The 59239-nt window shown below is 38.8% G+C and overlaps 1 protein-coding gene across 3 annotated transcripts; it reads right to left on the bottom strand.

The window, feature by feature from the left end:
* Window positions 1-20061: 20061 nt before the first annotated feature.
* h6pd (hexose-6-phosphate dehydrogenase (glucose 1-dehydrogenase)) lies at window positions 20062-55212 on the bottom strand. Of its 3 annotated transcripts, XM_051930218.1 has the most exons (6): window positions 55049-55202; window positions 54846-54886; window positions 46345-47094; window positions 45242-45359; window positions 30547-30816; window positions 20062-27813 (listed from the first exon to the last, which is right to left on the bottom strand). In XM_051930218.1, the coding sequence occupies exons 3-6, from the start codon at window positions 46984-46986 to the stop codon at window positions 26471-26473; spliced, it is 2373 nt and encodes a 790-aa protein (XP_051786178.1). In that variant the 5' UTR covers window positions 46987-47094; window positions 54846-54886; window positions 55049-55202; the 3' UTR covers window positions 20062-26470. The 3 variants fall into 3 exon arrangements, with proteins under 3 accessions (XP_051786178.1, XP_028663726.1, XP_028663727.1); XM_028807893.2 differs by lacking the exon at window positions 54846-54886 and having other exon boundaries at window positions 55049-55212; XM_028807894.2 differs by lacking the exon at window positions 55049-55202 and having other exon boundaries at window positions 54772-54876.
* Window positions 55213-59239: the final 4027 nt, after the last annotated feature.

Genomic DNA, 59239 nt, shown 5'->3' with positions numbered 1-59239 from the left:
ACTCTGTCTTTGCTTAATCTGCCCAGAACACATTGTTCCAGAAGTCATGGTTATCAGTTAAGTGTCCTTGGGCAAGCTTTAGTCCTAATTTGATGATCTTTCTGAATAACTCCATGTAGATCTAATCTGTGCAGCCTCATTCTAATGGTGGACTTGTGTACTTTGACATAAACAGTTGCAAGAGCTACATGTAGGTCCTCTGATGAAATTCTCAGTATCCTTTTTTTCAGCATCTTGCATTCTGCTCTTGGGAGAACTGGCTGGGGTGGTCTGGCCTGCATAAGTTGGTAGTTGCATGATATCTATTTTTTTTCTTTTGCTTTCCTCTCCTTCTTGTCAGCTGGTCAACCAATCACATTCAAGGACTTCATCTAATAATAATAATAATACATTTTATTTATATAGCGCCTTTCCCATGCTCAAGGCACTTACAGAATATAATAAAGAACGGCAGAATATACAGTATATAGCATTGTACAAACCAGATAAATAAATAAAGAAGATTAAGACAGTAAATTCTGAAAAAAAACAGACAACATAATCTACATCCTAAATCATCCAAAACAGCTATGGATTGTTTTGTTTGCTTTTGTATCTTTTCATTAACTTTGGTAACACCAAACTGTTTCAACTAAATGTTTATTTAACAATAAGTGATTCACAGCTATACTTCCAGAAGAATCTCCTTCCTCCTGTTATGGCCACGGTAAACAACTTGGAAAATATTAATTATTGAAACTATCCATGGGTATTTGTCCACAGTTTCTGAGTTTGCATTCACTCTTCTAGTGTTCTTGATCATCTTCTAGAGTTGTGTGACATGTTTCTCTCCATGATCCTTATCTTCTGTGAGGCTCTATTTATCCAGTTCCTCAGACGTCTCCACCTGCCTTCCTCAACCTTTCTGGGCTTGTAAACTGTAACACGAATATTCCAGGGGTTCATGGAATGCAGAGCTCAGCATACCTGGGTGACATTTCACTGTCAATGACCCATACAGCCCTGCTTATCTTCACGGTAATTTGCTGGCTACTACATCAGTTTGCATCCTTGACCACCTGTGATGCTGTGATATTACTTGCGATTCTCATATGTGTACTCCTGCACACTTGGGTCATTGATCTTTATGTTTGTGCCATCAATCACACCAACAACTCCAGAAAAAACAGTGATTTGGATTTGTGCTGCTTGCTTTAATATTACCTCACGTGGAGCGGTGGAAAAATACGCTGTTACACTTTACAAGCCCAGGAAGGTATAAGAAGGAAGACAGAGACTTCTCTGACATTGGATAAATAGAGCTTTGCAGAAAATAAGAGGAGATTACGGAGAGAGTGGCACAAAGTGCAACTCTGGAAGGCGATTTTTAGGGACACTGGAAGAGTGAATGCAACTTTAGAAATGGCAAGAGAGCCATGGCTAGTTTCAGTGAATATTATTTTACAAGGAGTTTCCCTTGGTCATAACAGCAGGAAGTTGATTCTCCTGAAACTACAGCTGTGGATCATCCATTGTTAAACAAACATGCCCATTATCATTCAGTGTGTGGGTCACATTCTTTCCATTTCAGTGCTTGTTACAGTTATTATTCTTGGTGTTGTTGCGAACTGGCAACAATGATGTGAATCAGCGCAATGTCCTACCTCAGTAACTCAAATACCCACTCATTACAACCAAGGCATGCAGAAGAGCATCTCTGAACACACAACACGGTGAACCTTGAAGCAGGTGGGCTACAGCAGCAGGAAACCACACTGGGTACCACTCCTGTCAGCTAAGAACAGGCAACTGAGGCTACAATTCACACGGGCTCACCAAAATTGGACAATCAAAGATTGGAAAAGGGGTGGCACGGTGGCGCAGTGGTAGCGCTGCTGCCTTGCAGTTAGGAGACCTGGGTTTGCTTCCCGGGTCCACCCTGCGTGGAGTTTGCATGTTCTCCCCGTGTCTGCGGGGGTTTCCTCCGGGCGCTCCGGTTTCCTCCCACAGTCCAAAGACATGCTGGTTAGGTGGATTGGCGATTCTAAATTGGCCCTAGTGTGTGCTTGGTGTGTGGGTGTGTTTGTGTGTGTCCTGCGGTGGGTTGGCACCCTGCCTGGGATTGGTTCCTGACTTGTGCCCTGTGTTGGCTGGGATTGGCTCCAGCAGACCCCCGTGACCCTGTGTTCGGATTCAGCGGGTTGGAAAATGGATGGATGGATGAAGATTGGAAAAACATTCCCTGGTCTGATGAGTCTCAATTTCTTACGATGGTAGGGTCAGAATTTGGCGTCAACAACATGAAAGCATGGATTCATTCTGCCTTGTCAACGGTTCAGGCTGGTGGTGGTGGTGATGTAATGGTGAATGGGGAATATTTTCTTGGCACAATTTGGGCTCCTTAGTACCAATCGAGCATCATTTAAATGCCACAGCCTACTTCAGTATTGCTGACCATGTCCATCCCTTTATGACAGATAATGCGCCAAGTCACAAAGCTCATATTCATGGCTGTGGAGTCAGAGTCGGAGTCAGAGACAATTTTGGGTACCTGGAGTCGGGGTCGGAGTCAGCAAAAGTGTACCGATTCCAACTCCTAATTTAAGTTGAAATGAAAATAAAATACAGCAAGTTCAAATGTGCCATTTCACAAACTATAGTCATAATTAAGTCTCAAGTCTCTGATGTCACAATAAAGCCCAGTGCATAGTTGTGTTACTACTAGTGTGAATTTCAGCTGAGCTATTATACAACCTGACATTCACATATTGTAATCTGGATTATGGTACATTAAAAAAAGTGTTTTCATTTTATTTCAGATAAATAACTTGTGTTTAACAAGTTCATTTGAGTGTAAACAAGTGTAACGATGTAGGTGGAGGTGTGTGCTATGGCCTGATGTGTGTTCAGGGGTTCTTGTCTTTAGTTTAAATTGGCCAATACGGTAAGAGAGTCAGCTTCCCAGCCAGTAGTTCTGTGGTTAAATGACGTGTATGTTGCCTTCCTTTAATCAACATGGAAAATACACTAGCATATTAAATACAGAGGAGTCGGAGTCGAAGGATTTATCTACCGACTCCACAGCCCTGCTCATATTATCTCAAACTGGTTTCTTGAACAGGACGATGACTTCACTGTACTGAAATGGCTTCCACATTCACCAGATCTCAATCCAACAGAGCACCTTTGGGATTTGGTGGAACAGGAGATTCGCATCATGGATGTGCAGGTGACAAATTTGCAGCAACTGTGTGAGACGATCATGTCAGTATGGACCAGAATCCCAGAGGAATGTTTCCTGCACCTTGTTGAATCTGTGCCACTAAGAATTATGGCAGTTCTTAAGGCAAAATGGGGTCCAGCCTGGTACTAGCAAGGCGTATCTAATAAAGTGGTCGGGGAGTGTATCACTTTACCTAGACTTTATCACTTCTTCACGGGAATGCCCTTTCATTTTTTTCTTTGGCTTTTTCAATGAGTCCACAATCTCTTTAAGAGCCATAATGCCCAGGATAATGTGAGAAGACATAGTGAGTGCAGCTCACGTGACAAAGTGAATGAACCACAGCGTGTGAACATAGAACTGCACCTTGCAGGTCAGTTCCACCACGTTTGGTGGGCTGCAGTGAGAACAGCGTCTGAATACAACAGCATCAGCTCTGAGAGTGGGAATGCATGGCACAAACGTCCAGTGCCATGCCGTTCAGCTGGCAGCAGCGAGGTGTACTTGGAATGACTACGTAGATGACCGGATGTTAGCGCCAGCAGAGCACACTTGAAAATCATTCCAGGTTCTTTGCATACATACATTCACATAAAGAATACGAGGGGACACTCGTGTTTTAGATAAATGACAGAGAGTAAAGCATTGTGGGTATTTGCGTAGCCTGTGTGTTTTCTGGTTTAATAATATCATGGAGTAAAAGTAGCCATTTGTCTTTGAAAGTGTAATGAAGTCAAAGTGAAAGTAGCCAGAAAATGTTATACTCAGGTAAGGATATTTTTAAATATACTCAGATTCAGTAACAACAGAGCGGTTGCTCTTATGGCTAAGGTGCTGCTATCTGGGAGGCTGACGTTTCAAATCCCATTATTACCAGAAAGGATCCCACTCTGTTGGGCCTTTGAGCAAGGCCCTAAACCAGAAACAAAATTTGCTTTGGAGGGCCGTACAATGGCTGGACCTGTGCTCTGACCCCCAAAGGTCCTGCAAAAAGACAAATTCCCCTTGAGGATTAATAAAGTATATTAAATCAAAATCAAAAAATCAAAGTAATTCTGCTTCATTAATATGTAGCACTGCTTCTGTGACCAGAAAGTCACTGCAGTGTGAGCTGCCGACAATGGCACAGACGATTCTTGAATATTAAAACGGATAGTAAAGTTGTGGCCTGTTACTCCCCAGGTACCAGTAGGCACCTGTTCAGCGGTTCTTTTAAAGAAGGATGGAGTCTAATAGCTAAGAGGCTGGAATCAAACCAATCAAGTCTGCCAGTTGAAATTCTGCCCCTGACTTCCTGTGAAAACCTTAACTTACAGTTGTAAAAAATGTCTGTGAAGATTCTCAGCCATCCAGGTGAAATTATCTGATGGTTGAGTCATGGCAACTGGACGTCTTTCTCGTTAGATAGATAGATAGATAGATAGATAGATAGATAGATAGATAGATAGATAGATAGATAGATAGATAGATAAGGCACTATATAATAGATAGATTTCACTGCTCATCCAAGCTGCTTCTTCAGTCTAAGGAATGTTGTTAGAGACCACAAATTTATCCTCCAGGTTAGTTTCACTACACACCTGCCCTGAATAGGCTCGTTTGCACATGCAAAGCATCACTCACCTCTCTCTCAAACAACTTGTCTTCTCTGTCTGTTCCAGAAAAAGGACAACGGAACAGGCAGAGTCCCAGGGCCAATGGAAGAACCTGGTTATTCCATACATGGCTGGTGTGTCTGAAAAGCTAAAAAGGATTTTTGAAAAATACCACATACCTGTTCACTTCAAATCCACTGTCACAATGAGACAGAGACTTGTCCACCCCAAAGACCGGATACCGAAACAGAAGAAGATCAATGTAGTATATGCTGTTCAATGCAGCGAAGAGTGCCCTGAACTGTACATTGGAGAGACCATACAGCCGCTACACAGAAGGATGGCCCAGCACAGAAGATGCAACACCTCAGGGCCGGAATCAGCTGTGTACTTCCATTTGAAGGACAAAGGACACTCATTTGAGGACATTAATGTCCAGATATTGGATAGAGAAGACACGTGGTTTGAGAGAGGGAAGCTTTGCATGTGCAAATCAGCAACCCCTCGTTCAACAGAAGTGGAGGCCTTAGGCATAACCTGTCTTCAGTTTATCATGCTGCCCTTTCATCTATCCCCAGGAAAATCAGGCCCAATTTACACCTCGACCAGGTGGACCACTCCTAACGACCACTCTATGGGGGTAGGAGGGGCCATTAAAAGTGTGGCGGTTACATCTACCCACACCTTCCCCTTCTTTTGTTTTACTCAACGAGCCCATTCAGGGCAGGTGTGTAGTGAAACTAACCTGCAGGATAAATTTATGGTCTCTAGCAACATTCCTCAGTCTGAAGAAGCAGCTTGGATGAGCAGTGAAACACATCTATCTAACGAGGAAGAAGTCCAGTTGCCATGAATCAACCACCAGATAATTGTAAAAAAATGTATGGAAACATTTATAGTTGGTCCTGGTATAGTGCCATGGCACTATATTAAGTAATGTCAGTGTTACAGTTAAAGCATCCATGATTGCAAACCACATACTATATGAATACAATTTTTGTTCATTTATCATATTTATTAATTTTAATATTTAGTAGGATGGAATTGAGGACAATTGTTAGTGTCTTTACCCCACAGCTCTGAGAACCTGGATTTGATTCTCAGGGTACAATCACGCCTGGGAGACAACTTTAGGGCTCAGCTAATAGTAATTCCACCCCAAATCAAGGGTTGGCGCTGTTGCCTAATGCCTGTCTTTCCTCTCCTATTTTCTGCATACCTGCAATGGGAAGATGAGTGACATGACTACCGGGTTTCGGTCCCCTGAACCAGCCTCTTCCTCCTTGACCATCTTTTAACTGGCTCCACTGCCAACTTGCCTCAGTCAGCATTTTAGTAATTATGTGTGCAGGGACTACCTGTCCCTCTTAAGCTCACATGCGTTTCTCTTGACACTACAGGCCCACCAAACATCACAAAGATTAGAGTGTTAGATTAATTGGTGGCTCCAAATGATTTTGTCTTTCAAACAACCCTGTAATGAAGTGGAATTCAGTCCAGGGTTGACTCCAGACTTTCACATGATGGTGGTAGCATAGTGTCCATCTTCCCATGACCCTTTAAGGAAACAGTTGGACTTAAAACACAGATAAAAGGATAGTTTTGGTTTGTATTGTGTTTGTCTGTAAAAGCTCCTGCTGTAAGTACTGCTGTGGCCTTCTTCTACCTGAGAATGGATGGACTGTTGGGAGACCTAATGATAGTAAACACTGCCACCTAGTGGCTAACCTGTAGAATACTACAAACATAACAATTTCACATTTTAAGATTTCTGTGGAGAAAGCTTGGGGCCACAGGTTATTTTTTCAAATAATTTCTTAATTATAGCCAACTGAACTTGCTAATGGGATTTGTGAATTAATCAAAAGGCTTGTTCCTGCTTTCACTGCAACTCGTTACTCATACCCACCGGTGGATATTTTACTTTACTGAGAAAACCAACAAAATGTTTTTCATACCCAAGTGAATTAGGATTTCTCAGCTGCCTATGCTTTCATTATTCTAAATATTTCTTTCTGTTAACCATATTGTGATGTGTCCAAACACAGTCAACTAAGACACTCCATTGCTAACAACCACAACACTGGGTTGTCTTTAGACCAGTTCCTTGGTTTTCCTGATGTTAAGTTGCAGACAACTCTCTTTGCACCAAGTAACAAAGTTCTCCATCTGACTATTCTCCTCTGTCCTTTATCAATACACCTGAAAAGTGCAGAACCATCTGAGAATTTCTGCAGGTGACATGACCTGACGTTATATTTATATTCAGAGGTGTACAGCGTGAAGAGCAAAGGTGACAGGCCTGTTCCTTGTGGTGCTGCAGTGTTGCTCACACAATCCTTGAGTCTCACAAACTGAGGTCTGCCTGATAGATAGTCCATCATCCAGGACACCATAGGCTCATCTACTTGAATGCCTCTGAGCTTAACAGATGGTAATAAATGCACTTCATAAATGGAAAAACCGACAGATGGTAAGGAACAGAAGAAGCAGGTCCCAATCAGTCAGGCTTCATACATTATGGCTGGCTAGAGCTATCAACATGTCATCTGATCTCTCCTCTGGCACTGACACAATCCACCATCAGGTCCTTCTTGCTGCCGTCTCTGACCTTGACATCGCTGGTACTGTTCTCGTGTGGTTCGAGTCCTACTTCTTGGGCAGATCCTGCCATGTGTCCTGACAAGGAGAGATGTCAGCTTTGTAGCAGGCAAGCACAGTGGTGCCCAGGCCCGGTCTTAGGTATTATGGGGCCCTAGGCGAAAGGGGGGTCCAGGGGCCCCCTGAGGGGGGCGGAGCCCCCCCGGAAGCTCTGTGAAATGCGTGAAAATTAGACCAAGGAGTCGATCCAGGGCCCACCGGACGCCGGGGCCCTAGGCAGTCCCCTACTTCGCCTATGCCTAAGGCCGGGCCTGATTGGGACAAATAAGGCTGTAGTATATTTAAGTATATATGACAATTGCGCACTCGGACAATTTGTTTTGAGGGCCCCCAAGAAGGTGGGGGCCCTAAGCTATAGCTTGTGTAGCTTATACGTAAATACTGCACTGGTGGTGCCATCCCTCTATGCACCTACTCACTAGATAGACAGATAGATAGATAGATAGATAGATAGATAGATAGATAGATAGATAGATAGATAGATAGATAGATAGATAGATAGATAGATAGATAGATAGATACTTTATTAATCCCAATGGGAAATTCACATTCTTCAGCAGCAGCATACTGATACAATAAATAATATTAAATTAAAGAATGATAATAATGCAGGTGAAAAACAGACAATAACTTTGTATAATGTTAAATGTTAACGTTTACCCCCCCGGGTGGAATAAAGAGTCGCATAGTTTGGGGGAGGAACGATCTCCTCAATCTGTCAGTGGAGCAGGACAGTGACAGCAGTCTGTCGCTGAAGCTGCTCTTCTGTCTGGAGATGATCCTATTTAGTGGATGCAGTGGATTCTCCATAATTGATAGGAGCCTGCTGAGCGCCCTTCGCTCTGCCACAGATGTTAAACTGTCCAGCTCCATGCCAACAATAGAGCTTGCCTTCCTCACCAGTTTGTCCAGACGTGAGGCGTCTTTCCTCTTAATGCTGCCTCCCCAGCACACCACTGTGTAGAAGAGGGCACTCGCCACAACTGTCTGATAGAACATCTGCAGCATCTTATTGCAGATGTTGAAGGACGCCAGCCTTCTAAGGAAGTATAACCGGCTCTGTCCTTTCTTGCACAGCACATCAGTATTGGCAGTCCAGTCTAATTTATCATCCAGCTGCACTCCCAGATATTTATAGGTCTGCACCATCTGTACACAGTCACCTTTGATGATCACGGGGTCTATGAGGGGTCTGGGCCTCCTAAAATCCACCACCAGCTCTTTGGTTTTGCTGGTGTTCAGGTGTAGGTGGTTTGAGTCGCACCATTTAACAAAGTCATTGATTAGGTCCCTATACTCCTCCTCCAGCCCATTCCTGATGCAGCCCACGATAGCAGTGTCATCAGCGAACTTTTGCACGTGGCAGGACTCCCTAGGCCCAATCATCCTGTCTCGTGGTTTCTTTGTAGTTTAGGTAATTGCCTGAGCAAAGCATTTTGCATGTTTGTGTAGCTCTTAGTTTTTTTCTGGTTTAATACTGCGGTATATTCAAATATATTGGAGTAAAAGCAGCCATTTGTGTTAAAAAGATTGTGAAGGAAAAGTGAAAGTAAAAAGTTAAAATTTTATTCTAAAGTAGAAGTATTCTCCAAACATAGTCAAGTACAATTTGTTACTTCGTTACTGCCAGCTGAAATCAAATGAAGCCGAATTTCACCCACAAATGTTAAGAATGATAAACTGGTTACAGGATGGATGGATGGATATTTGTACTGTATATTTATTTATTTGGATATTTATTACTATTTTTTATTTCGATTCAGCGTAGGCTCTTTCCTTGGAATTGGGCCTAATGTGCCCGCTCCCTATAATCTGAATAACTAGATTTACAAATTGGTGGATGGATGAGTGGCTAGTTGTCATTACCTGGCAAACACCATTATTCATGGCAACTTAACAACATTTGAGAGACAGCTGGTTCTATTTCTTTTGTTTTTCCAACTGTAGCACAGGGAGGTGAAGTGACTTGCTCACGGTCACACTGTGTCAGTAGTGGGATATGAAGTCACATTTTCAGAGTCTGAAGTCCAAAGCCTTAACCACTAGGCTGAACTGCCTGCTTATTTATAACACAGTCACTTTTAAAATGCGGTTTCCTCCCACAGTCTAAAGACATGCAGGTTAGGTGCATTGGCAATCCTAAATTGTCCCAGGTGTGTGCTTGGTGTGTGGGTGCCCTGTGTTGGGGTGGCGCCCTGCCCAGGGTTTGTTCCTGCCTTGCGCCATGTGATGGCTAGGATTGGCTCCAGGAGAACCCCCATGACTCTGTGTTAGGATATAGTGGGTTGGATTATGACTGACTGACTTATAAAATGAAATAAAGTAGCACTTCTTACTATCCATTGTGACCTCTAGGGAGCACCACTGAGCCCCCAAACCTGAGACACAACCACCCCAAAGTTCAAATTGACATTTTTTTATTCACAAAATGATCAGGCTTGTTCTTTTAACACAGCACAATGCAGCATAGCAAAACAGACTTTTGCTTCTACTTACGCTAACTTACTCACTGTACCTAAATACAGGTTAGTAACTATGGGTGGCAGAGCTTTCAGTGTGATAGGTCCTAAAATTTGGAATGCTCTTCCTCTCAGTCTTCGCAAGGAAAAATCTATTATCCATTTCAAATTCCTGTTAAAAACACAACTTTACAATGAATATTATTTATTACAAGGTGCTACATAAACAAAACTTATTATTATTCTTTCTCCTTGGCCTTTCCTAGGCGAGTGTTGTCCAGCTCCTCTCCCAACTCTGACTCGCCTGGCTGAGATCGAGCAGCTCCTTTTAACTATGACCCAGGAGTACTTCTGGTGCTTGAGCATAGCCCACTGGAAGCCCTTCTGGGTTGAATGGAAGTCCTTGAAAGTAGGGATTGTGAATCCTGTCAGCTCCCCCTGCCAGTCCCCACGACAACCCAACAGGGCTGCCCCTTGGAACTGCCAATCTCTGCATGCCTGGCAGGTATCCTTGTGGGAATCCTAACCTAGGATGGCTGCCATCTAGCGTATTGGGGGAAAAAATATACACTAGTGCTCATCTCTCCGGTCCTTCCATTACACTGGCCACCCAGATGGGCAAGGGACTCTGTTCAGTCCTGGCCAGGATGCTAGCCCATGTGTGCCGTCCATTATTTTTAAACCTTAATTCTCTGCAGGAATGGGGAGCAGCCAAACTATTCCAGGGGGCACTCACACATGCCAGGCTGGCATAGCGCTGCAACTCAAACTCACTGCAAGTGATTGCACACCGTTATTGTTTGAACTTCTACCTAGAGACTCCAGACAGAATGTGTTGACTCAAACCTGGGTCAAAGTGCCATCAGATAGCAATGTTAGCCTCTGAACCAAACACTTTAACTTAGTAAGCGTAGAAGTTAAATATATATATATATATATATATATATATATATATATATATAGGGGCGGCATGGTGGCGCAGTGGGTAGCGCTGCTGCCTCGCAGTTGGGAGACCTGGGGACCTGGGTTCGCTTCCCGGGTCCTCCCTGCGTGGAGTTTGCATGTTCTCCCCGTGTCTGCGTGGGTTTCCTCCGGGCGCTCCGGTTTCCTCCCACAGTCCAAAGACATGCTGGTTAGGTGGATTGGCGATTCTAAATTGGCCCTAGTGTGTGCTTGGTGTGTGGGTGTGTTTGTGTGTGTTCTGCGGTGGGTTGGCACCCTGCCCGGGATTGTTTCCTGCCTTGTGCCCTGTGTTGGCTGGGATTGGCTCCAGCAGACCCCCGTGACCCTGTGTTCGGATTCAGCGGGTTGGAAAATGGATGGATGGATATATATATAGTATATATAAACATCTTGTATCATGCGGTGTTCCTCAAAATGCTCAATTTTCCCTTTTTTTTCTGTGTTTTGCCTGAGCTGTGCCAAGCAAATCTTTTTTTATTTTCAATTTCCTCCTAATTGCAGCTCTAGGCACAAGGAAAGCACAACATACTTTTGATCCTACTCACCCAGTCCAGGGTGAAGCAGCTTTAAAGATGAGTGGAAAGGATTCTCATGGCAAAGATAGCTGCTTTTTTCATTTTCCTTTTTTTATTCTTTGAGAGTTGCAACTGAGATGTTATAGCCAGGCATGGTGTGCTGAATTCCCCGTGGAACTAGAGGGTTCCTGTTAGCCCCATTGTTGGATGAACAATGAAATCCTTTTCTGCTAATACAGAATATACAACAGATTAGCCATAAAGAATAATGTCAATAAGAATAAACATATATTGCATCATACATGGAAACAAAATCTGCAAATTAATACCACACAAGAATCTTCTTCTCACCAGAATCATGCAGAACTGTGATTTTTAAAGAGACACACACATTTACAGTGCCGTCCATAATATTTGGGTCAAAGACACATTTCTCCGTGATCTACCCCTCTGCTCCACAATTTAAAATTACAAATCAAGCAATTCTGACATCGGGATTAAAGTGCACATTGAAGCCCTTCATTTAAGGGGATTTGCAGACATTCCGGTCACACAACACTTTTTCTATATGGTCCCCCCCATTTCAGGGCACCATGATGTTTGGACACAGCAATGGCAGGTCTATTAAAGCTGTCACATTTAGCACTTTATCACATATCCCATGCATGCAATGACTGCTTGAAGTCTGCGACTCATAGACATCACCAAGCCTCTAATGCAGCCATCTTCAGCTCCTGCTTATTTCAGGGGCTTAACCCCTTAAGGTTTCTCTTCAGTAAATGGAAGACCTGCTCAAATGGATTTAAATTGGGTGACTGGCTTGGCCTTTCATGATTTTTCCATTTTTTAGCTTTGAAAAATTCCTGTGTTGCCTCAGCAGTATGTTGGACAATTATCTTGTTGTAGGATGAAGCTTCGTCCAGGGAGTTGGGAGACATTTACTGGAACTTGAGCAGATCAGATGTTTCTACAAACCTCAGAATTCATTGTGCAACTGCCATCAGCAGTTCCATCATCCATGAAGAGAAGTGTGCCAGGACCTGTGGCAGCCATACCATGCCATACATACAGTTATAACACCCCCAGCACCATATTTAACAGATAAGGGCCTTCTTCAGGGAACAACTATTAGGTTACAACCTACAGGTGTTCTGCAGCCATTAAAGTAAATGAAGTTGAAGCAAACAATTTGTACAGGTGTCCCAACCTCTGCTGATTACTTAAAAAAACCTCTTAAAGCAGAGTTGGACCAGACTGAGTTACTTTACCCTCTGAAGTACGACTTGGACAATATTCCAATGATAATGGCAAGAAAACAGCAACTAACAAATGAAATGAGATGGCGCATTATTACCCTTAGAGGTATATGCCTTTCATTTAGAGACACTGGAAAAAAAACAAAAGTGTCAGTGAGTCCAGTGGTGTCCAAAGGCACTTCAAAACTGGAAGAAACTCTGATAGGACGAGATCTGGCAGACCCAAACTCACAAGCCAATCAGATGACAGGTTTCTGAGGGTCACCAGCTTGTACAATCACAGGCGCCTCACAGCACAACAGTTTCAAGCACAGCTTAACAGTGCAGATCGACAAAAGCAGTGAAGAGGAGACTTTGTGCTACAGATTTGACAGGGCGAGTAGCAGGAAGAAAGCAAAACAGGGCATTGAAATACCAGCTGTGGACTACTATAGACTGGAAGAAAGTCTTATGGACCAATGAATCCAAATTTGAAATCTTCGGTTCATCACTGATGCTGGGTGTTAGTGCCCCGTCGACTTAGTGAAAGGTTGGCTCCTCAGTGTGTGACACCAACTGCCAAACATGGAGGAGGAAGTGTGATGGTCTGGGGTTCTTCTGCTGTAGGCAGAGTTGGTGACTGGCATTCTGAATCAAAGGGTTACCACAGTTTATATCAGCAAAAGGTGAAGGCTGCTTTGATGAATCAAAAATTTTAATTGAAATTTTGTACACTTAATGATTCCTTGACTTATTTTATTTGCCATTGTTTACTTGTTCTATGCTTTGATTTCATGAAATGTTATGACATTAAACTGCATTTCCATAAAAAACTTAGAAAACGGAGTTGTTCTCAAACTTCTGTATTTCATCTCAGTGCTCAATACAATGAATTAATCAGACATACATTGTGTTTATTTTCTGCTAAGATTCTTTGTTTCTGCACTTCGTGCTACATTTTCATAAAGTTTCTGTCATCCTCTGTTAATTCTTCAAGCTACCATACCCTACACAAAGGCAGAGCTTTCTAATTATGACGGGACAACTTTTTGGCACCCTAAATGTTATGACTCATTCAGTTCAGTTGGGGGTCACTAGATCAAAGGGGCTGAATAATTATGAAATCTCTCTTTCCCGAAAAATCTGTGTTATTAGTTTCCAAGTATTCAACCTGCATAACATTAGACTCACAAATACAAATTTGAAAGGGTAACACAATGAGAACTTACAGAACTCAAATGACTTTATCAAGGTGCAGTATATTTCAGAATATAATATATACAAAGGATGATGTTAACAAAGAACACTTTGAGCTTTCCACTGACTCATTCTGTGCCCACAAAGGATATGTGAGTCAATTAATTTAAAGACAGCTGTGTGCCAAAGATGGAAAATGTCAGAGGCCTGGCCCACCCCTGGGACACTTGGCAAAGAAACCCTTCACACAGTAAAGACCCCCTGGAACTGGCAAACTGCCCCACCAAATGCTACAGTTAGACTCAGAGTTTCAACAAAGTGCAAATCATGTTTCTTACTGTTCTCTCTAAAGTTTACATCTGAAAATACAAAGCTGGGAGCAGTGACGGGTTGTAAAGCAGGTGCTGGGTGCTGCACCCCCTAAAAAATATTTTAAAAACTCTACTTAAATTAATTAGGTAATGCGAAATAATAAACTAAATGTGTTTATTTGCACAATGTGCCTGGTGTCTGGCAATGTCAACACCCATTAAAACTGGTTCTGACTTGTACATGTTTAATTTCTGTGTGAAGTTTCCTGAGTGAAGGGTGCTGGCCAAATGAGAGTGTACCGTTTGTAAGTCCTTCATCTGTTGGCAAGCTGGTGACCTTAGGCTGCCCTTTAATTGGCTGTTTTCAGATTTTACACCCACATTTACTGGCAGCGAATTAGTATTTTTTTAGGTTTTTTAATTTAATGTGATTGGACAATCGCTGATGCACTGTTTCAAATTCACGTCAATGGTTCACACTACACACCTGCCATTAAGGTAACTACAGATGAGCAAGTGCAACTTTACGAAGATGGCAAACTCAAATGAAACTTCAGAAATCAAAGAAAATTCTGTTATTTCGTTAACGAAATACCCTTTCTTGAATCGTTTACTTGAAGAAAAAAAAAGAAGATAAAGAAGCTTGGACCAGACTGACTAGATTGAGGACGAGTTTACACAGGGACTTATTCTGCTCTTCCTATGACAAACGGAGTTGGCTAACTGGATGTGGTATAAGTAATGCCTTTTTTGCTTTCCCTGTTTGTTGTTTCAAAGTGTCGAAGTATTGTGGACAATAATGGGGATACGAGACCTAAAACATCTTTCTGAAAAATGCAAGCGGCATGATAGTAGTCACAAACAGCTCTTCAAGCAGTGTGCCATGAGAGCTACACAGGTATGCTGTGGAAATTATAGTGTAGTGCACACTTGAGTCTGACCTGAGAGGGAAAATCTCTGCAGGAGAACAGGTCTACCTCTACAAGCTGGAATAAAAGCTTCTAGAAAAGAGCACTTCAGACGCATCTCCAGGCTGCTAGAGTCAATCTGCCCAGAGTGTGTGGATGCTAGTGAGCTTCACACTACTGGTGGTTAGTGGGCATACGAGTTGCCTCTGAGGCAGTGAGGGGCAGGCAAAAGGGTGAAGCAGCTTGGAGATGCCACCTAAGTGCTCACTAGGTGCAGTGTCTGCGAACGATGATCTCAGACCTGCTTTGTTACTGGCTGCTCTGATATTACCCCCCCTTTGGGCAGTTGAGCAAGTGTATGAGATATACAGTAGATGTTTTTATAGTTTGTAAGACAGTGGTGTGCCTTGGGATGACTTTGGTTACAAAAGTATGCCACTCCAGAAAAAAAAGGATTGGTATAGACAATAGTATGGTTAATTTAATCAGAAAGTAACTGAGAAAATTTCAGGCCTGAAGGAAAAGAGGACAAAATTTATGTTCAAAGAAATCTTGGTATCCTGATCGTAAAGGCAAAATAAGATTGAGGTTGAACTGATCCTGTGGGTGTAGTACAAGACAGGTTGGGGGTCAAGTTAAGCTTTAAGAGGTGGGGGGTCTGTGGATCTTACAATGTGAATTTGAGCCCAGGTGAGGTTAGCCTGGCAAACTTGCATAGGTCTGGGCAGACTGGCAGGAAGTGTAGAATAAAATATGGGTTGGGTTATGACTCTATCATGTGGTAAATGATAAAGTGGGAAGCAAGGAAGAGGACTAGTTATTGTATGATGTGTTTTTATGGAACACAGTGGAAATGGCCTAGTGCTGGGCACTCTATTAGCAGAAGCAGAATAAGATTTGGATAGGACTTATACGATGGATGTGTTATAGGACAAACAGAAGTGCACGTTATTGGAAGATTACAGGGGTGGGGGTGCAGTCATTATGGTGTGAGTTTTGGCAGAATGGGAAACTGGACACATCTAAAGGGCAAGTTACGGGAAGAATAAGGGGACTGTGGATATCAGACTGAAGTTTTTGGAATACAGTAGAAATGGGATGGCTGGCATCAGATTGGGCAGCATGGTGGAATTCATTTTAGCCTGGATTTGTTTTATGGATTTTGTACTGAATGTGCATTGGCACTATGATAAGGACCACACGTGTTTGTGGAATGACCAGACAGAGAGATGCAAAAGACACTGTATAATAGGTACAGTAAGTGCTGCTTCAGTTTGCACCCCCACCCAAATTTTTTCACCAGCTGCCACTGGTTGGGAGTGTGCAGTGCAGTGGGATTCCTGACCGGAGTGCCCTTGGTGTGGGTTTTATGTGCTCTTCCTATGATATGACACGGGTTTGCTCCTACAGCCCCATGACATACAGTTAGGTTGACTAGAGACTGGATGAATGTTTGCTGACATACTGCTACCAAGTCCAGGGTTGGTTCTTGCTTTATGTCCAGTACCTTCAAAGGGATTGGTTTCTGGACCACCCATGAGCTGGAAGAATCTTCTTATATAATATGCTACTGTGGCTGTCCGTTTGTCCGTCCAGGATTTTAAATCACCTGTAGCACGCAAACCGTTTGACCTATTGATCTGAAATTTGGTACACATATACTACACGACGTCTACTGTCGACTTTCAGGGTGATGATTTTTACTCCTCTTTTTATTTTTATTTTATTGTAGAATCAACTCTCAGCAGCGGCAAGCAGGGTGCCGTTCTCATCCCTACCTCCTTCGCCGTCACTTCCCCTACCTCTTCATATCTTAAATCATTCTTGAGGCAGATTGAAGACTTAAGTGCCAGCTTAAGTGAAAAATTAAGAAAAACATACAAAGTAATTGAAACATAAACACTGACTTAATCAGTTTGAACGTGAAAAGATGCCATCGAAAGAACAGAAGAAGTGGGCTGCTAGGGTGGAGAAAAGAAGAGCTGCTCAGCAAGCGCATCAACCTCTGAGCAAACGAATGCTAAACGTACAGAGGAAGAGGATGAAAACTAGGAATGCTTAAGTTAAGTGTATTCACTGCACGTTATCGTGCAGTCCGCCATTACTAGTACAGAATAACTTAGCTTATGTCAAGGTGCCATATTTCCTACAAATTTAAAATTTCTAACTAATAACGTTTAAGAAGGTCACAAATAAATTAAGGGTAGCATTGTGGGAGTGCTGCTGCCTTGCAGTAAGGAGACCAGGGTTTGAATCCCAAGTCTTCCATGTGTGGAGTTTGCATGTTCTCCCCATGTTTATTTGAGTTTCCTCCCACAGTCCAAAGACATGCAGGTTAAGTGGACTGGTGATACTAAATTGGCCTGTGCGTGTTTGTGTTTGCCCTGTGATGGACTGGCGACCAGTCCGGGGTTTGTTTGTGTATTGCGCCCTATGATAGCTGGGATAGGCTCCAACAGACCCCATGACCCTGTTTAGGATGATGCAGGTTAGAAAATGACATACAAATTAATTTCCTATTTGATGATCTTCCTCCACATGTACTCTCCTGTATTTTAATGGGAGTTTTAGTGGTGATTTTCCCTGGTGGCAGCAGATGCAAACCAGGATGTAAAAGTGGAAGGGGTGCCTATTCGTCACAGGGCACACTTTGGGTCATTACTATAGGCTAATTTGTAACTGTGAAAACAGTTGTACTATCACAAAAGGCACTGTGCTAACCTTACAGATTCCATTCAAGTGGTGAACAAGAAAAAATGCCACTTCAGTGTACCTCAGCTTATTATCCTTGTTTTCCATATACACCCCACGATATTCATCCCTGGGAACCTCCACAATGGCAGGCTGCATACAGCTGGGATCACAGTCACTAAGAGAACTAACATGTATGCCTCCCCATTTTCTTGCAGAGCCTTGGTTAGATAAGAGCATTCCCTAACCCCTCAGTTATTTTTAGTATTAATAAACAACTACAAGGTAGTTTTTCAGTGAGATAATTCAAACTTTATTTAATGCAAGCCTAAGAAAAATCAGACATATCAAATACTAGGAGTTAAAATGAATTTAACATACAACTGGAACAGCTCAGAACTACTGTATGGCCCACAGAACACTTTGTATCAGGCAGTTCACCTTGAGCAGTTAAGTATTCAGAATTGGTTTCTATTTCTTACATTTTTGTAGGATTTCCAGAGTGACTTCACATACAGTATCTGACACTCACTTTCGGAGATTTTGAAGTTGTATATAATGATTCTGTCATTTGTTTTTGCTTACCCCATTTAAGTTCTCTTTATTATTTTGATGTTGTACGGCTGCCATGTTCTTAGGGGGCGTGTCCTCAGAGGTTGTGACCTTTGAATAACAACAAAGCAGGTTAAAAGGTCAGCCAAAGATTAGTTCCTCATCCAAGCCAAGGATAATAAACCCTTTCTGTCAATTAAGTTAATTTTAATTTTATATATTAAATGACAATATTTAAATAATCTGCATTTTACTGGCATCAATAAGTGCTCTCAGTTAGTGCATTCACATGTGCTTTAATAAGAGGATTATTCACAGAAACCGGATTTCTAAAATGCCATGTAAACCCTTACTTAGGTTATTGGCCTCTAAAAAGAGGTAGATTTCTCTGCAGATAATCAGATTATGTGGCCATGTAAACTCTAACCGGGTTAATTTTAAGGGTTTTGTAGTCTGCACATGTCTGTTGCACACTGTCAGCCTACGCATGCATTTGATTTCAGCAGCCACGGGTAGAAGCATCCACGAAATACCTTTCTACAAATAAATGGTTGGGCAATCACTTTATTTCTTCTCCCAGATGAAGTAATCTGTCTCTGTATTTCAGAAACCACTAAATTTATGTTGATGAGCTAAATTTACAGTGCTAAACCCAGCATCGCAATCTCAAGACCATGTTAAAAGTAATGTGTGTTACAGAGTCCAATTACTTTTTCAAGTAACGAGTAACCTACTACAAGACTCATCTTATTGAAGAAAAAAATCCCTGTGTTAATGTTATTGCAGCAGCACTGGGTGTACGGTGAGGAGCACAAGTCACGTACTGGTATGATGCTCCTCTGCAGGGCTCAATCACACAGCCAAGCAGACAAGTGTGCGTTGTGACTAATCTGATAACAGAATCTGACAAAATAAAGCATCAATTTGACTAAACATATTTATAAAACATAAGAAAACATACAGGCGACACGGTGGCGCAGTGGGTAGCGCTGCTGCCTCGCAGTTGGGAGACCTGGGGACCTGGGTTCGCTTCCCGGGTCCTCCCTGCGTGGAGTTTGCATGTTCTCCCCGTGTCTGCGTGGGTTTCCTCCGGGCGCTCCGGTTTCCTCCCACAGTCCAAAGACATGCAGGTTAGGTGGATTGGCGATTCTAAATTGGCCCTGGTGTGTGCTTGGTGTGTTTGTGTGTGTCCTGCGGTGGGTTGGCACCCTGCCCAGGATTGATTCCTGCCTTGTGCCCTGTGTTGGCTGGGATTGGCTCCAGCAGACCCCTGTGTTTGGATTCAGCGGGTTGGAAAATGGATGGATGGAAGAAAACAAACATAGGCATCATTCTCATTTTCTGAATCACTGTGGACAGTGATGATGATGTTTAACTCTTTTTTGCACAGATTAAAGAGATGTCGGAGCATTTTGCCAAAGGAGAACTCCAGAAGATCACTTGTGCATGTAAACGTGGATTATTAAGAAATGAGGCTTCTGCCTTAACCATATTATTCACCTTTTCTGTTACATGTGTGCATGTAAACACATTGCTTAACTAACCGCAAGTTTTAACATTTCCTCCTAAATGTTGGTAACATTTGAAAAAGGTTTACTGATAAATAAGATAAAAACTTACCAAGCAGGCAAGACTGGTCCAACAACCACAATTAAGGAAAAAAAAAGCAAAAATAGAAAAATGTATAGACAGGTGGAAGTATTACTTATATTTTTTGTCTGACTCCATTTTTGTTGCCAGTCATGTTGTTAGATAAGAAACAGATGTCCATAAAAGATCTCAGAATTTTTGATTTATTATGAAAGTTGAAATTCAGTATTTTAGAAAATCAAAAGTTTTTCATATTATTTTTCAACCACACACAAAAAAAATACAATAAAGGCACTAGCTGGCATTTCAACATACATACAAAATTGGACATTTTACAGTTAAAGGTCAATTAACATCCATGAATGAAAATTATTTCATAGAAGTCACTCACTTGTTGTGAAAGTAAAAGAACAAACAGAAAAGGACACCAGTCTCTTAGTCACAGAGACAAACCTTACAAAGTGGGTTAAATTGGCCCTTGTTATGTGGTCTTTAGATGATGAACCACCCTAGGATTGCAAAAATTTTTTAAAAAAAATCAGCCCTCCAGTGCTGACCCAAAAGCTTTTTTTTATATACATCTAAATTTTCTAACGTTTTGAAAATTTCTGAGGCTTATCGACTCCACCTTTTCTGTGAAGCTTTCAGTTTATTAAAGTGAAATCCATCAATGAACTACTAAAAGTTACTTTAAATTAATCTCTTGTCATTTATACTGTAATTATTATGCCTCAAAGATGTTTTCATCTTATTTGCTCTGCATATTTCCCAGTGCATCTCCTATAAAACTTTATAAAAAAAACATTTCTTAAGACCACATCATATTAGATGACTTTGCCTTCAATTTTCAGCAATTGCTGTCATTTACATAATCTTAGACAGTTGGAGGCAGACACCCAGTCTGACATTCCCAGCAACTCAGTCTAACTAGTCCATGACTTGTCCTGACAAAATTAAACAGGTTTTAGGTTGTCTTTAGTAGTAGGGGTGGGCTTTATATGCATGAGAGCTGACAAGCAAAGACTGCAAGTGCAATGCATGGGATGCAGAAACAAGGAACATGAGTGTTTTGGACCTCACAAACAGAAGAGAAGCTAGTTTGTCTGATGACTGTGCTAGAAGATTGGCATAAAGTTGTTAAATGTGACATGGCCAGCAATTTTCAGTCAGGTAAACTGACAAGGTCGGTCAAAAAGATCAGCAAGTATAACATTCCCAACGACTAGAAGTCTTGTAAATACGACATTGGCTTTAGCAGTAGACACAAGAAATGATAATTTCATCATTCTTTAAATGGCTTACTTACTCTGACTTAAACACACTCAACGTTTTCACTTCAGTGAGTTAGTGAAAGCCAGTATCAGTGGAAGGATTTAATGGCTCAAAATCTCCAAGCTGTAACAGTGAAGATATTTTTACCAGCCGAATGCCTGCAAAACAGAACTAAACTCAAGGTTAGCATATGGTCTTGGTTGGGGAACCTCAAGAGTTGGAATGTAATTAAAAATGAATTAAGGTTTATGCACAAGTTTCTTCCAGCAATAGACAATTATGCTGCCAACGTTTCATATTTGTCTTTATTTAGTTGAAGATTATTGTATTTTTTTTCCTAAACTAGGGCCCCTGCAGGTTAAGCAGAGGGACATGGTGACTAACAATGTGTCCAGTGGTGCATCACAAGGCTGAACATTTGATTCACTTAAAGGCAGCAAAAAAAGTAATGAAATACAAATGCAATGCTATTTAGTCATTTGTTTTGTAAGGTTCCCTAAATTTCTGACTGAAAGGACTACCCTTCTCATCACCTTTTTATTTTAAAGAAACTTCTCTGCACATTTTTTAATTTGCCATTTACTAAGAGCTTTTTGTATACCGCTCTCCTGAAACAGAAGATATTTCATCAAAATGTGTTTCTAAAACTTTACTGAAAACAGAGATATACAGATGGATATCTACTCAGCCAGTGAAAAACTCAAATAAATTCTACAAAAAAGTGCAACTGATCTTGTTACAATGACACTTCTATGCAGCGGTGAAATTTGTGATGAGGTGATAAACAGTCTCAAAATCAGGCACACCAGACAGGTTTGCTTGCCTATAAAAAAAAAGTTTCTTCCAACATGCACAAACTAGGCATTGTTTACTGGCTGACACTTCTTAAAGCATCAGCCATGAGTGAACATCTCTGTTGTGTGTGGCAGACAGAAACTGGCTCAGTCTAAGCACAAATACAGGATGGACATACAGATGTCCAAAAAAAATTTAAGGCTGCTTTGTATTCCAGAGTTAACATGGTGAGCACGCTGAAGAGCACAGAACATATTATATACAGTAACTACAATCTAGAGGACAAGGGCTCACAAAGTATGTCTTACTTTGTAATTATGAGACTATGCAAGAATAAATAAAGGTTTAGCAAAAGCTAAGCAAAATTTCTCTATCTTTACGAAAGTAATGTATATCATTAATTGGGATCAACGTCACATTTTACTCCGAACTGCACTGGCGCCCAGTCCTGGGCAGCTCCAGGATTGGCTAGCTATACCCACGGGGACCCTGACTTCAACTAAGCAGATCTCAGTATGTTATACAATATTTGGTTTACTTTGAAAATTACATCCTGCTAAAACCATATTGTCCAAGTAAAAATATGTTGGTAAAGGTCTTGTGTTGAAATAAGGAAAATAAAGATCAAGAAATGCAATAAACAAAAACAATTCTAAAATAAAAAAAGCAGTATAGATGATAGATGAATGTTACAGATGTGTCATAAATCAGGAAAATCTACATAAGTGGCAAGTGACAGACAGTCAGTTAAACTCTTCTTCATGGCTTGAAATTGACAGAAAACACTTAAGATAAGAATACTTTGTAAATATTATAAAAAAACAGATCTTATAAAAGTATAAGAAAATCTTATAAATACATATGTTGTCCAAGTAGTACAGCATTTGAAGACTTCTCTGTAAATGACAGTCAACTAAAGTAAACTTCACAGTTTGAAATTAATATAGAGCTAAGAATGATCCATTAGCAGCACAACAGAAACAGACAGTCTATCATTTATAAAAAACAAGGAACACAAGAAGCATTTAAAACACCTGATCCCATTTGAAATATATTTATAATAAGCTAAAACAGACATAAAATTAACTCCTATGAATTAGTTTTACATATAAAAAAACCTCAACCACCTTGATCATGAAAGTTCAGAAGACACTGCAGCTTCTTTGGTTGGAACTTACACAGCAGCTACAGTGGAGTGGAAGCCAAAGTAGCTCATAAATTCAGTTCTGCAGGGCCTAATTGCCCAACGTTTTGATCACAACCAACTCATTGTTAGCATTTGTTATCAATTTTTTTGTGAAATTTTCCCGAATAAATATTTACAAAGAATGCAACTATTTAGGAACTTTGGGACCTAAGGAATCTCAATTCAATATTGGCTTTTGGTTATATAGTGAATCAAAAAAAAACAAACCATTAACTGGAATTCAACAACCATTAATGTATTTCACATGGGAATACATTTGTGTGTGTGTGTGCGTTTTTTTTTTTTTTTTAAGATTTTAATCAACATCACTTTTCAGCCCACCTTCCTATTTAAGTGATTATTTTCTAGTGAGCACATGACTGCGCATGACATTGAAGTAGTTGCATTTTTAGCAATAATAAAAAGATTTAATGTCATTAGTATTATCTCCACAAAAAATTTTAAATTACAAAAAAAGATGGTTAAACATTTATAGCTATGACAAAATACATGACTTTCTAACTTTTCTTTGAATGTAAATCTCACACTACTATGCTTTTCTGAACATAGACTGAGAAAAAAGAACAACATCAAGATCAGTTAACAAGTAAGATGACTCGCTGACTGTAAAACTTTTTGGTACAAAAACCTGCAGCCACAAGGGACCTCCAGGACTAAACTTGAGGATTGCTGTTGTATAGATCTGCACTGGCAATCGGAAGGTTGCCGGTTCAAATCCCGTAAATGCCAAAAGAGGCACTGCTCTGTTGGGCCCTTGAGCAAGGCCCTTAACCTGCAATTGCTAAGCGCTTTGAGTAGTGAGAAAAGCACTATACAAATGCAAAGAATTTTTATTAGCACCATAATACGGGTACTGATAACGTGGATTTCACACTAGCCTTATGGCTTGAACTTTAACCTATTCTTAATAAGTAAAATTAATGCTAATTATAGATAAACAAATAGATTTATATTTTACAGTAATCTCACTGCATTTTTATACATTCCGTGTACGTACATTCACTTTCTAAACCTTCTATAAGCAAAGGGTCTACTTTGGTTTACATGCGTAGCATGTACACAAAATCTTTAAAGTATTCAAGTTTGCATAAATTTACATAAAAATATAAAACTAATGTAAGCTTACACAATAAACATTATTTGTTCATGAAAGGTGGCTTTTTCCATATGTAGGACAGCTTTTAAAAAAAGGAGGAAAAACTAATTTTAAAACCATATAGCAATTATTAGTAAGAATAATATGGATTCTTAAAGTTTTGTTCATTTTATATTTCTTGTTGCAGTGGCTAGTCAAGGTGAAACAACACAGCTCTTTTGATAAACCAGGAAAAGAAATAGTTAAAGTTGTCACAGCCTGATGAAACTGTGAATTACAAAGTCCCTAGTAGTAGGACACCCCAATACAATGTTATTGTGATATTTGTTGTGATAACACCATGATTGTACAATATTATGATATTTGGTGAGATACTGCTACAACGTTTTCAGCTGTTCATGATTGTGATATGTATTGAAAATTATTCCCTGTGATGGGCTGGCACCCTGTCCAGGGACCATTTCTGCCTTGCATTCTATGCCTGCTGGGTTAGACTCCAGCTCTCCCACAACACTGCTCAGAATTAAGCAGACTTTGAAAATTATATGGTGTGGTATTACTTCGCTTGGTATCATATCCCATTGGAATAACTTTCACTTTGATAAAACTAAATAGGGAAAACACTAATTCAACTGCAGAAAAAGCATTTAAGTATCTCAAACGGTTCCTTAAGGCCAATTAGTGTACAGTACACAGCAGACGAATATGAAGAGAGTCTTCATTTCTGTATTGCAGCTTTAAGAACTCGATTTTCATAAAATACTGCTCGCAAACTGCATGTTTTATGCGAAGCTGTATGTAAAATTATGATAACTAGGGAAAAGCTCTAAGTATGAAAACCAAAATGTACCCAAATACTCAACTTAAGTATGGACGGAGCCTTTTATCAGAACGTCTGACATTACCAGCCATTATTGCTCCTGCATCCACCAACAAAGAAAAACTATTGTCAGGGTATTTCTAATTTCATTCAAGGAAGGAAAGTTCTACATACCTTTTAAAAGACTATAGAAGCAATGAATTGATAAGTGTCAATATACTGATTAAATAAAACAAAGAAAAATATCGAAATACTATATTGCATTGCTATTGCTCCCCATATCTACAGTAGTTGTTAGCCAGTAAGCCAGCTTCTCCATTAACAACTCAACTACCGCATAACATTGTTGTTATTTACTTGGCTTGTAATATAATGGATGACAAATGTAAAAATGGCTTCACAAAGAATCATTCAGTACAGTGAATATTCATCACTGTTCATTTTTTACATGCTAAGAGGGAAGAAAATAGTAAACTATACTTGGAGGTAAATGACCCATGTTGTAGCTAGGAATGCTTCATTGTGTTCATTAGTATGAATAGGAGGTCCATGGGAACAATTGCTGAAGTGAGGTGAGATTTAATCAGTTCTTGCTTTAAAGATTAGGCAAAAGTAAAATTGAAGACATTCAGCTGATTCATCTCATAAAAAGCATTACTAATCCTTAGGACAAAAATCTAATTTATAACTATAAAATGAAACATAAGTCAAAATTCTAATTCCTTTTCCGATTGTTTTTGTTTGTTCGTTATAACCATGTGAAAACACTTATCAAGGTCTTCACACATCACTGTATATGCTGCCATCTCTTATAGTGCAATTGTGCCAAAGTTAGGTGCCATACAGGTGTGCAACTCTAAATAAAAAAAAAAAAAAAAAAAAGTACAACAAAAACAATGATAGTTTTCTTGACAAATAAAGGCTCTATTCTCTATTCTCTCCAAATATTGTTAATAACCAAGAAATGTAAAATGAGATGTTGAGACCACGGATGACAAATTAACAGCATCTGACAGCACACAAATTAGAATGACTGTGTGTGACACACTGGAGTTCCTCTGCAGCAGTGTGTTTAAATACACGATCAACCTTTAAACTTCCACACGAGACTGTGAAATACATTAGACACAAATATGGCATGGGGCATGACCAACCTCATGTACAAAACTGTTGCTGGTCTAATGGAGCTTTAACCTTGTGTGCTTATGCTTATATATAATTTCTTTTATTAAATTGTCAAACACAGGACATGTCTTAACATTTTTTAATGGAGCATTACTGCTATGGGTTTTATGTTTCGGTATAATTCACAGCTAAAAATCTCATTTGAAATGTTAATAAAAAAAAAAAAAAAAAAAAAAAAAAAAAAGTATAATTATGGCTCAGAAAAGACTTTTTCCTTTATCCAAGAAGAGCATCATAATCAATATACCAAATAAGCTTTCCACTTGTGGGCTTCACTGCTGTTATTGGCCACTTTTTGGCATCATCCTTTACACGACTTAACTGAGTTATCATTTCATGCTTTGCCTTTCCAGTTATTAAAACTGTTATGTTTTTGGCTTTATTAATGGCCGAGAATGTTAGGCTCATTCTCTGATGTGGTTTTGAAGGGCTTTCTGTCAGCGCTACCAGCTTGTCTTTATGCATTTCAAATTTGCTATTTTTGAATAATGATGCAGTATGCCCATCATCTCCAACACCCAAAAGAATAAAGTCAAAGCTGGTGTCATTTACTAGTTTCAGGATCTCTTTTTCATAGGCCTCTGCACCACTGTCCTCTTCAACACACAGCCTCTGATTCAGGTAGACTGGCATGGGGTGAATATTGTAATAAGGGACCTTGATGTACTGCAAAAGGTAGTCATGCAAAGTTTTAAAGTTGGATCCAGAATCATCCAGGGGGACACAGCGCTCATCGACCATCCAGAAATGTGTCTTTTTCCAAGGGAAAGTGTAATGGTGCAAGGCCAACCTTTGAAACAAAGCAATTGGAGTAGAGCCCCCAGACAGTGCCATATGAAATTGCCCACTGTTTTTAACACTTTCCTCAGCAATTTTTTGCAGATCAGCAGATAATCTTGAAATTAGTTCTTCAGCCCATGCAGAGACCATTTCATTCTGCCGATACTTACCCTGAGTGATCTGAAAGCTATCAACTGAAATTTCATCTTGAATGTTTGATGATATCACCACTGGCTCTTGAATGAAAGAAAGCTCATGGCCTTTAAGCTCAAAGTCCAAAAAATTATTATTGTCATTTCCTCCTGGATAAAGACGGGGCATATGTAGGGATAAACTATGAAGCAATGGTGACCAGAACTTCCATGAGGCCAACAGATTTTCTGTGCTGACAAAACTGTCATGTTTACCTTGAAAGATTAGAGAGATGAGTATTGTATATGGTTCACTCTGTGTGACTGGAGTGTAGATGTAGTACTCTGAAAGTGGCTGTCCTAGTAAGGTCAATTCTGGATATTCAGTCACCTCCTTCCAGCCACTAGGTAAAATGGGTTTAAATAGGCTCTTACTGACCAGAATAGCTGGGTGCTGTAAACTTCCATGCCCAAAATAAAAGATCACCTGTCGGAGTTTACAATGCATGGCTTCCTCATTCTGAACACAAAAAGTTGGATTCCTGAAGACAATGCGTGCATAGCCCACACGTTCATCCAGTGCCTTTCCTGAAGTCAAGATAAAAGGCACACCATCCCACTGGACATTCTCAATGTAAACTGCAACACCTGGAATGGGGGAGAAAATACAGATGATCATTTTTTAATGCAATTAATTATTAATAAAAATAAAAAGACAATTTACTCTTCTACAATCAAGTGAAATCTTGCAGTCAGTGATCATTAGTGAAATCTGCTGAATTGGCTTCACCTTGAGTTCAGTGAAGTCGCAGCAAGGTTCAGGAACTTTGCCAAATTCTGTGAAACTCATTGAAGTCAATGGAGAAGGAGGAAATGATCTAGCTTTGAGTGGGTTATAATAGTATAATGGTGTTTTGTGTGTTCCTGAGGACTAGCAAAGTATTGCAAACTATGCATGAATGATTACTATGGTTAAAAATGTAACCTAAGCGGTGAGGCAGCAGTGCTAACCACTGCACCACCGTGCCTCCCCGAAGATAAAATTAACAGGATATCAGAAAAGTAAAATTTCTTTAGGAGAGTGGAAACAGGAACAGGAAAAGGAAGTACGACTTCACTAACTCTTGCCCCCCTAGAAATTTGGACATTTTTGCTTGCTCAATGCCATTGCCCTCAAATAAGTGCAACACTATAGCACATGAGTTCTTCACTCTGTTTGCATCAACTACAGAGCACACTGGGTAATATTATTAAAGGGGTAGGCTCATGTATTACAAGTAAGTCACATACAAGTCCAAACAAAAAGACATTACCTTTAAATATCAAATAAACAACATACACCAACACATTTTCAGTTTCCTTCTGTGCATGTGTTTTGCATTTATATGCATCTGAATATCTTCTGTTCATATTTAGCTCACAGTAAAACGGTTTTCTTTTTCATCTGGGATACCAGTTGATCTGGCATACCACCCAATACTAGGATTAGAGTTGTATACTCAGCAGGGCTATCCTAACCAACATTGGCTGCTACTGTGGAGTCACGCTGGCCTTGCAAAGCATCATGGGCCACTGGGATTATTTAAAAAAAAAAAAAAGCCAGCTGCCTGGTGAACTTTCAGGAAAATATTTATTGAACAAGGTCACCAGTGAGCCAACCAAATTAACTGCAAATAACGCTTTGGCAAATTCCGTCAATCAAGAATAGTGATCATGTAATGAGCACAATGATAAAAACACCAACTCCACCCATTCTACTATTTTCACCTTTATAACTGTAATAACTTGATTTATGTATAAAATAAACATATTTCCCCAAGTTCTCCATATATTTAAACTGCATAACCTTATTCTATCTCAAAATCGCAACAATAAGAAATGTAAGTTGTCATATGCTCTTTTCCCAAAATATTTACTTAACTGTGGTTTTTCAATATCAGCCGTCACAGCTAGCATGAACACATCCTAGCATCCTTTATGTGTCATTTTTATGTGGAAGCAATCAGAAATAAGTCTAGGCAAGTGGGACGCTGAAAACCAACCATAAAAATTATCAGAGCGTGCATTTCTTGGAAGAATCCTCTTTACATGCCAATTTAAACTATATTTAAAATACCATTGAAGAACATTTTTCACTTCCTTAACAGTTAAATTAGTTTTGCTTTTAGCAACTCTACTCATCTCTAGAGTGGTGCTAATGAAACAGACTGGGAACAGGAGGGCGCACACTTAAAAACATGGATTGAAAGGCTGTAGGGTATAATTTGAAAAAGTGGTGTTCATGTAATAATTTTCAGGGTTCTTTAATTTAGTGAATCTTTTGATTAGAGGACTGGCACAAAATCTTATGTGATGAAAAGATGTGAAAGGTAATGGCTGAAGAGTACATGAATCATAAAAACAAAACACAAATCGCATGACAGAGCAAAGCTCAATTCTTTCTCAGATAAGCTATCACTCCCATAAGTATTTTCATGCTTTAATTACCTTGTGATTCATGACTATGAGCTTCACACATTAACATTCTGCCTACTGATTCAGTTTAGCTTTGCTAGATAGCAGTTCAACAACCAAAGCCCATCAGCTTTTAAACTAACCTTTTTTTAATCTTTTTATGTATTTGGCTGAGTGCATACCAATTACATCACATTCTGTGCTGTACTTTAGCTAGGGAAAAACTGACAAATTTAAAATGTTATGTTGTACTGGAAATTTCATAACTTTGTTATCTGAGCTGGGTTTTATGGAATATAAACTAAAAACAAATGTATCCAGTCATTCATGTTCCTAACTAAATGGATAATCATAGTAAATCTCCAAAGATCAACAAGCACTGCTCCTACTTAAAAAAAAAAAAAAAAAAACAAACAACAAAAAAACGTAGTGTATCATTTATCACTATACACATTCTGATGGAATCTGGTATTGTGAATGCTTGTGGTGTACTCATCACTCCCACCTCTTACAAGAAACTAATTAATGCTCTTTCGTGGATAAAATGATAATATTCTTCGCCACTCAACTATAAATAAAATTAGGCTTTCTTGGTAATTGCTCAGGAACTTGCTCAGGGCCACACGCCCCTCACAGCTCTTATCCCCTCTGGGACAGCAGAAGCAGGACATGAACTTGGGCCACTGGATTGTACAGCAGCACTCCCAGCCCTCTGTGTTAAAGGAGAGCACAATAGCTGATCATGTAACTAACTGAAGAGGCCTAAGCAAAGACAGATTCTTTCTTTCAGCCTTGCAGCACTTGTTCCTCATGTTGCACTAATCTATATTTTCACTAAGAAGAAGGGATATACTGTACAATCTCTACATTAGTCTTCAGAAGACTCCATGGTAAAATTTAGCTGAATAAGATGATGCATATACTCGCCTGCAAATGTGGCGGTGTTGCTCACATAGTCCACTGTCTTATTTAACTCCTCCTTAACTTCAAAATTAAAATTCTGGTATTGTCCAACCACTGCACTCCTCCGGGAAAGGTCTTGTAAATTAGTATACAATTTGAGTTTCTTTCCGAGGACCTCTTGTGGGTCATTTACATTATAGGGAATTTCCATGGCAATAAGCATCAGGATCTCCGTTAGATGATTCTGAATAACGTCTCGAATAACACCATACTGATTATAAAATTGTGTCCGACCTAAAAAGAAAATGAGAAAAAAAAACATTCACAGTAAAGTCACAATGTTTTTATTTCAGCAATGTTCCCGCTGGCTTTTTATGATATTGCTGCCCAAGAGTCAAAGCATCTTATTAAATTCACCCAGGTTGTTGGCAACCCTATTTAAACTAACAATTTATTTCTATGGGACATGAAACTTCAACATCTAAAAGGAAGCAGCACAGTGACCTCAGGATATGTGTGGCACCAGTAATAATTACTTGTTCTCTAAAAAAAATAAGAGAATTCCATGGGGAATAAATAAGGAGCTATAAAAGAACTTACAAGACAGCTGTATAACATGTACTAGACTAATAACTCCAGCACTAACAAAAGGGTATATAAGAGCATGAGCACAACAGGTAAAAATTATATTAGGAAAGTTAAAAGGCAGTTGGAGAGAAATATTGCATAAAGGCAAACCCAAAGGGATTCTTTCAATATTTTAGAAAGGTGAAGGTGGAGATGAGGAGAATTAGGAACAGTAAAGGCAAGCTAAAAGATACAGTGAAATAGCAAATGCTTTGAAAATATATTTTCTGTTGCTTGTGTGTGTGAAGAAATTGATAATCCCCAAAAAGTAACAGGACTACTAAATAGGTGGTTTATTATCTGGAAAATATAAAGGGAAAAGTACTAATTAGACTTAACCTCTTTAGCTTTAGACCCGAGAGTCATTCGGGCAACTGTATAGACGCATCTCGTGTAAGCGTTAGACCCAGGGATTACTTGGGCTGTAAAAGTGGCAACAGAATTAATGCCGAGCGTTGCTCAGGAAACGGGATAGGCACGTCTTGCATAAACGACAGGCTCATTACACGGGCAACTGTGCAGACAGGTCTTTTCCTAGCCTCATAACAGTGTCTCGTAAGTAACATTTTTCAGCAGCCCAGGTGTTGCATGCTCTTGACAGTGATAAGAGCAGGGATGACAAAGTGAATATGTCTTCAGGCAGTGGAACTGAAACAGACAGTGAAATTGAAAGTGTTTCTGATGAATCTGAAAGCGATGCTCGTGTCAGTCGCACTTGTGTGGTGTGCTTTTCAAAAGCCGGAAAGAAAATCTACAAGGAATCACGCTACTATTGCCCTGACTGTGACGATGGATTGTGTATTTCACTATGCTTCAAGATATACCACACAAACAACACTTTGACAGTATATATGGTATTAGCATTATTTTTATTAATATTATTCATTATTATTATTACGATTTGTATCATTATTATACTTTCTACACCTTTGACTTTGTACTTTTAGTATTTTACAGTAGAAAGATGAGATTTAATAAATACAGTGGGGCAAAAAAGTATTTAGTCAGCCACCAATTGTGCAAGTTCTCCCACTTAAAAAGATGAGAGAGGCCTGTAAATTTTCATCATAGGTATACCTCAACTATGAGAGACAAAATGAGAGAAAAAAAAAAACCAGAAAATCACATTGTCTGATTTTTGAAGAATTTATTTGCAAATTATGGTGGAAAATAAGTATTTGGTCAATAACAAAAGTTCCTTTACACGGATCAGTCGTCCTGGTCCCTTTGCAGAAAAACAGCCCCAAAGCATGATGTTTCCACCCCCATGCTTTACAGTAGGTATGGTGTTCTTTGGATGCATTCTTTCTCCTCCAAACACGACGAGTAGAGTTTTTACCAAAAAGTTCTATTTTGGTTTCATCTGACCATATGACATTCTCCCAGTCCTCTTCTGGATCATCCAAATGCTCTCTAGTAAACTTCAGATGGGCCTGCACATGTACTGGCTTAAGCAGGGGGACACGTCTGGCACTGCAGGATTTGAGTCCCTGGCGGCGTAGTGTGTTACTGATGGTAGCCTTTGTTACTTTGGTCCCAGCTCTCTGCAGGTCATTCACTAGGTCCCCCCGTCTGGTTCTGGGATTTTTGCTCACCGTTCTTGTGATCATTTTGACCCCACGGGGTGAGATCTTGCGTGGAGCCCCAGATCGAGGGAGATTATCAGTGGTCTTGTATGTCTTCCATTTTCTAATAATTGCTCCCACAGTTGATTTCTTCACACCAAGCTGCTTACCTATTGCAGATTCAGTCTTCCCAGCCTGGTGCAGGTCTACAATTTTGTTTCTGGTGTCCTTTAACAGCTCTTTGGTCTTGGCCATAGTGGAGTTCGGAGTGTGACTGTTTGAGGTTGTGGACAGGTGTCTTTTATATTGATAAGGAGTTCAAATAGGTGCCATTAATACAGGTAACGAGTGGAGGACAGAGGAGCCTCTTACAGAAGAAGTTACAGGTCTGTGAGAGCCAGAAATCTTGCTTGTTTGTAGGTGACCAAATACTTATTTTCCACCATAATTTGCAAATAAAATCTTTAAAAAGCAGACAATGTAATTTTCTGGATTTTCTTTCTCATTTTGTCTCTCATAGTTGAGGTATACCTATGATGAAAATTACAGGCCTCTCTCAATTTTTTAAGTGGGAGAACTTGCACAATTGGTGGCCGACTAAATACTTTTTTGCCCCACTATAAGTCATTTTTAAAGCCAAAAAATGTAACACTTTTTACAAGTTTTTTTGTGAATAAATTTAATGCTAAGTAGGCTATATCTAAAAAAAAATCACTGCAACAAGGATTACATTTAAAATAGAGTTCTTAAGGAAATTCGTGAATACATATATAAACCCTTGATGGATATGTTTTTGAAAATCTCTACACACTGGGATAATTTCTAAAGTGTGGAAGTCTTAAAGTATCCAAAGAATGATCCAAGTAACTACAGGTAAGTACTCCTAACGTGCATCACAAATAAATTAATGGAAGGAATTATTAAGGAATAGATCAAGCAGCACATGTTAAAAACGGGTTGGTTAGTAAATAGCCAGCTTTGTTTCAGACAAGTTTCATAAAAATACTCCAATTCCATGAAGAAGCAACAAAAGCATACAATAAGAGATGCACATGATATTATTCATAGGCTCCAGCTTCCCCATGACCCTGCTCAGGATAAAGTGGGATTATAGAATAGATGGATGGATTTTCAGAAGCCTTTTTATAAGGTCCACCATGAAAGTAGGCGATCTTACTAAAAGAAGCTGGAATTCAAGGTGCGGAGAATAGGTGGGCACAAAACTGAATCAAACACAGAAAGCAAAGGGGGTCTCTTCTTTCAGAACTAGATGATGTTACAGATGGTGTCCATCAGGGGTCGGATGCTCTTTTTAATATAAATATAAATATATATATATATATATATATATAATATATATATATATATATATATATATATATATATATATATATATATATATATATATATAGAAAATGAGGGCGAAACACGTGTCGTGTACTCTTTGCATTTATTTGACAGTAAACTATTTCAACCATTCTATGATCTGCTCCTCACAAACTGAGGGCACCGTGGCGGATGTTAGCAGATTGCTGGCCAACCACAAGCGTTACCTGGTAGGTAACCACCCATACAATCAGATTGTGACACAGACTACGAATGCCGTGAATGTAATTACCCCGATCTACATGCTGTCAAATAAACGAACCACACGCTGTGGCGCAACGTTAGGGGCATCGCCTCTGACGCTGACGTCCGAGGTTCGATTCCCGAGTGGGAGTGCAGTGGAATGTGTACACCTGATGAGCCCAGAATGAGGGCGAAACATGTGTCGTGTACTCTTTGCATTTATTTGACAGTAAACTATTTCAACCATATATATATTAGAGCCATTTTCCTTGTTCTATAAGATTCATGAATGTTTATTAGAGGACAATGCATAAACTATGGAAGGTTCCTATAACCCCCGTGAATAGAATCGTTTTGGTATGTTCTTGCCATTTCTAATAGCTTGGAGTAAACATTATTCTTCAGTTAGTTAGTGTCAGCCTTGCCTTGTATAAGGTGTAGAGGCATACGGTTTTTAACCGTGACCGCACGTTATCGTGCCTGGGCACTTGCCTATGTGCCAACCGGCTTACGAGCCTTTAAGTACAGAAGAAGAAATTAAGAACCTTTAAGTATAAAAATACTAAAGTCTTTCAAGAAAAGCTAAGTTTATAGAAGATTCATTTTTTCCTTTTTTTTTTTTACCTTTTATTCTACATGTGTAACTATTTTTTCTTTTATTCTTGTTTGGATTATTCGCTTTTAACTTTCACTAAAAACCTTTAAAACAAACTCTTGGACTCTGTGAATTCTTTTGACACGCGTCTTACCCGTGCCTGATGACACCTTATATTTTTGCAGCTACAACATATTTTATACACATACACACACATACACATACACATGATGCTAGATTCATAAGGTAGTAATGCTGATGTGTTTTTCGCTTCCTTTTCACAGAGTAAATGTCCTTCCATATTATTACAATGTGTTCCTAAAGTATGCATTTTATGAAAATGACAGTCATAAATGAGCAGTTTGGGTAGGAATGAATAACATTCATGATGATGACTGAAATACAGATACTTGCGGCATGAAATCTTGGGCCGAACTGGGCTTTACACTTATAGTCTTGAATGCCTAAATAACTTAATTGGAAGATGAACTTAATTCTACATACATCTGCCTTAAGTAGATTGAAGGAAAAAAAAAAACAAAGCAGTAAACAGTCTACCAGATGTGAGAAGTTTAAGAGAACAAGTTTTTGGTGATTAATTAGGAGGGAAATTTGATGCTCTTTTCAAGGAAAGTGCTATACAGAAAAGGTTTAGTAAAACATTAACTTGTAACAAACATAATGCTAAACTGAAACGAAATATAACACATGAACAGTAATGTAGAGACAAGAAAATAATCTGATACTTTTAGCAGCATAGGCTAAACACCACAGAATCACAACCGTCAAGTGGTGCTAAAAAAACACTAATGAGAACATGGTTCACCTCTCATTTAGAGAAAGTGAAACAATCGATCAATCAATCAATCAATCAAAATAAATAAATAAATATTATAAAAACAGGGTTAGGCTGGCCACTCAGTCCCATCCTTCTCATTACGTAACTTCACACAAAAGCCACTCAATGAAAGTATAACAGCCCAAATACTGTCAATATGCATGGATTCATCCAATAAGGACACAATTCCCAAAAAAGATATGTAAAAAAATGATACACTCTAAACATGTTTCATTTCTTTTACTCTTCCTTCTTCTGTAATATCATAAATTGTAAGAAATTCCTCTCAATAGATCACCAAGGTAGGTGCTGAATGTTCAGAAATGTCCTGCTGTGATGCCCTCCAGGCTTTTCTGGTAGGAGGTCTATTGATTGCATAGTTTGCCAAAGGTGCCATCTGCTGGCAATTACTCTAGGGTTGTCTCTGTCAACAGCTATGAACATTCTCAGTTCAATAAAATCGATAAATATGTGTAACTCCAAAAAAGACATAATAGTATACAGAAGTAGCAGCCTTATTAGGCCCAAAATAATACTTTTTACAGTATTCAGGCAAATACTACCAAAAGACAGAATGGGTAAGACTAAAGTTATAATGGCTTGGCATATCACATGGTATTGGGTGACACATGCACTAGAATGGGTGTTTTAAAAGTACCATTTCTGCCAAGTGTTCAAACTCGCGTGTCATGAGTGTTTCAGGAATGGGTCACCAAGGGAGAGAAAAAAAAAAAGTAATATGCAGGTCTGTGACCTGTCCTGAACAACAATGAGCTACATTTATCCAACATTAGCTGTGTGTAATAGTGTTGCACAGAAAGGCTTATCAGAATGTATAACCTTCTTGCTTATGGGGTCCAGCAAGGGGAAAAACAAACAAACAAAAAAAAAAACACACACAGTTGATCTGTGCTGGAGAACTCAAACACTGGATGATATCACATGTTGGAAATGAACAACACTGATTGGAAGATCACAATACAGAGCTTTTCTATGACAGTGCACCCGAGTGTACAAGTTTAGAGTTCAGCAAAACCTAAAGTCAGTAGTGCATTTCTTCTTTTTTATTAGTGTTTTTTTTTTTGGACATTTTGGTAATTAAAATAATTCAGTTTTACAATCCACCACACTTAGTTTAATTTTATCCATCCATCCATCCTTCCAGTTTCCAATCCGCTGAATCCAAACACAGGGTCACAGGGGTCTGCTGGAGCCAATCCCAGCCAACACAGGGCACAAGGCAGGAACCAATCCCGGGCAGGGTGCCAACCCACCGCAGGACACACACAAACACACCCACACACCAAGCACACACTAGGGCCAATTTAGAATCGCCAATCCACCTATCCTGCATGTCTTTGGACTGTGGGAGGAAACCGGAGCGCCCAGAGGAAACCCACACAGACACGGGGAGAACATGCAGACTCCACGCAGGGAGGACCCAGGAAGCGAACCCAGGTCCCCAGGTCTCCCAACTGCGAGGCAGCAGCGCTACCCACTGCGCCACCATGCCGCCCTTAAATTTATCCACCACCTATAAATTATTCTAGAAAAGCATTTTCTCCCAACCCTTTATCAAATCAAACTAATTTAAAATGCACATTTAAAACAGCTGCACCAAAGTGCTGTACAAAGTAAAACAAAAATAAAACGGAAGTCTCCAAACCATAGAGTTTAAAAGAACATGACAACTTCCAGGCCATAGCAAAGCAAAAACATTATTCAATGTCTCCAAAAGCCAAAGAAAACAAGATGCATCTTTACACAGGATTTAAATGATGGAAACAGGAGGGCCAAAAAGCAGAACCTGCCTTATTCTTACTTAACTAAAGTAAGTTATTAGCCACCCAGCACTTAACATCCTTTTAGGCAGTCAAGCAGATTGGTTATTGAATCCTAATCAGTCGGCTTCAGGAGCAGATCTAACTGTGTGTGATCAGTTATTGAACCCTAATCAGTCGGCTTCAGGAGCAGATCTAACTGTGTGTCATCAGTTATTGAACCCTAATCAGTCGGCTTCAGGAGAAGATCTAACTGTGTGTCATCAGCATAGCAATGAAGTGCAATACTCTGCATTTTTATTACTCTTTAATTTAATATTGTTTTTTTGTATCAGTATGCTGCTGCTGGAGTATGTGAATTTCCCCTTGGGATTAATAAAGTATCTATTGATCTATCTACTACGATGTGACCGATTCTAGCAGAAGCATGTATAGGGCAAAGAGTGTTGGGGCCAAAATGGGCCCCGGGGAACAACAAAAGAGACTATAGTAGAAGGAGGAAGAAAAAGGTTCTATGTAACATTTGCTCTTTAAATTCCTCTGGCATCTTCATTACCATGTTCTGGGACCATTCATCTCTGTTAGTTTTCCTCTGGTCTTTTATTTCCAACTCTCTTTCCAAGATTCTGTCTTTGAATATTCCTCTTATACCTCATATAGTTCTGCTCCTAAATCCAGCTGACTCCTTCTCGTAAAGAGCATTTCTTTCTGTGCACTATACCAGCAAGCCTGGCTTTAACCACTAGAAGGAAGTCTCCAGCCCCTCTTCTGCATAATCCCTGAAAATACTTTTAACATTGTGTGTTTTTGGAACTCCACATTAACACATTATCCAATACTACAAAAAACAGATTTACTGAAAAAATAAAAATTTACAAAAATATATATTAGAGAAGCCAATGATTATTAGACTGACAAGCTTTCAGTCGACATACAAATGCTTGCAACAAAAACAGAAGTGAAGTAAAGCCAAACAAGAAGAAATAGCAGAAAATATTACACTTACACAAAAAAAATAGCCATTCATCGCTTCATTTACCAAACATGCAGTATTTTCTCTACATGGAATTCAAGGTTTGCAGATTTCTTTGAAACATTTAGTGTTAATAATGATTTGCTGACACCCAGTGGCCTATGAAGGAAAATGTTCAAAAAAAGGAAGAAAAAAGGACCCCACAAGCACACCTTGACTTGAGGAGTAGGGAGTAATATTTGGATAAAAAACTAAATATGCAATAAATAAATAGTAAAATGGGACATTTATTCCTGAATAGTTCACCAGACTGATGTTTACTTATCTACTCGACTATATTGGCTGCTTTTGTAAGTCACTTTGGGTAAAAGAGATTACTATGCAAATATATGTAAATATAAAATATGTGATCTTAAATATTTAAATGTGTAATGAAATATGCAAGTTACCAAGTAGTGTGGTAGACAGTAGGACAACTAGGGACATTCAAAGTTCAACTTGATATTATTTTGGAGGAATTAGGTTGATAGGACTGGCAAAGTTTGCTGGGTGGAGTGGTTTGTTATTGTTAAAAAATTTCCAGTGATCTTTCCAATATGTTTTTTGTTGCTTATTTATGTATTTAATTACTTCATAATCTATTTCAGTGGCACTGCATGCAACATGATATATTGTTTGAAATGGAAACTGTCATCTTCATTTATCAACGATGAGAGGGCAAACCCTAGTGAGTATTGTGTTTAAACTGGTGAATTGTCGGTAGAGGGAGTGTTTACAGTCACAACTTTGCACATGCCTATGAGCCACAGGATTTCTAAGAGAACCAAAGGGCATTCTCAAAGTTATGAATGTGCACATTTGTGGCAGACACAAGTGCAAGAAAAAGTTGTCCATAATTACTGCCTGAAACAGGTACTTTAATTCAAAACTACCTGAGTTCATCACCAGGAGTCTGTATAGGAAGTACAGTATGTGGCTATGAATGTAGCACTTTATAACCAAAGATTTACATCCACACTCAAGACAATTCACAATTCAAAAAACAGTACTTGCTATAGAATCCACCCCTCAACTTTGACGAGTTGGGTGGAAGTAAAAAAAAAAAAATTCAGCTGATTTTGATTCTGTATTTTATGTTTTACACCAGGAATGTCAAACTCCGGTCCTGGAGGGTTGCAGGATTTCTTCTTAATTAGTGACCAGTTTTTTGCTGCTAATTAACTTCTTTTGCCTTAGTTTTAATTAACTTGACTCAGGCACCTTAGTATTTTCTTTTTCCTTAATTAGCAGCCAAACAATAATGATACCTAAAAAAAGTCACCACATGACCAGCTCACCTGTGTCCATCACACAATATCTGAAAATAAAGAAAAGTGAAGATCTCCGTAAGATTGATCTCTCAGTTCACCAAAACATTTTGACTGTGTTTTTTGAAAGAAAAAAAAAAACAAAAAAAAAAAACAGAAAAATCAATAGTTTTGGAAACGTCTACTATGGAAGAATGAGAGCAGCAACAATCCATGGAATTAAATAACAGTTTTAATGAACAGCAAGAATCGGCTTCTCATTAAGAAATTGGTTGGAATGAAATTGGTTGGCGTCTGAGGACCCAATTTAGCTGGCTCATTTCACGTCTTATTTCTGTTTGGCTGTCATTTAATGAAGAAAAGAATCCATTCAGAGGACTGAATCCTTAAAAACTGGGCCATGAAAATGAAGGGAAAAGAAATTCATTAGCTGTGAAAACTGGTCACCAATTAGGAAAATGGTTAGAAGAAAAACCTGTAGCCACTGCGGCTCTCCAAGCCTTGAGTTTGACACCCGTGTTTTACACGGTGTCACTGAAAGGGTATAAAAAAAAAAAAAAAAAGATACATAAAGAAATAAGCAACAAAAAACATTTCATGACACATTTAATTATTTATGGTCACATATAATTTTATCTTTATTCATTCATGGTCACATTTCACAATACATTTATTTGCGTATTTATTTATTTAAATGTAGCCAAGATATTCCTCCATAATGGAATGACATACTACTTGTATCATTATTAGTAAACGGAAGACCAATATATTATTACTTTTAATATGCAGTTTGGTTCAATGGTTTCAGTAGCTAGACAGATATTCTTATTATTAAGTCTTAGCCATAAATATTATTCTACAGTTTCCAAATTTGTACACCTGATGTCCACACTGGGTTAATATAATTACTTTAAATACACGAGATGGATATTGATAGCACAAGAAAACTTAGTCCAAGAGAGAACATTTTACATAACAAAATTTTCTGCAAAACCTATGCTGGATGCCTCATCATTTACAGCATTACGATTCGTCCCACTCAGTGTTTGCCCTGTTTTGTCACATTACAACCTGGACTTAAAATGGATTTTCATTTGAATTTTATGTAATGGACTTAACAGTATAGTCCAAATTGTTGAAGTTGAAATTAAAGTAAAACACCTTGAGTATATACAGCATATTAAAAAAAAAACAAGTAAAAACTGGAAAGTTGTGAATATGTATGAATTTGCTATGAATCCCCAAAATTTGTTACGAAACACCTAAATAAGGTGTGGTCCAACCAATTAACTTCAGAAGTCACATAATTAGTTGATTATGGTCTGTGTGTAATCAAAGTGTCACATGATCTGTCACATGATGTCTGTATAATAAACAGACCTGGGGCCTCATGTATAAACGGTGCGTATGCACAGAAATGTTGCGTACAAATGTTTCCACGCTTAAATTGCGATGTATAAAACATAAACTTGGCATAAAGCCATGCACATTTCCACAGTACCTCATACCCTGGCGTACGCAAGTTCTCTGCTCAGTTTTGCAGACTGGCGGCACCCAGCGTCAAAGCAGTGCTACTTATTGTTCCTGTGTGGTTACCCTTTCTTTTTCAGATCCACATCCCCGACAAGGCTTTATAAATACACTGAAATTAACTGCATATTGTTTATTAGTTTAATGCATCTGATTGCAATTAACCTGTAACAATATAATGGTCCACGGAATGGTCAAACTATTCCAAATACCATAACTGCTTTAGCATTATTACTCTCACTGCACCTTCTTTTACTTCTTTCAGCTGCTCCAGTTAGGGGTTGCCACAGCAGATCATCTTTTTCCATATTACTCTCACTGCACCACTCGGAGAAGCTGATCGGAAAGAAAATTATCGGTATTCAGCATCAAGCCATGCTTCCTATTTGAACTGCTTCTCACACGGCAAATGCTTCAAAACCTTTCCTGTACGGACCTCGCGGTTCAGAAACAGTTTCATCCCAAGAGCTCTAAATGCACTCAATCAGTTCATCAAGTGCTCTTTGTAGAAATGTTTGTACTTATTAGTACAATCACCTCACTGTAAACTTGCACTACAGTTAAAATATTGCACAACCTGAGCCACTTTATAAAGCGCATATTTACATATGATGACAATATCATTTTTAAGATGAAATGCAGCAAAATATGTTTATTATATTACACAGATAAAACTTTAACTTCATTTAAATAATCTATATTGTTAATAATTAAAGGACACAGTGTCGCTGCGGTAGCAAAGATCTGGCGCTCCATTCACGGATTGTTCCTGCCTCGCACTGTATGCTTCACTGGGACTGGCGTGAAGGATAGAATAATTAAACATGTAATACAAAGATATTTCAGTGTTCCTTAAAAGTTTTGAAGAATCGGTGTTATAGACTTAAGGCCTATTACAGAGCTGATTGTGTGGTGATTGGGTATTTGAAGAAAGAAAAGGAAGGACAGGAATTGGGGGTTAGTACGTTTGAAAGAGACAGTACTGCTACAATAAATTATTTCATCGCCACCGTGTTCCCATGTTTAATAACATGCTTTAAAATCCTATCATTGTGAAAATTATATCAAGTATACATCGCAGTATTTTAATTATTCAGAGAGCTGTAATATTACGAATGTAATAGATTTTGTGTCCTGTTGGAGGAAGAGAAAGCCAGTAAGCACGTAGTGATTCACACACATAAAGCACATAGAAGATCAAATACAAAACAAGCATTTAACGTGCTACTTTAGTTACGATGGGATTGAGAAACTACTAAGTTAAACGATTTTAAGATGAAGTTTGTGATGTTTTACTTTAATGACAAAATAAACTACATAATCAAAGTAAAAATTTCGAGATTAAAGTTGACATTTCGTGCTTTCCCCCCCCCCACTGTGTGCCTATTTTTTTTTTCTCTGTACCCCAATAAGCTTTCATATGAAACTCAGACGGTGGGCTACGACTCGGCTTTTCACGGCGACTTTGATATCTGACAACTTCTTTTTTTATTTTGGGCATTGTGCAACTTTGTGAACTTGAGCTTTCGAGTTTCTCCAACACACTCTGTCACTAGATCGACTTCTTTTTGTTGTTTCTATCACTGTTTAAACCAACAAATAGTACATTTTTCCTTGCCTCCACTTGGTACTCGCTGAAATTCATATGCTGAAATGCTTTTTCCATTGTCTTTTCACAGAAGGCTGAGCTTAAGGGCTATTTATATTGATTTACATATTCAAAGAGGCGTAATTCTGGGAGGAGTTGGGGTGGGACAGCAGGTGTGTGCATGTGCGTTACTTTTCACGCTGATCGGGATTTATGTAGCAGAAGAACGTGGAAGTTTGCGTACGTACAGACTCCTGCATCTGGATTTTTCTGTGCGTACGCACATTCCCACTTTTGTGCTTACACCATGTTATAGTGCGAGTTCTATGCACGGCATTATGCACGAGGCCCCTGCTCTTAAAGATCCCTTCGACTCCACAACAACACTAAGCAAGCAACATGAAGACAAAGTAGCATTTCAAACAGGTCAGAGACAAAGTTGTGGGGAAGTGTAGATCAGAGTTGAGTTTTAAAAAATATCCCAAACTTTGAATATATCCGACAAAGCACCATTAAATCTATTATAACAAAATGGAAAGAATATAATAAAAAAAAATTTTAAAAAATCACAGACCAAGCAAAGAGGGCATTAATCAGAGATGCAACAAAGACATCAAGGATAATTAGAAAGATCTGCAAAGATCCACAGCGGAGACTGGAGCATCTGTCCGTAGAACCACTTTAAGCCATACACTCCACAGAACAAGGCTTTATGGAAGAGTGTGCAGAAAAGAGCCATTGCTTAAACAAAAAAAAAAAATAAGCAAATAAGTTTGGAGTTTGCCTAACAGCATGAGGAGGACTTCCCAAACAGGTGGAAAAAGGTTGTTTTGTCAGATGATACTAAAACTGAACTTTTGGCCATCGCGGGAAATGCCATGTGTGGTGAAAAACCAACACTTCCTATCTCCTTGTGAACACCATTCCTACAGCGAAGCATGGTAATGGCAGCATCATGCTGTGGGGGATATTTTTCACTGGCAGGGACAGGAAAACTGGTCAGGATTGAAGAAAAAAATGGATGACATTAAATACAGGTCAGTTCTTGAGGAAAAGCTGTTGCAGTCTGTTAGAGATATGAAACTGGGATGAAGGTTCGCTTTCCAGCAGGAAAATGACCCTAAACATACTGCTAAAGCACCACTGGAGTGGTTTAAAGAAAAACATTCAAATGTTTTGGAATCCAATTGAGAATCTGTGGCATGACTTGAAGATTGCTGTACAGTACACTAATGCAACCCATATAACTTGAAGGAGTTGTAACAGTTTTGTCGTGAGGAATGGGCGACATTCCCAGTGGCGAGATACACTAAGCTAATGGAGACATTCCCCGAGAGACTTGCAGCTGGAATTTCAACAAGAGGGGGCTCTGTTTTTTGTCTAAATTATTGTTTGTTTCACAATAAAAATATTTCAACTTTCAAAGTGGTAGGCATTTTGTATAAATCAAATGGTAAAACAACCCCAAATAAAATCCATTTTAATTCCAGGTTGTAATACAACAAAACAGGACAAACACTGAGGGGTAAGAATACTTTCATAACTCTCCGTACAAGAGCCAACAAAAGAGCACAACACTGAAACTCCATTACCTCACCTTGGTAGCACCTGATTTGTTTACCACATGGTGGCAAGAAGTATATAGATAGATAGATACTTTATTAATCCCAAGGGTTAATTCACATACTCCAGCAGCAGCATACTGATACAAAAAACAATATTAAAGATTGACAATAATGCAGGTAAAAAACAGACAATAACTTTGTATAATGTTAATGTTTACCCCCCCCGGGTGGAATTGAATGTCATTTGTTGCCATTTCTATCTTTATTACTACAAAACCACTGGGTAAGCAAATATAACCTATGATTAAATTCTCAGTAAAATTTTAAGAACCATTTATACGTGTGTGCGTGTGTGTGTGTTCCAGTGGTACTGTATATAATATGCACAGAAAGTAAAAGTCACAAACATGCATGTAGTTTTTCCTTGAGTTAAAGTAAACAAATTAAAATTACTTAAAGATAATGTTTTCATGAGATTAATCATTGAGGAGCCTCTATATAAATCTGCATTTATTCTACTCATGTTTTTTTAAATACATAGTCTAAAAGGTGAGAAAACACTTTCCAAATAACAATTAGTTCAAGGACTGAGTCAACCTGGAAAAGAAGCAAGTCCACCACAAGATGATTCACCCTTATTATTTCACATACTGTATATTAAGTTTAGAATTGATAGGTTATGAATAGGCTAGGCTATGTTATGATAGTAAGTCAAATAGTACGAATAAGGTGTCCCATTTAGAAGAAAAAAATATATATATCTAGCCCACTCGTCACTTACCTTTGACATCCAATGTTTCTTTTAGGATGATTTCCACTTTTTCCACATGGTGTCGGTTCCACAGAGGATACAGTAATTTTGCGTTATCATGTCTAAATGGTAATATCTGTGCAACAGCCTTTTAAAGGTAAAGAAAAACAGAAGATTGAAAATCTCCACTTTTTAATTATTGCTCTTTTCAGTATACAGTGAACTTAGAATTAGGAATTAGAATACAGTATCTGACCCACATAACACAAATCCCAGAGACTACTGGTTCTGACCCCCTGATTTTGGTGAAGTGGTCACTAATTAAGTTGCTGAATAAAGCTGTTACTATAAAAATGCATCTTGAACTGACAAGACAAGATAGACATTCTAAAAATAAATAAATAAATAAAACGGGAAACACCTGTAGGTTAAAAAATCTTAAGCATCACCACTGCATGAAGAAACAAAACTGAAGAAGGTACTTTCAGCATATTTTTGCTCAGCCTGAAAATCTAAAAAAACTTTAACACCTTTCGTTTAAGTCGTATCAAACAGGATGTACAAGACCCTGCATGGAGTATTTTTGTACTTTATTATTATAATTTCCTACTTTATTTTGAGCCTCTACAATCTGCATGACCAGGGTCAACTAACAACAAAACAGTTGAGTAATAATGTCAAATAACATTAAAAAAAGATCTAATGAACAGATAACATTACAGCAAAATAACCCAAGGGCAGCATGATGACAGGATCCATTACAATGGCAGATTAGTTTTATAAACCTGCTTTCATAACTGTTGTCAGGGTAAGTGTTTCAGACAGGTATATTAGAGCCTTATTAATGGTATGATTAACTGAAGTCCTCACTATCCCCGACAGATTTTGAAGGAATTGAGGTTTTAATTTCCTTATAGAAAAAAAGCTTTAATTTATGTGGTGTAGAATTAAATCAACAGAGAGGCAGAGGTCATCCATGTGCTTTGAAAACATTTACATGAGAGGTCATGGCGTAAAAACAAACATTTTCATGACACTGTGCATGTATATAATATAGAAAACACAGACTAACATCAGAAATGTGAAAGCTCTCATCTGGATATGAAATGTGATACTCATCTGGTCATACATACCTGTTTTCCCAAATAGTGGTCTATCCTGTACATCTCATCTTGTCTGAGATACTTCTCCAAATCCACGGCTAGACTCTGAGCACTGTCATAATCATGGCCAAATGGCTTCTCAAGAACAACTCTCAGCCATCCCCCAGTAGTTGGTCTGCAGCTGCTATTGATCCTTTCTGCAATTTCAACATATGCAAAGGCCGGAACTGACAAATAAAACAATCTGCCTGCCTCTACCAGTTCTTCCTGCTTAAGTTGCGTGTTGATTTCTTCATGAAGGGCAGAATACTGCTCTGCAGTCCTCAGCTGTCGATACTGAGAAAGTTTTAAAAACTGTTCCTTCAACAAAGCACATTTCTGCTGATCCACTTCAGATGGGCACCTCAGGCCCTTCAGGATTTCAAATAATGCTGGGTTTCCCTGGTCGGCTTCTGCAAGGGCTCCACCGTAAAAGCTAAAGCTGTACCCATTGGTGACTTGTTCCATGTAGTGGTGGAAAAATCCCTGCCATAAATATTTCCGAGCTAAATCGCCCGTTGCTCCCAAAATCACAACGGAAATGTGACCATTTGACTCCTTTGCTAAGATCTGAGGTAATGGGTAAAGGCTGACAAGTAAAAAGAAGAAAGCACTGAAAAAGTTCATCTTCATTTAATAGGAGAGATAACAAAAGTCACACTTTGGCAGTTTTAAGAGTTGTTGAATTGTCCTTTCCTCAACGTTGTGCTGGTTATCTCAATGTGTGCTTGCTCTTCCAAACTGTATGGAGAAAAAAGCATATCAACTTTTTAACCATCTGTCTCCAAGAAAAAAAGACATCAAAAATAATCACTGGCCCAATAATCTATAATGGGTGCATTTACCTAGCAAGTACATTTTTCAAAACTATTCTCTGGTCACTGAGAATCAAAACATAATGCATCATTAAGAGATGAATAACAGCAGTTCACCTTGAATTTGAACCTACAACACACTTGTGTGAATTTATGAATTGCTAACAAAACTACAAGTGAAGCAGCTGCTAGCATCAAACACTGCAATAATGGAAAAAAAAGGAAAATTAGCTTCCTTGCAATATGCCACAGTTCTGTACATTCCATATAGCAGATTGTATATAGTTGATACTAATGAGAATCATCAATGAATGCATTCTCTAGGCATGCTACCTTCAGTATAGACCACTGCCAACAAAATTATGGTGGATATACAATTTTCAGTTGAATTAATACTATATTTCATATTGGAATATCTATATTATGTATAATGTACAATATCCACAAAACTGCTGCCACTGTACCATTTATTGACCAGTCCTAAAAACACCTCTAACCTCAACCCTTTGATTTAGTTGTCATTTCATAACCCTATCCCGACCTATGGACTGAAGCCCTGGCTAGCGACTGAAAGGAGATCATGAGTACAAGTGGCCAACATAGACAACTGCACAAGGTTGCTGGGCTAACTCTCTGTGTCAGAATTTAAAACTGAACCACTGCATCTCTGGAGAGAGAGAGATGGCTCAGGCATGTAGTTAAGGATGCTTGCACTTCATTCTCTCTTGGAGGTATTCCATGAACAGCCATTTAGAAAAAGACTCATGAGTAGACCCCAGAACATGCCGGAGGTATTATGAGCCATTTCATTTAATTCAACAAATACCCTTTGCATTACCATTTCTGATCTTGATGACTCTTGGTATATGAATTAGACCTTCCATCTGGAGCTTGGAAATTTCTTCTATTTTTTTTAAGTAGCTACTAAATCGCTTTGAATACCAACATGATTTTTATTTTGTTTGAAAGCAGGCACACAGTATTGTTGTCCCTACTAACTATAAAACGTTTACACACCACACAACTTATCCCAAGGTGCAAAACTGCATTTTTTAACAAATGTGAACAATTCTGGGGTGTTTATCTCATGAAGAGGACCAAGAAACAGGTCAATATTTTAAATACAAGTAGTACCCTTGAGATTTTACTTTGGCATTTAAAAAATTGACTTGTTATTATTCCAAGCCTGTCAGTTTTTTTTGTTTGTTTTTTTTTCAATAGCCAAAAGTAGTAAAATAAAAAAGGCAAGTTGCAAGATGCATTTTTAGATTTGATAGGAAAAATGTTGCAGCTCATAAGAAAACATTCTATATTATAATTTTTAAAAGTCATTTTAAAATGAAAACGACCTCCGTCCACTAGCGTTTTCACATAGTTTACGAAAGTATCTTTGGCCACACTAAAATGACCGAAAATGCAAATGACATAGCCATTCTCCTACACTGGGCATAGATGGAAGGTGAGAGAGAAGTGTCCTCCACGCTAGACAAATATTTGTAGGTTATGTTCACAATCAGAGAACAGCAATGGTAAATACAAAAAAAAAAAAAACAAAAACAGATTATTTTGTTTGGACAGAAGATGAGGTGGAATTCTAATTGAGAATAACTCCCGAGTATAAAGGAAGCAAAGCAGCTAAGAAAATGTAATGAGCAGAATCCAATCAGGGAAGTGTCATATAACCAATCAAAGCAGGAGCCTATATATTTTTAAAGCTCACCATTTTCCACCATTCACAATGCATTGATAAGCCACTGTTTTTCAAATTATATAGCTCTGGAGAGCTTTTTCATGAAGGTACAACTTTTGTATGATTCATAAGCATCTACTAAATTAAATTCCTGCACTTTTCTCCAGAATAATAACAGACAGGAAAAGCAACCCACAAGTTGGACTGCTGGGAAGACAGTTTTTTGTGCATTCTGTTAAGCATGAATTTTGAATATCTGGTTGAAAAGGCTAGGTGATACCTTGAATGTGAATTCACTTGTCCCTTCTTGCTTTTCTCAGGATGCTTTATTACAAGGAAAGCCACTACTCTTCTCTTTACAGAAAGGGATTGGATGAGTTTCAGGATGGATGCACACCACTGGGGGAACTAGATACACTGCAGAGAAGGTCTAATGTAAGTCGGGTGGAGACAAGGCAAGAATAAGGTCATTTTGAGTCACTTGGCAAAGACAAGTATAAAGGAGACGCGTGGTTTGGTTCAGTAATGAACTGAGTAAGGATTAGAACTCCACCTGAGAGCTCATTCCAAGTCAAATACTTAAACCAAAGAAGACTCTACTCTGCTAATCTGGACAGACATCTTTCCACGGTCTTACATTTGACGTCATTAATAGCTCCTCTGTGAGCCTCTTAGTGGAAAGTGAGATCTATTCTGCTTTTAAAAGAAATTGTACAAACAGTATAAAAGGTCTCATCTGTAGGTTTGTTATATCTGTTTAAGACAAATGGAGCAACTACAGCCTTTTGCATACCAGTCCCACAAGATACTAGTAAAAAGTAATCTATAGATAAACAGTAAACTTACTGAATCAAGCAGATCAGACTGTCAATTGTTTAGACAAAAACTGCAGCAGAAAAGAGCATATTACAAATAAACAACCTTCAAGGATATCCTAGACATTATCCAATTAGCTTTTCCAATATGCTTTAAAGAAGGGGATTTAGTACTTTCTGGAGTAAGTACATTTAAAGAAAAACTTTAAGCCTCACCCCAATAAAACAAACATAACATAAATGATATACATAACTACATTCTATTCCAATAATTCACCAGACAGTCCAAAAATTGTGAATATACTAAGACTTATGTACATAAAGGCTTCTAAATAGAATTATATTTAATATTATACACAAGTAGTACACAAGTAGTATTTACTAGAAGTTACAAATAATGAATATGAAACCTTGAAGCAAGTCTAAATGGGGCAGTAAATCACTAAGCATTACATTATGGTGATTAATTCTTTGTAATTCAAAATAAATAATATACTGTATACTACAAATTAACCTTAAATCTCATCATTAAAATTATTTTGAATTTTAAGAACAGAAATTAACAAGAACTGGTTGATAAAGTATAAAGATGACCAGTAACAATATTTAGGCTGTACACAAATTGATATTTTAGGATCAGGAAAAAAACAAAACCATTTTGAATTCACATATACCAATGAAATTCATTCTAAATCTATGTTTAAAAAAAAAAAAAAAAATCAACAAAACCTAATAGTAGCTACGTTTTTAGGGTGCTTTCAGCAACATTAATTGAAAATTATAGAAATTACTGTATGTTATGGCAAAGAAATAAAATCTTTGATTCTTATTAAGAATTATTCTGTGATGAACCAACACTCTGCCCATGAATGGTTTCAGCCCCTGCTCCCAGTGATCCTGAAATGGATTATGTTATTACTAGTGGATCAAGTATCATAGATACAAAAAAAATAAACAGAATATATTAAATATGTTACTAATCAATTCCCATAATAGTTTCATACAATAAAGATTACCAAAAAACACACAAGTTTAGCATTTGTAAACTACAAAATCTATTTCCCAACACACGGTACATCAAAAAGCCATTTTAGTGAATGTGAATTAAGTATGAACCTAACTGAATCTAACTCCAAGTTAGTCAATTTCCAAAAGAATGTTTTTTTTGGCATTTTTTAAACATAGGGCTTCTATGACTAGATAAAACATCTTGTTAAATATTAAAGCAGTCTAATAAATGGCTTCCTAACAACAAAGAGTTAAACAATATTATGGATGTACAGGACACTCTTAAGGCCACAGACTCTTTGAAAAGACAAACAGGCCATTTTAATGGAGAGGATTTTTGACTAGATAAACAGGTTGTTAAACATTGACTCATTCTAATAGATTATTTCCTTATATCAAAAAGTTAAATTACACTGCAGCATTTCAAGTAGTTTCAATTCCAGCAATGGCTGGTCGACGAACTAGTTTAATACTTAGGAGTGATGTGTTATTACCCTTCATGTTTGCAGCAGGTTTGATTACAGCTGGTGGTACAAGAGTGTTTATGTAGCCAGCATGCAAAGGCAGAAAAAGAAGGAAAAAAAAAAAAAAAAAGGCAGTAGTACACAATTGTCAAAGCTGAATTTTAGTGCAATGGTACCTGTAATGTATGCTACATCATTACTAACTTTGCATGTTATATTGGGGTCATTTTTTGCCATTGAGTATTTTTTAATTCTGTCACACAATATATTGAAAAAAGTCTAAGATTTTTTATTCTATACATTTCAAAGAGTAAGCCAACACAAGACATCCAGATACAGGAAAAGGTGCAACGTGGCGATTTATACCTCCAAGCATTTAACCAGTATCTCCTAGTATTAGTCAGTCATTATCCAACCTGCTATATCCTAACACAGGGTCACAGGGGTCTGCTGGAGCCAATTACAGCCAGCACAGGGCGCAAGGCAGGAACGCATCCTGGACAGGGAGCCAACCCGCCACAGGGCACGCACACACACACAAACACACACACACACACACACACACCAGGGACAATTTAGGATCATCAATGCACCTAACCTGCATGTTTTTGGACTGTGGGAGGAAACCCACACAGACACGGGGAGAACATGCAAACTCCACGCATGGAGGACCCGGGAAGTGAACCCGGGTCTCCTAACTGCGAGGTAGCAGCACTACCACTGTGCTGCCCCCTCCTAGTATTAAATAAATAAAAAATAAATTACAAAACAATCAGATATTAAAAAAAAGAAAACACAATGGGGTGAATATTTGTTTAGACAAAGAGGCTCTTGGAAAAATGATATGTAACATTTTAATAAAGTCTCTTTTCATCATTAATGTGAGAAGAGCTGGGAAATACCGACAAAAATATTAAATAAATGTTAATAAAGATAATAAGACTACGTCTTCAAAGCACCAGTGCTCCATGTCAAAAAGGTGTATTGCAAACCTCTCATACGATTTCAAAATTTAACCACCTCAGTTGGATTGGGACCAGCGGGTGCAGCGGGTGACACTGGAACAGTGTGAGGTTTATTTACGGTGGCTGGAGTGCCAATCCTGCTATCATGCCCCCCAAGTTTTCCCTGTAAGCTGGAGGAGTCAAAAAAAAAAAAAATTCAGAAAGAGAATTGGCTTTGGTTTACTTTGGTTTTAGAAACTACTCCTTTACAACAATCTTAATATCTAAAGACATGGTAATAAAAGCATTAAAAAAAAAAGGTCTCATACAGTGAGAAACGAATCCTAGTTGCAATTCACTCCCAGTTCAGAGCTGCATGCAACCGTGTGTCGTATAAATCATCCTGGGAGCAGTCAGTGAAGTCAAAGAGAAGTCCTTTTGCTCAATTAACTATTTGGAATTTTGATAGTGAACACTCATCTTGACATTTCTCTTGTATTACTCAACTCAAATTTAAAATGTCTTCACAGTTGCTTGCCACAAAGGAGAAGTGACTGATAAGCCTTTCCAGGAATAACTGCTCTTTCGTTTTGCACTTGTACATACCCTTTCTATATGCTCTGCTTTGCAGCCACCCCTTGTAAATTGTTCACTGGCATTTCAGAGCTACTATAATGCACAAATGGTTTATTTAAAGTTTTTTTTAGAATATAATCTTTTATTTATATACACCACAAGTGTGTTTCACATTAGTTATGTATCCACTTTCAAAAAACTTATTATTTTAAAAAGTTTTTGAAAATTATTATGGAACTGAAAGGACCATCTTTATTTCTACATGTATTGAGCTTATAGGTCAAATTTCAATAAACAAAACAGACTTCATTCTAAGATTAAATCAGTACAAGATTACAAATAACTTTTAATATTAAATTAAGCCACACTCTACACTCATTCACCCCTCTCCTAGAGAATTCTGAGAGCAATGTTAATGAACAGCCCAATATGAGGTAGATCCTCATGTATAATTAAAGATTTAAAAAGATTACTGTTAGGATAACAACATATGGATAAATTTAAAGAAACATTTCTTTATGTCATTGATGTAAATAATGTATTACTGAAATGGCTTTCTAATTAAATATAATACACTAACAACTACAAAAGCTGGATGCCATGGGAGTTGCTACATCAGAATAATGAGACCAGGATTTACATACGGGTGCACCCTGGGTGGTATTCGCATGTTCAACCCGTGTTTGTGTGGGTTGGCTTCAGGCACTCCAGTTTCCTCCCACAGTCCAATCATATCCAGGTTAGGTGAATTGGCATTGTGTTATTGGCCTGTGTGTTTCTAACCTATGATGGACTGGCAGCCTGTCCAGGAGTTGTTCCTGCCTTACACCCAATGCTGGCTGGGATAGGCTCCAGCTTCCCTGCAAAAAAATGGGTGGGTGGATGGAATGAAAGCGTTACCTCAAAAAGTGGGAGGCTAGAATGCAAACTCGTTATTATTTTAATCTTCTAACTCATTTTAGCCAAATGTGTTAAAAAAAAAAACCAGTGGCAGCAAATAAATAAAAGCCAAAAACTTTAAAACAAAGAGTTAAACAGATTGTGCAATCAGAAAATATACCTCTTCCAGTAAAGGTTCCTACAATCCAGAAAATATTTGAGAAATGTACCAAGGACTACCACTTGGCAGTGCGCCCAGTATAAAATCCAATTCAAATTTAGAAAATGCAAAAAACACTGTTACAGATGATAGCAGTGCAATTGGAAGTAAAGATTGAAATCTTACATGAATTTAGAAAAATGGCAATTGCCAGACCTTCATTTACAATAAAGATTAATATTACAATATTTAAATACATATCCATTCAACGTTTTAGATATACCTAAGGATGCCCTTACTGTTCCTGTGCCTGTTCACCATTATTTCTGGTTTAGTCTCCGAGATGGACTGGCGACCTGTCCTGGAAATTGTTCCTGCCTTGCACCCTGTGCGTGCTGGGACATTATCCATCCCACCACAACCCTGGTTAGGTTTAGGCAAGTTTTGAAAATGGTATAGTATGTTACACTAGAATTCTATCATTACAATTTTCTTCTCTGATAGTAGTAAGGCATCATATAATTGAAAACAGAAACTGTCATAAAATAAAAATGGGAGTCAAGCCAAACATTGCTATCCAAACTATCTTCAATCTTCAGTGTGTACTCTGCGTGTTTCCCCTGTGATCGCGTAGGTTTCTGTCACAAAATCAATAGTCCAGTAAAACACTCCGTTGCCCAGGTGTTAATGAATTTAGTCGATATTGTTTAGTTTGTTCAGGGTTGGTTGTGTCCTGCCTCGCTAAAACTACTTATTGATTTCACATCCCAAATAAAAAAAGGAATGAATGGTGTGCCTAATTTTTTTTCTCATAAGGCTTGGCGACAATGCCAAAAAATACATATACTCTAAAGACACTACATGAAAACGATCAGCCACTTCAAATATAATATAAGCAGATAACACTGGAGGGGTCAGGCGTAAATGTAAACTATAGTAAAATCTAGCAGACTGGTTTTCGACGGACTTGAGGATTCTACTGCTTTGAATTCAGCGTACGGTTGGTGACGCCACAAATGTCAAATTTAGTTTAACACGCTTGCAGGTTAAGCTGGTTAAGAACTTACGGCTGCATATTCTCGATAGTCTGTACATGTCATTCTCACTTGTGAACAACCTTGTGATTTAATGTTGGACTCACTTAATGCATGGATCCACCTCTCTGCCTGCACCCAGACACACCTAAGATTCAGAAAAAATAGATCAAATGGATACTTGTCAGCTTTAAGGTACCAAGCAATAATCGCGTTTAATGCTAGCAAAACCTTGGGTGAAATTCGATGCCTCCAACACACCTGTCACCTACAGTAACATGTACTACAAAAACGTAACTTCCTTTCCTACCTTCACTGAGATGCGTACAAATTTCAGAGATCTCTCCCGCCTCAAAATGTTCGTAGGAATATTAAAAAAATGGTCCCATGTAACAGTGGTCTGCAGCTGAGCTGAGAGGAATTGGTGCGCGCGTTCTGTACACGTCAAGTTGTAGCTTTGAAGGGAGGAGAGTAGTAAAAATTCTCGCAATTCAATAGGCCAGGGGTGTATCACGTGACAGAGGAAGCGAGCGCGGCGAGAAGGACCCGGATTGCCGGCAATGCAAACAGTTCCCAGAAGAGTCAAAAGGCAAATACCGTGCCGAGGTGACTGCAGAAAAAAGTACACCGACTACATGGATAAATCAGAGCATTCCCGGAAGCTTTACGTATTAGCTTAAAGTAACGAGTCGTCATCCTTTCCACGTGGAAGTAATAACGAGGCGTATCCTGTGCCTTCAACATCCTTCATAGTTGTGTCAAAGTTGGTTTGATTCTGCTGTCATGACAGGAAATGACTTGGGAATCTTATCAAATGATAGAGTTGCATAATTACCACTATGATAACGCAATCAATTCAAATTTTATTTGTCAGTTACAATTATACATAGTAGAATATGTAGTGAACTGCTTAGTTGTTGAACTATATCACTGTGTATTAGAACAATATAAAAAAGATAGTAAATAGTAAATTCTCAGTTCTATACATATTGTAGCCGAAGGGAATGCTGAGGCTGGAGATACTGACTCATTATTAGCTTCTTGCACATGTGTTTTCATGCCAACAACTCTAAAAGAAAGTCTCTCACTGTGTTTAAATGAAATACAACTGCACACCCTTTTAACCCAATCTCAAAAAAACAAGCTAAGCCAGGGATGTCGAACTCCAGGCCTGGAAGGCAGCAGTGGCTGCAGGTTTTCATTGTAACCCTTTTCGTAATAAATGACCAGTTTTCACTGCTAATTAACTTCTTTTCTTTAGCCCTGTTTTTAAGGATTCAGTCCCCCAAATTGATTCTTTTCTTCATTAAATGACAGCCAAACAGAACTGAGATGTGAAACGAGCCGACAGATGACCAATTAAACTGGGGATTCAAACTCCAACCAATTTCAGTCCAACCAGTTTCTTAATGAGAAGCTGATTCTTGCTGTTAATTAAACCTGTCATTTAATTCCATGGCTTGTGGCTGCTTTCATTCTGCCACAGCAGACATTTCCAAAACTGTTGATTTTCTGTTTTACTGAGACCTTCACCTTTCTTTATTTCCACATATTGATGCTGCAATAAGATGCTGCAGATGTTCTATCAGACGGTTGTGGCAAGCGCCCTCTTTCTACACGGTGGTGTGCTGGGGAGGCAGCATTAAGAAGAAGGACGCCTCACGCCTGGACAAACTGGTGAGGAAAGCAGGCTCTATTGTAGGCACGGAGCTGGACAGTTTGACATCTGTGGCGGAGCGACAAGCACTGAGCAGGCTCTTGTCAATCATGAAGAATCCACTGCATCTACTAAACAGTGTCATCTCCAGACAGAGGAGCAGCTTCAGCGACAGACTGCTGTAACCGTCCTGCTCCACTGACAGACTGAGGAGATCGTTCCTCCCCCAAACTATGTGTCTCTTCAATTCCACCCACAGGGGTAAACGTTAACATTATTCAAAGTTATTGTCTGTTTTTACCTGCATTGTTATCACTCTTTAATTTAATATTGTTTTTGTATCAGTATGCTGCTGCTGGAGTATGTGAATTTCCCCTTGGGATTAATAAAGTATCTACCTATCTATCTATCTATTGTGCGATGGGCACAGGTTAGCTGGTCATGTGGCAGCTTGTTTTGTGTCTCATTATTGTTTGGCTGCTAATTAAGTAAAAAGGAACAACTAAAGGGATCTGACTCACGTCAATTAAAATAAAGGCAAAAGAAGTTAATTAGCAGGAAAAACTGATCAGTAATTGAGGAGATGGTTAGAATGAAAACCTGCATCCACTGCGGCCCTCCAGGACCGGAGTTTGACACCCCTGAGCTAAGCAAAGAGGGTATGGAAAATAACAGGGCATTTTCCAGTCACTATTTACTGCCTCCTCTTCAGGGCCAGCTGTCCCGGTGGCCTCAAACAATCTAACCAGACACGCAATCAAAGTCTTCTGGCTCCCTTGGGGGCTAACAAATTCAGCATGGCAGTGATCCTTTACTTCCCTCAGCTGGGGTGCCACTGTCTATCTCACCAGTGTGAGCCCAGCTTTGTATCCCCCAAAGATTGTCCAGAAGCCCTTTGATCATTGTGAGGCAGGTGTGGAGCCAAGTGGTCTTGGACCAGTACAACAGTTTAGTGCCTGGTTAAGAGCCAGACCCGATAACACACTTCCCTCAGTGCATCCAACACCTCAAGTGGGCTTTGGCAGGCGCTCTTAACATTGGGGACAATTCTCGTTTCCACCTTGGATTATACTCCTACATCAGGTTTCCAGGGTGGTATGCTTCACCTTGGCATTGGGTATCATAGTGCCACTTTTGTTTGATACTGGCTCTGGTGAGGTGTTCCACAGCGAAGGCATATGTCCTGAGCAGACGCTGCCTGAGCTCTGGTCCAGTAGGGGCCATCTCTGTAGGGTTCAGGGTGCCCCAAAAGACAGTTCCTCAGGTGTACGATTCTTATTGCCAAAAAGCGTAGAGGCAGGGGTTCACAGCTGTTTGGTAGGACCACAGGCAGGTGAAAATCCCAACTTCACATCCATCGCCAATATTGCCAAACCCAACAATAAGGCTGAAGATAATGACGTGAAGACAAAAACAAGCCTTAATCTTAGCAGCTTGCACAGGTGCTTTCACAGCTAACACCAACAACACCAAAAGAAAACCGGCCACCATTTTTAAATTGCATACAACTTCACACCTCTTCATTTTACTCCAGTAATAAAAAGGCAAGACACATAAAGGTGGCATGAAAAATAACAGTAATCCTCATTAAATATTTACAAAAAGAGCTGCAGTCTGTCCAACTGCCCGAGACCCACCATGGTTACAATATCAATATGTACAGTTTATTTGAAGGTTCACAGCTTTGTAGCTCCTAAACACATTTGAATAATAAGAATTTTTTAAGGCAGATGCAAAGTACTTTCTTCCTAATTAAGTTAAAAAAAATACTCCTCCCCATGTCCTTTTTCTGACACTTGAAAACTGCACTTTTTAAGAAAAGATTAAAGTTTTTGGGTTCGTTATCTTATGAAGGGGACTACATAACCGTACCCATCCATATATGTATTTCAGTATAAAATACTGACTTGTTACTCTAAACCCTTCATTTCTAATAACCAAAAGTAGTAAAAAATGCAGTTAGATTAATATCAACCAGTGGCGTAGCGTAGTGGGGGCGGCAGGGGTGGCCTGCCCCAGGCGGCACTTTTAGGGGGCGGCAAAATTTCACAATAAATAATAATAATATCTTGTAAAAATTTGAACCATACCTAAATAAGGGGGCAGCGGAATTTTCCTCCGCCCCAGGCGGCTGACACCCACGCTACGCTACTGATATCAACCTTGAAAAATAAACAACATACAAAAGTTAAATGTGACTATACCAATGAAATATATTCTTTGTGAGCTTTCCAATGTGCTATTGCTGAGCCATGTAGCTTTGATGGGAAAAATGTTAAAGCTAATAAGAAAACACTCTAAAAAATAATTTTTTCACTGGTGACAGTAACAGTTGCCTATATCGCAGGCATTTTTTTTAAATAAAGAAAAAACTTTATCAGAGCTCTGAAAGGTAGATGTAATTCAAATGTCAAGTTGCAACAAAATCAAAATTGGAGATTTTTCTTTATTGAAAATTTGTTGAATTAAATAGCAAGGATAAGTTTGGTGTTTTTCAAGTCAAAGTTATTTCTTTGCAATCGTGGTGTATATTAGTGGGTATATTTTATCCATCCATCCACCCATTTTCCAACCCGCTGAATCCGAACACAGGGTCACGGGGGTCTGCTGGAGCCAATCCCAGCCAACACAGGGCACAAGGCAGGAACCAATCCCGGGCAGGGTGCCAACCCACCGCAGGACACACACAAACACACCCACACACCAAGCACACACTAGGGCCAATTTAGAATCGCCAATCCACCTAACCTGCATGTCTTTGGACTGTGGGAGGAAACCTACGCAGACACGGGGAGAACATGCAAACTCCACGCAGGGAGGACCCAGGAAGCGAACCCGGGTCCC

Source organism: Erpetoichthys calabaricus, chromosome 8 (assembly GCF_900747795.2).
Source record: "Erpetoichthys calabaricus chromosome 8, fErpCal1.3, whole genome shotgun sequence".
Lineage (NCBI taxonomy): Eukaryota > Metazoa > Chordata > Cladistia > Polypteriformes > Polypteridae > Erpetoichthys > Erpetoichthys calabaricus.
The sequence above is the reverse complement of the archived record's forward strand: the minus strand, read 5'-3'. Positions and strand labels throughout refer to the sequence as shown.

Excerpts from the sequence above, each read along its gene's own strand:
- h6pd (XM_028807893.2), bottom strand. The coding sequence starts at position 46,986 with ATGAAGATGAACTTTTTCAGTGCTTTCTTCTTTTTACTTGTCAGCCTT. Across the intron at positions 30,817-45,241 it reads AGAAACATTGGATGTCAAAG|GTCGGACACAATTTTATAAT; the intron begins GTAAGTGACGAG and ends TTTTCTTTTTAG. Across the intron at positions 27,814-30,546 it reads CAACACCGCCACATTTGCAG|GTGTTGCAGTTTACATTGAG; the intron begins GCGAGTATATGC and ends CCCCCATTCCAG.